This window comes from Balaenoptera borealis (genome assembly GCF_965194805.1).
Source record: "Balaenoptera borealis genome assembly, chromosome: X".
NCBI lineage: Eukaryota > Metazoa > Chordata > Mammalia > Artiodactyla > Balaenopteridae > Balaenoptera > Balaenoptera borealis.
The window spans coordinates 27,001,509-27,073,597 of NC_138881.1; the positions used below are offsets into that span (position 1 = coordinate 27,001,509).

General features: G+C 39.5%; 1 protein-coding gene across 1 annotated transcript; it reads right to left on the reverse strand.

The window, feature by feature from the left end:
* Positions 1-35,899: 35,899 nt before the first annotated feature.
* Positions 35,900-48,634, reverse strand: TASL (TLR adaptor interacting with endolysosomal SLC15A4). Its single transcript, XM_082378237.1, has 2 exons — positions 48,558-48,634; positions 35,900-37,382 (listed from the first exon to the last, which is right to left on the reverse strand). The coding sequence occupies exon 2, from the start codon at positions 37,379-37,381 to the stop codon at positions 36,464-36,466; it is 918 nt and encodes a 305-aa protein (XP_082234363.1). The 5' UTR covers position 37,382; positions 48,558-48,634; the 3' UTR covers positions 35,900-36,463.
* Between the last annotated feature and the right edge of the window lie 23,455 nt (positions 48,635-72,089).

The window sequence follows — 72,089 nt, forward strand, 5'->3', positions numbered from 1 at the left end:
GACGTCTGGCATCATTGGCTGGGCCCATCATAGGTGAACTCATGAAGCAGGCAGATTTGTCTTTGACACTCCTTAATCTCACTTCTAATCATCCCCACACTCATGCCTGTCTTATCTATTTCTCCAGTCTCCATGACAAAATGTTTCATCCCTGTAGCCCACTCTCCGTAAACCCTACCCACTGAATTTCAAGGCTTAGCTCTCTGATAACTAACACCCCTGAAACAGTGACAGCTGAATAGGTTTTTGCTTAAAGACATCTACATTTTAATTGGGGATTCCTGGGCACAGGGTGTGTGAGCTTAAATAACAGTTGCCAAAAAAGTTTTTGGCAATAAAACTCTTTTATCTTTAAATAAACTTAATTTAAAACCCAATTTATTAAAAGATGATAGTGGTACTATTATCCTATTAATTACTCAAATAACATTAATATACTTTTTAATGGTCAACTATTATTAGTTCATGTGGGGGGGCAGGAAAGAGACAAACCCACTTGTTCTCTTCGTCTCCCCCTCATATCACCTTGGTGACCTCTGAAGATCTTCCACAAAATCCCCAAGTACTGAGGAACACAGTTTGAAAACCCATAACATAAACTCTCATGTCAGGAATGTGTGGTAGATCCTCTCATCTTTTTTTTTTATTGTATTGGAGTATAGTTGCTTTATAATGTTGTGTTAGTTTCAGGTATACAGCAAAGTGATTCACTTACACATGCACATATATATATTCTTTTTCAGATTCTTTTCTCATTTAAGTTATTACAGAATATTGAGTAGAGTTCCCTGTGCTATACAATAGGTCCTTGTTGGTTATCTACGTTATATATAGTAGTGTGTGTATGTTAATCCCAAGCTCCTGGTTTATCCCTCCCCCCCACCACCACGTTTCCCCTTTGGTAACCATAAGTTTGTTTTCAGTATCTGTAAGTCTGTTTCTGTTCTGTAAACAAGGTCATTTATATGAGTTTTTAAAAAATTAGATTCCACATATGAGTGATATATGATATTTGTCTTTCTCTGTCTGACTTACTTCACTTAGTATGATAATCTCTAGATCCATCCACCTTGCTGCAAATGGCATTATTTCATTCTTTTTTTATGGCTGAGTAATATTCCATTGTATATACATACCACATCTTCTTTATCCATTCCTCTGTCGATAGACATTTTGGTTGCTTCCATGTCCTGGCTATTGTAAATAGTGCTACAATGAACATCGGGGTGCATGTACCTTTTTGAATTATGGTTTTCTCTGGGTATATGCCCAGGAGTGGGATTGTTGGATCATATGGTAACTCAATTTTTGCAGCTCAATATCAACCCAATCAAAAAATAGGAAGAAGATCTAAATAGACATTTCTCCAAAGAAGACAGATAACCAAAAAGCACATGAAAAGATGCTCACCATCACTAATCAATAGAGAAATGCAAATCAAAACTACAATGAGGTATCACCTCACACTGGTCAGAATCGCCATCATCAAAAAGTCTACAAATAACAACTGCTGGAGAGAGTGTGGAGAAAAGGAAACCCTCCTACACTGTCGGTGGGAATGTCAATTGGTACAGCCACTATGGAGAACAGTATGGAGGTTCCTTAAAAAACTAAAAATAGAGCTACCATATGATCCTCTCATCTTTCAAATCACACTGAGTCTCCCACAACCTCTGTGAAAGCAAGAAGCTATCTTGGTCCCAGGGCCTCTATGATGTGATCTGAGATGCATGTGAAATTTTCTTTCCCTTTGATCTAGGGCATTTTCATGTTCAGAAGCCCTTTTAAAAGTGTAAAATCTCTTGAGATAAATAATCCATCAGTCCATTAATACCTTAGCTTTACTAGGGTTTGGGGGGTGGCCTGTAGACAGTACATGCAGATGGAGTAAGAGCTGTGAGACTTGTATATCCAAGGGGCATGGTGCAGGGGGTCAGGAGAAGCTCTGAAAAAAAGTGAGCAGGGAAAAAAAGGGAGATGAAAGTGGAAAGGTGAGGTGAATTCAAAACAGAGTCAAGTCTTGTCCGAGAAACACTTTTTCACTAAGCGAGCTCCAGCAAGTACCACGTAGAGATTATTTTCTCTGAACACAGAGCCCTTAGGAAGTTCACTTCCCTCTCCTTCTGTGGGGAAAACCCAAGTAAGTGGGCTTCCTTCGGATTCTACTCTTATTGTGGGATTTGCTAAAATTCTGATTGATCCTGAGCTCAGAACATGCACTTCAAACAATATATTTTTGGAATGAATTGCCCAAGGAAGAACAGCCTCAGAATTATTTATTTCATGTTTTTTTCTGGTTGCTGGAGAGGAGAAATAGGACAAAATGGGCGTAGATGGGGGTTATCTGATAGTTGCGTTACATCTTCTAAAGTCTATCATACAGTAAGTAATCCATTATGCTTCACAAAGAGTAAAAAGATGCAGAACTCATTGATTTACTATAGGATTATTTGGACTAAGAATACACTACCAAGTGACGAGTGGTTACTGAAAAGGTACAGATTCATAAAACATGAAAAGAATTTAATGTTTCCTACAAAATTCCTCAGGATTTCACTGGGAGATTCCAGTATATTTGTTTAACTCAATTCAGCAAATTTAATTATCGCCTATTTTTTTTTAACATGTTAGGTGCTGGAAAGGCAAAGATAAATAGGACATTCCCTCTGCCCTCAACATGCTCAAAGTCTAAGTGAGAAAGACAGAGATGTAAATGACTCTATTACTGTGTAATAAGTGCTATCTTTGAAGTATAAAGAGAGTGGTATGGAAGTAAGCAGGGAAGGAATGATCTTGTGTCCTGCTGTCGGGGGAGGGAAAAGGACAGGTCAGGAGAGGTTCTGTAGCTAAGGTGGGCCTAGAAAAGCCATTGGAGACTTAAAGCTGGAGAAAGGCGTGATTCGATCAGCTTTCTCAGAAAAGCACTAGGGCAGGGACAAAAGGCACCCAAACTAATTAAGAGGTTCTTACAATCAATCAGTCAACAGCTATTTAGAAAGACCAAATAAAGTGTGGAGTTTGTGGACAGAGGAGGGATTTCTTCCAGGTGACCGCAGGAGGTAGAAATAATGAAAACTCAGTACTCAAACAAGAGGTATATAAAAGACAACCACTTGTTCACATATATGAGAAAGCTAAAATTTTCCAATTCCTCAGATGCATTATGATAGTTGTTATGCTGACAAATGTTCCCTCTAACTGAGAAAGAAGCCAAGAACTCCTTTTTCAGGACTAGTGAAGCAGCTACTAGGGACAAGACAAGAAAGTCATTTGTGGTTCTTTTTTGGTATCTACTTTTCCTGTTTCTTCATTCATGTATCCATCAAATAGTCTCTCAGTGCTACTCTATGCTCGGTAGAGTTCTGACTTTGTGGTACTTATCTCTGAAATGGTAAGAAAATACCAATGACCTCCATCACATGGTTACAATAAAAAAGCATAATAAATATTTTGTCATATTCTCCAGGGTTTTCCCCATTTTCATTTTCTGCAGTTCAGAGCACTCTTCAGTTCCATCAGAAGTGGGAATATGTTTCAATTCTTAGAAGAGCTTATGAATTGAGTTTTTTCCCCTTCTCGTCCCTTAGTGGAGAAAAATATTTTTTAATGAATAAACAAAATGTGGGATTAGATTCATACACTCAGAATAAAATAACATGGGAAAAAGACCTGGGAAATTATGGCAGATCATGGTACAAGTGAGTGGTCGTTAATACCACCACTGTTAAGTAGTGGGGCACACTTCCATCCACAGGAAGAGAGCTGAATCCCCAAATCCACCAGAAATAAAATTAAAATGTGACCCAATATGTCAAAACCCAGTGAACATTTTTACGACCCATCAATTGTATCATTGCAAGTCGTTCAAGAGAAGATTTTGATGAACATCAATTTCTACATCAAGAAAAATAAATGAGCCCCCATTTCTTTCCTTCTCTTTGTTCTCACCTTCAAGTTGTTAAGGTCTTTAAGAGGAATAAAAGATGACACTTCAGTAGCTCACAAATCAGACTTAACTGTTCCCATGTCAGTTTGAGTTTAGAAAAGATTCCTTTCATCTAACAGCCCTCTCAGATACAGTACTACATTGGGGTACTATGGGGTGCTATGTCACCTCCAGAAATGATTTATACTGTATCCATCTAAATTTTAAAATATTAGAGAACTCTGCCTTCTATCTCCATGCTTTAAAAACAGCTCTCAACAATGCCGTAATAGAACAAAGAAAGATGTTTCCCTATTCATTAACTACCTACAATCCTAAATTAAGTTAGTGTTTAGAAAGAGGTTCAAAACAGAGGTCAAAATGAACACACACAACTGTTCTCTAATTTTCCAGTCACCAAAAGAGAAATAATCCAAACCTAAGATTTAATCACTTTTCATTCAAAAAAGCATATACTAAATGTAAGGGGCCCTTGTGAGGATTACACATATAAATAACCCCTTTCCTCAGAGAACTCCCAATCTAGCAGGGACAATGAGATGTACACAAATAATATAAATGTACAAAGTAATAAGATACCTGTCTTAGTTGTCAAAAGTACCAGCAATGCTCAGGGAAAGAAGGGGTAACTTCAGAACTAACCAGGACTGGGCTTCCCTGGTGGCACAGTGGTTAAGAATCCACCTGCCAGTGCAGGGGACACGGGTTCGATCCGTGTCCCGGGAAGATCCCACATGCCACGAAGCAACTAAGCCCGTGCGCCACAACTACTGAGCCTGCGCTCTAGAGCCCGCGAGCCACAACTACTGAAGCCTGTGTGCCACAACTACTGAAGCCTGTATGCCTAGAGCCCATGCACTGCAACAAGAGAAGCCACGACAATGAGAAGCTTGAGCATCGCAACGAAGAGTAGCCCCCGCTCGCTGCAACTAGAAGAAAGCCTGCACGCAGCAATGAAGACCCAACGCAGCCAAAAATAAATAAATAAATAAATAAATAAATTTATTAAAAAAAAACAAAAAACTAACCAGGACTGGGAATGTGAGGGCATTCTAGTCACAGCAAATGGAATAAACATAGGACCAAGGGTCTTCAAGAAGAGGCAAAGAGTCCAGTTCTCCTAGGAATGAAGAGAGAGCAGTGGGAGAAAGTCTGAAAAGCTAAGTGTAGAACAAATAATGGGTAAACTTGAGTGTCAGGGTGAAGAATGTGGATTTGTATAAGATAATTAATGAGAACACTTCAAAGTGAGGAAATTACATGATGTCAGTTGCATTTTAGATTAATTTGGAAGTGATGTGAGGCTGTAATAGAGGAGAGAGAGAGACTTCAGATCGACACTAACAAGATAGATATTATGATAGCCCAGTAATGAAACTTCAAACCAGGGCATCAGCAAGGGGAATGGAAAGGAGGGTCTAAATTCAAGAGATATAAAGAGACATAATGACTTCCAGTATCAAGTTCTATGTGTAAGGGGCTTGGAAGTCACCACTTCATCCTAAGAACAAGAGAAAAGCTGAGCAGACTAAAATATAAAGGACTACTCTTGGATTCATAAGAGAGAAGAGGACACAGGGAAAATCACTGCCCTCAAGATTGAAGAGACAGACCAGTGAATGCAGGAAGTCACAGCTTATTGGAGCAGAGAGTCACAAGTGGAAACCACCATGAGAACTGGTGCCAGGGTAAAAAAAAAAACCTGACCTGTAATTGACGAATTGATGGAGGCTCAGTGGGCAACTCTGAGAGTTAAAACTCCAGAGAAACCAAATCATAAGAGGGCCACCACAATATTATGAGATTTACCTCCAGGAGCTAGACCAGGTTCACACAGTAAATATTGAGAAAAATCCCCTCCCTTACCCTGCTTCTGGCAGAGGAAGGGGGAAAGGAATCATTTTGAAATATGCCAGAGCAATCATTCTTCTTAACAAGCCCTTTCCTCAGTAGAAAGAAACTAGTTAACCAGAGCCTAACTGATGTGGGGAAGGGAAATACCCAACTCTAGCTGGCTCTAGCCTTCCACATGGGAGAAGGGAAATACCCAACTCCAGCCCACTCCTGTCCCACCTAAGGGGAGAGAAAAAAGTGAGAAACGTCTTTGAAGTTCACAGTCCAGAGGCACAAGCTCACTAAAAGACTGAGACCTAATCATAGAACCGTAGAATGCTTTCCCATCCAAGGTCTGTGGAACAACTACCAAAGGTCTAACATACACATAATGCCAGAAGGAGAAGAAAGAGAGAAAGGAACAGAAGAAATATGTGAAACAATATTAACTGAGATTTTTCCCAAATTAATGTCAAACACCAAACCACAGATCCAGGAAGCTCAGAGAACACCAAGCAGAATAAATGCAAAAAAACTGCACCTGGGTATATCATCTTCAAACTACAGAATATCAGAGATAAAGACATGAAAGAAGCCAGAGGGGAAAAATAACTTACCTATAGAGGAACAAAGGTAAGAATTACATCCAACTTCTCCTCAGAAGCCATGCACACAAGAAGAGAGTGGAGTAAAACATTTAAAGCGTTGAGAGGAAAAAAAAACACCTAGAATTCTGTATCCTGCCAAATTATCCTCTAAAAATTAGGTAGAAATAGATTTTCTTAGACAAGCAAAACTTGAGGGAATGTGTTGCCAGTAGACCTGCCTTGCAAAAAATGTTTTTAAAAAAGTTTTTTACAGAGAAGGAAAATAATACAGGTCAGAAACTCAGATCTACATAAAGAAAGAAAAAGCATTAAAGAAGGAATAAGTGAAGGTAAAATTAAAAACTTTCTTTTTAAAAAAAATTTATTTGTTTTTATTTTTGGCTGTGTTGGGTCTTCGTTGCTGCGCATGGGCTTTCTCTAGTTGAGGCAAGCGGGGGCTACTCTTTTTTGCGGTGTGCAGACTTCTCATTGTCATGGCTTCTCTTGTTGCGGAGCACAGGCTCTAGAGCGCAGGCTCAGTAGTTGTGGCACACAGGCTTACTTGCTCCACAGCATGTGGGATCTTCCTGGGCCAGGGATGGAACCTGTGTCCCCTGCATTGGCAGGCGGATTCTTAACCACTGTGCCACCAGGGAAGCCCAAAACTTTCTTTTCTTATTCTTAATTGCTCCAACAGATAATAGTTTTTTCAAAATAATACCTATATAGCAACATATATATGCATATATGAAATAAATGAGAACAATGATACAAGGGACAGAAGGGAGGAATTAGGATTATTTTGTTATTATAAAGTACTAACACTCCCCTTGAAGTAGTATAGTGTTATTTGAAAATGGACTTGGATTAGTTGAAAACATATGCTGCACACTGTAGGGCAACCACTAAAAAAGTTTTAAAAATAAGTATAACTGATATGCTAAGAGAGGAGAGAAAAGCGAATCATATAAAATACTCAGTTAAAACGACAAAAGGAAGAAAAAGAAGACAGAAATAAGAACAGAAGCAACAAGTAGAAAACAGTAATTAATCTGGTAGGTATTAGTCCATGTCAGTAATTACTTTGAATGTCAATGGATATAAATGCACCGCTTTAAAGACAGAGATGTATATGTTGTCTACAAGAAACTCACTTTAAATATAAAGATACATGTAGATTAAATGAGTGAAGGGGGTCAACAGCATGGTGATGGATGGAAACTAAACTTTTGGTGGTGAGTACGCTGTAGTGTATGCTATACAGATGTCAAGATACACACATGAAACTTATATAATGTTATAAACCAATAAAATTTTCAATTAAAAATTTTTTACACAAAACAAACAAACAAACAAAAAACCCAAATGGGGAATTCCCTGGTGGTCCAGTGATTAGGACTCTGTGCTTTCACTGCTGAGGGTGCAGGTTCAAGCCCTGGTTGGGGAACTAAGATCCCACAAGCCGTGTGGCATGGCCAAAAAAATAAATAAATAAAAATGAAAAACCTAAATGGATGGAGGAAAATATACCATGCTAACACTAATCAAAAGAAAGCAGCAATAGCTATGTTAATTTCTGACAGAGCAGACTTCACAGTAAGGAAAGCTATCAGAAATAAAGGCGTTACATAATGATAAAGAAGTCAATTCTGCAAGAAGACATAACAATTCTTTTTTTTTTAGTTTTATTGAGGTATAGTTGATTTACAGTGTTGTGTTAATTTCTTCTGTACAGCAAAGTGACTCAGTTATACATATATATATATTATTTTTCATATTCTTTTCCATTATGGTTTGTCACAGGATATTGAATATAGTTCCCTGTTCTATACAATAGGACCTTGTTGTTTATCCATCCTATCTGTATAATAGTTTGCCTCTGTTAATCCCAAACTCCCAATCCTTCCCTCCCCTACCCCTCTTCGCCCTTGGCAACCACAAGTCTGTTCTCTATATCTGTAAGTGTTTTTGTTTCGTAGATATGTTGATTTGTGTCATGTCTTAGATTTCACATATAAGTGATATCATATGGTATTTGTCTTTCTCCTTCTGACTTACTTTGCTTAGTATGATAATCTCTTGGTTTATCTATGTTACTGCAAATGGCATTTCATTCTTTTTTTATAGCTGAGTAATATTCCATTGTGTGTGTGTGTGTGTGTGTGTGTGTGCGTGTGTGTGCATGCGTGCATACCACATTTTCTTTATCCATTCACCTGTTGATGGACATTTAGGTTGTTTCCATGTCTTGGCTATTGTAAATAGTGCTGCTATGAACATAGGGGTCCATATATCTTTTCTAATTATAGTTTTTTTGGGGGTATATGCCCAAGAGTGGGATGGCTGGATCATATGGCAACTCTATTTTTAGTTTTCTGAGGAACCACCATAGTGTTTTTCATAGTGGCTGCACCAGTTTACATTCCCACCAACAGTGTAAGAGGGTTCCCTTTTCTCCACCCTTCTCCAGCATTTGTTATTTGTAGACTTTTTAGTGATGGCCATTCTGACCGGTGTGAGGTGGTACCTCATTGTAGTTTTGATTTGCATTTCTCTAATAATTAGCGATGTTGAGCATCTTTTCATGTGCCTGTTAGCCATCTGTATGTCTTCTTTGGAGAAATGTCTATTTAGGTCTTCTGCCCATCTTTCGATTGGGTTGTTTATTTTTTTGTTGTTGAGTTGTATGAGTTGTTTGTATATCTTGGAAATTAAGCCCTTATTGGTCGCATCATTGGCAAATATTTTCTCCCAGTCTGTAGGTTGCCTTTTTGTTTTGTTTATGGTTTCCTTTGGGTTGCAAAAGTTTGTAAGTTTGATTAGGTCCCATTTGTTTATGTTTGCTTTTATTTCCATTGCCTTGGGAGACTGACCTAAGAAAACATTGGTACGATTTGACATAACAATTCTTAATGTGCCTAACAACAGAGTGTCAAACTACATGAGGCAAAAACTGATAGAACTGCAAGGAGAAATACATGAATCCATTACCATAGTTGGAGACTTCGACACCCCTCTCTCAGAAATGAACAAATCGAGCAGGCAGAAAAATCGGCAAAGACATGCATGGTTGAACTCAATAAAGCCATCAATCAACTGGATATGATTGACATCTAAGACTACTTCATCCAACAACAGCAGAATTCATATGTTTCCTCAAGCTCGCATGGACCATTCACCAAGACAGACCATATTCTGGGCCATAAAACACATCTTAACAAATTTAAAAGAATAGAAATCATCAATGTCTGCTTTCAGACCACAATGAAATTAAACTAGAAATCAATAACAAAAGATAACTGGAAAATCCTAAAATATGTGGAGATTAAGCAACACACTTCTAAATAATACATGGGTCAAAGAAGAAATCTCAAGAAACATTTCAAAATATTTCAACTAAATGAAAATGAAAAACAACTTATCAAAATTGTGGAATGTAATGAAAACAGTGCTTAGGGGGATATTCATAGCATTGAATGCATATATTAGAAAAGAAGAAGGATCTGAAATCAGTAATCTAAGTTTCCACCCATAGAATGTACAACACCAAGAGTGAACTCTAAGGTAAACTGTACACTTTAGGTGATTATGATGTGTCAGTGTAGGTTTGTCCTTGGTAAGAAAAAAAGTACCATTTTGGTGAGTGATATCGATAATGGTAGAGACTATAAATGTGTGAGGTCAGGGGATATATGAGCAATCTCATTACCTTCCTCTCAACTTTGTTGTAAACCTAAGACCGATCTTAAAAAAAAAAAGTCTTTTAAGAAGAAAGACATAATGTCCAGGGTTTCATAAGTGCTGGGGTCAGAAGACTAAATGGGTACAGAGAAATAGGAATTAGCAGTGCAGTCTGTGTGACTGGGAAAATGGTGTGGCATTAATACAAATTAGAAGCCAAGAAAGTAGGACCTATGAAAAAGGAGAGATAATTAGATCAGGATTACAATATGTTGAATTTGAGGCCCTGATGGAACAATCATCTTGGAAATCCCAGTCAAGTGCAGTGGCATGAACTTCAGTAGACCCATTCAGTTTTGTGATTTCTTCTTGTTTGTGAGCAGAAACTCTAGACAGTAGAGTTTATCACAGGCTGGGTATTGTCACCCACCCAATGAATGAGACTCATCTGGAATGAAATCAGGACCTCATTGAGGAACAAGACCTATCTGGAATGAGGTAAAGAAGAATGAGTATTTCAGATTACTAGCACAATACAGCGGTATTGAAACGGCTGGTCTTGGAACCTAGGGCAAGATAGAAGGAACAGACCTTGTGGTTTATTTCCCTATATCAAACCTCCTCATTTCCCCTGATTTCCATGGCTTTTTCTTTATTTGTTACCTAGAATTGCTACATCTTTTCTTCAAGCTTTTCAGAACTATTCTAGTCTTTCACCCTGCCACTAACCCTTATAGAGCAGTATACCCAGTGGCATAATTCAATAGGGTTTCCAAAATGCAGTGTTTAAAATGAGCTTTTTTAAAAAGTCACTTTTGTCAGACTAAGGAATAGAATAAAAATTTGGCAAGTTAGTAAAGTAAGATTTATCCTCCGCCAAATCACTACCACAGGAAGTGAAGAAGAAGGGGGTGAAGCAGGAGGAGGGGGAGGGGAAGGAAGAAGAGGAGGATGAAAAATGAAGAACAAGAATAAGAAGGGAAGGAAGGGAAGAAGGGAGGAGGAAAGGAGGGAAGAAAGAGGAAGGAAAGAAAGTTTTGATTGGATCCATTGAGGTGCAGTAGAATCACATAAAGATGATTGTTTTCAGTATCCAAGACAATAGGGAGGCAAGAAATTCAGATATGCCAGTCCTCATCACTCATCAATCAAATAAAGCTACACTCATTCATTCTGCTTCAGACATATACACCCTACTTAGGTCTATTAGAAGTAGAAAACAAGGTCAAAAATAGAGAGGATCGGGCTTCCCTGGTGGCGCAGTGGTTGAGAATCTGCCTGCCAATGCAGGGGACACGGGTTCGAGCCCTGGTCTGGGAAGATCCCACATGCCGCGGAGCAACTAGGCCCGTGAGCCACAACTACTGAGCCTGCGCGTCTGGAGCCTGTGCTCCGCGACAAGAGAGGCCACGACAGTGAGAGGCCCGCACACCACGATGAAGAGTGGCCCCCACTCGCCACAACTAGAAAAAGCCCTCGCACAGAAACGAAGACCCAACACAGCCATAAATAAATAAATAAATAAATAAATAAATAAATAAATAAATAAATAAATAAATAAATAAATAAATAAATAAGTTTATTAAAAAAAAAAAATAGAGAGGATCTTGAGTCCTGAAAAAATTGTATTAATTCAAGATTTGCTTTGTATTAAATACATGAACTAGAACATCTTATTTTCCTTTTGAGCCTTAATTTTCTTATGTATAAAATAGTAATACAGTAATAATATTCACCTTATGATGTTACTTTAAATTAAAATATGTACATGTATTTGTGCTCATGCATCACCCATCATAGAACTCAAAATCTCAATAACTTCTATTTTACTTCCTTACAGAATTACTGTTAGAATTAAGTGAAATAATGTGTTTAGAGGCACCTGGAAAGCAGTAGGTTAGCTTGACAAATTTACAAATTAATAAATTGATGCTTGAAAAAATAGCTATAGCTATGTATATATTCTCATGATGCTTTCTAAGTCAACATTGAGAATTAACTTATTTTATTTTACTGGATAACACCTTGTAACGTTATTGAAGTTCTAAATATTCTATCTGCTAAAATAAAATTGTGGTACATCCCCTTGAATATTTTCAATCACTATAAAACATCTAACTGTGCTGCATAATTTTTAGTTGTGAGCCATATTTGACTTTGAGACTCTGCTTACTGAGAGAGAAAATGCAGTGTTGATTAGCTTACTAAGCCCCACTAGATTTCCACGATAATCATCTTCTACTCTACATTTTAGTTGTATGAATGTGGCCTTAATCTGTATCTACATGACCTCCATAATTTAGATTAAAATGGTTCCTAACCTGTGGATCTCTGACCTCTTGTGGTAGTTAACTACAAAAGTTCTTCATGTTCATATACACACAGAATGTTAATTTCTCATTAACTAAATAATATGTCCCATGAATATTTGTGCTAATATTTTAAATATTACTTGCTCTTGGGAATTAGTAAAATAAAGTATCATCTCAAAGCATTTATATTAGAAGAGACTTTTACTTTCAAGTAAGAGAAACCCAATTCAAACTAAAAATTATATCTAGAGGTTCATATATCTGAGTAAATTCAGGCATGAATAGTTCTGGGGCCCAAACCATGAAAATGGTACTGCATCTCTTTAAATATTTCAGCTTTATCCCCTGTCATTGAGCTTTATTCTCATGCGTACTTTATTATTGTGAAGATGGTCGCCAACAGCTAAAGGCTTATATAGGCAAATCCCAACAGTCCAGGGAAAAAGGGACTGTCTCACTCTCAACAATCCCAACAAATGTTCAAAGACTATCTCAAATTGGGTTAGTCCATGCCCATCCTGGAAGTAATTAGTGTGGCCAAGGAAATGGGATGCTCTGATTGGCCAGGCCTGAGTCACATGCCCACCCCTGGAGATAAGAATTGAATCAAAATCATCCAGAATGAATGGATTGAGAGTAGACAAGGAGGGATGGTTCACCATAGGAAAACTGGGGTATTGGGACCTCAGTAAATGGAAGGGATGCTGACCAGTAAAAATAACAGATGACCATTATAGCATTATGGAATCCATAGTGGTAATTTGCAGTAATGCGTTTTCTCAACCTGTGTGGATTGTACAGTGTTTTGATGCTTAAAAAAGCGTCCTTGAATTTGAAAAGTTTGAGTATCTCTAATCAGTTCTTTTTTCTATAGGAGTATATGGACTGATATTGATGGAATATAGGGGTGAGTAAAGTTTTTGTCTCTCAATTTAGGTGATTAGTGTGTCAAATATGATGCCTTAGATGGCTGCTTTGGAACTTCTTGTGCCTAGAAGTCACTAGCTTAGTGAGTTTTCTTGGCCCATTAGATAACTTCACAAAGCACTGCCTGCTCCAGAAAGCAGGAGACACTATGAAAGAAAATTTTATAAAGCACATTTTCAGCAAGAATTTTTTTCAATTGAAGTGTTTATCCTTGTATATTTCGAGGTATCCAGGTTAGCTGCTTATGGAATGAGTTTATGAATTCCTTTAGCACTAATTTGAAATTAGTTATGCATTCTACAAATGAAGACCTTTAATCTTTTAGTACTTCTTTCCATGAGATAGCTTAAGTCAAAGTAATTGTATGAGGTTGATCATTATAGCACACTCTAAATGAGCACAATTGTAATAATTATCTACTCACGAGTGACAAATGCACCTCTACCATCTAGCTACCTGGATGTTCATCCTTCCTTGGAAGGAAAATTTATAGTGTCATGTGAGACTACTTCACAATTACTTTGTGTATAAGATTTTCTTGTTTTTTGTTTTTCTGGGTTTTTTTGGCTGTGCCACATGGCTTGCGGGATCTTAGTTCCTAAACCAGGGATGGACCTCACACCCCCTGCAGTGGAAGCACAGAGTCCTAACCACTGGCCCGCCACGGAATTCCCTGTGTTTAAGTTTTTATAAAAGTAAATACTTGCATGATAAAGCGTATTTTAATCATGTATTCTTTCAGCAATGTGGAGCCCTGTGGTTTAAATCTCATATAATGCTACCTAAATGACAAAATCCAATCTATTCATAAAACCATTCACTGTGTTTCAGTTACACTGTAATGTTCAGACCCCCAAATCCTTTTCCCTAACAAATTTCGACTAAACAGTTTTGTACTAAGAAGATTCTGATACATTTTAACTAAAAAAATTGATTGTTCAAAGCAATAATTCATATGAAATTTGCAAATAACCCAAATTCCTTTACTCTTTTCTTCTCTCTTTTTTTCTTGTCTTTTACCAATTATTTCTTAAATAATATTCTCTTTCTTGATGCTTATCTTTGTACACGGTTGTTTATGTTTATATTTCTATGATTTTATTTGAAAGTCCAAAGTCATATATTTGACTCCCAGTTAAAGCAATCCAAAAAACTTACTTTTGTCCCTTCTCACAATATTTTTTTAATTGATTTTTTAAAAATTAATTAATTTGTTTATTTTTATTATTAGTAGTATTGTTTTGGCTGCATTGGGTCTTCATTGCTGCGCGCGGGCTTCCTCTAGTTGTGGCGAGCGGGGGCTACTCTTCGTTGCAGTGAACAGGCTTCTCATTGCGGTGGCTTCTCTTGTTGCGGAGCACGGGCTCTAGGCGTGCGGGCTTCAGTTGTTGTGGCGCATGGGCTCAGTAGTTGTGGCTCACGGGCTCTAGAGCACAAGCTTAGTAGTTGTGGCGCACGGGCTTAGTTGCTCCGCGGCATGTGGGATCTTCCCGGACCAGGGCTTGAACCTGTGTCCCCTGCATTGGCAGGTGGATTCTCAACCACTGCGCCACCAGGGAAGCCCCAGAGCTTTTCTTAAGGCTTTGATTATTTCATTTCTGAGTGTGGCTTCAGTAGGAGGAATTTCTTCTTTTTTTTTTTTTTTTTTTAAATAAATGGCTTCATTCTTTTTTTTTTTAATTTAATTTATTTTATTTTTGGCTGCATTGGGTCTTCGTTGTGGTGTTCGGGCTTCTCATTGCGGTGGCTTCTCTTGGAATGGGCTCTAGGCACGCGGTTTTCAGTAGTTGTGGCTCACGGGCTCTAGAGCGCAGGCTCACTAGTTGTGGCGCACGGGCTTAGTTGCTCCACGGCATGTGGGATCTTCCTGGACCAGGGCTCAAACCCGTGTCCCCTGCGTTGGCAGGCGGATTCTTAACCACTGCGCCACCAGGGAAGCCCTGGAATTTCTTCTTTAGAGCAAAGAAATTTTGTGGGGTTTGTGGCTCTTTTCTGCTCTTGACCCCCTAGAGGCTGGGCTGGGTCCACAATATTTTTTAAATGCATTATTTCAAACATTGCCTGGACATATAACATTTATATTATCGTCTGTCATCCTAATCCCCACATGTGTTTTAGTCTTAACTTTGCAGTTAAAATATATTTGGTGCTCACCACTAGTCCTTTCTCCAGTCACCTGTTGGTTGGCTGAAGTTCATCCTCTTGTAGTTTTCTCAAGAAGAGCTTATGATGAAAATACCACTTGCATTCTTGCATATTCATAATTATTTCTGTTACTACCTTGGCTAGATATAAAATCCTCAGCTCATTCTTTTTTTTTTTAAACATCTTTATTGGAGTATAATTGCTTTACAACGGTGTGTTAGTTTCTGCTTTATAATCATCCTTTTAATTGAAGTATAGTTGATTTACAATGTTGTGTTAATTTCTGCTGTACAGCAAAGTGATTCAGTTACACACACACACACACACACACACACACACACACACATACACATATATATATACATTCTTTATGTTTTTTCCATTATGGTTTATCACAAGATATTGATTATAGTTCTCTGTGCTATACGGTAGGACCTTGTTGTTTACCCATTCCATATATAATATCTTACATCTGCTAACCCCAACCTCCCATTCCACCCCTCCCCCAACCCCCTCCCCCTTGGCAACCACCAGTCTGTTCTCTATATCTGTGAGTCTGTTTCTGTTTCGTAGATAGGTTCCTTTGTGTCATATTTTAGATTCTACGTATAAGTGATATCATATGGTATTTGTCTTTCTGTTTCTGACTTCCTTCACTTAGTATGATAATCTCTAGTTGCATCCATGTTGCTGCAAATGGCATTATTTCATTCTTTTTTATGGCTGAGTAATATTCCATTGTGTATATGTACCACATCTTCTTTTTTTTTTTAATTTTTATTTATTTATTTATTTATGGCTGTGTTGGGTCTTCGTTTCTCTGTGAGGGCTTTCTCTAGTTGCGGCAAGTGGGGGCCACTCTTTATCGCGGTGCGCGGGCCTCTCACTGTCGCGGCCTCTCTTGTTGCGGAGCACAGGCTCCAGACGCGCAGGTTCAACAACCGTGGCTCACGGGCTTAGTCGCTCCGCGGCATGTGGGATCTTCCCAGACCAGGGCTTGAACCCGTGTCCCCTGCATTGGCAGGCAGATGCTCAACCACTGCGCCACCAGGGAAGCCTCCCTCATCTTCTTTATCCATTCATATGTCAGTGGACATTTAGGTTGTCTCCATGTCTTGGCTATTGTGAAGAGTGCTGCTATGAACGTAGGGGTGCATGTATCTTTCTGAATTATAGTTTTGTCTGGATATATGCCCAGGAGTGGGGTGGCTGGATCATATGGCAACTCTCTTCTTAGTTTTTTGAGGAACCTCTATGTTTTCCATAGTGGCTGCACCACCTTACATTCCCACCAACAGTGTAGGAGGGTTCCCTTTTCTCCACCCCCTCTCCAGCATTTGTTATTTGTAGACTTTTTAATGATGGCCATTCTGACCGGTGTGAGGTGGTACCTCATTGTAGTTTTGATTTGCATTTCTCTAATAATTAGCGATGTTGAGCATCTTTTCATGTGCCTGTTAGCCATCTGTATGTCTTCTTTGGGGAAATGTCTATGTAGGTCTTATGCCCGTTTTTCAATTGGGTTGTTTATTTTTTTGTTGTTGAGTTGTATGAGTTGTTTGTATACCTTGGAAATTAAGCCCTTATTGGTTGCATCATTGGCAAATATTTTCTCCCAGTCTGTAGGTTGTCTTTTCATTTTGTTTCTGGTTTCCTTTGCTGTACAAAAGCTTATAAGTTTGACTAGGTCCCATTTGTTTATGTTTGCTTTTATTTCTATTGCCTTGGGAGATTGACCTAAGAAAACATTGTTATGATTTATGTCAGACAGTGTTTTGCTTGGCTCATTCTTTTGTTCCTTGAGTACTTTGTAGGAAGTTCACCATTGTCTTTTGGCCTGGACTGATGCTATGGAAATATCTGAGGCCAGCCTGAGTGACTTCATTTTTTTGCCTGGTTGCCCAATGGATTCTTTTATATATTTTTTATAACTGATGTACTAAAAAAGAATTTTCATAATGTACTTGCGAAGTTTCATTTGAAAAAAGTATTTGGGGCATGGGTGTGTGTATATTGGTAAAGGTATTCAAGTTTGGATTCTTCATTTATCTTTAAGGTCTAATAAATTTACCAGGACATGTTTTAATGCAGACCATTCTAAGTCAATTTAGTACACAGTGTAAAGATTATCTTTTGTTTAAAGAAAGTTTTTTTAATTACATATTTAAATATTTGTCCTGTTCCATGTTTAGTTTTTCTTCTCCTGGGACTTCACTTATGCATGTATTAGATGTCCTTTGGCTGTCTTCTGTAACTATTATTTTCTCTCTAATTTCTTTATTTCTGCTTCATTAGGATTACTATTTTCATTTCTGTCTTCTGTTTATCTCCTACCTGTTTACTCTAATTAATCTATAATTACATCTATGATCTCCTGTTTTCCTTCCAATTCCATCTTTATTTCTGTGATTTAGCCATTTTTCTTCTAATACTCTCCCATGTTCTGACAACTCACTTGACTGTCTTCCTGATGTCATCTTTTTCCTGAGTTCTAACATTCCTTCTTTGTGACTATCCTTCTGAGTGGCAATCGCTTTCTTTTCTTTTTTTGAATTCTTGGTAAAATGTTTGGTCACCGTCATAGATTGAGTTCCCTCAGAAATAGACTCTGAGATAAAGATGTGAGAGCAAGTTGTTTATTTGGGAGGTGATCCTAAGAAACACTGGTGTGAGACTGGTAAATTGAGACAAGAAAGGGATGGCAGCCAATATCAGGTGCATTCATGAGCAGGTTACTGCTATGGACAGCAGGTCCCAATCCTGCTGGAGTCCTCTAGGAGACTGTGTATAACAGGGATTCTCAAGTTTTAAAGTCATACAAATCACCTAGGGATCTTTTTAAGATAAGATTCTTGTTCAGCAGGTCTGAGATTCTGCAATTCTATCAAGATCCCAGGTAGTGTTGAGTAATAAAGATGTAGAACACATCTCAGAATTACCCCTCACATTTCCAAGGGGTGAATTTGTTATCGATTGAGGGCTGCTACTGGGGACATAAATTCTTGCCTACCTTGCCTTGCATGTGGGCAAAGCAACCAGAGAAAGCTGTCATGAAGCCACAGTTGCAGCAAAAAGCCATCAGCATGTTCAGGAACTGTGAATGCAAAGGAGATGGAGCAGGCACCAGTTATGTCTATTAGTCACAATTTTCCTTGGTTCTAAGGCAATATTTTTCTGGTGAGTGTTTTCAGGTATTGGTAATATTTACTGCTCTATCAAACATTTATTTTTGGTATGGTGTCTGTGTACCTGTTTCCTTTCTATTACTCATGATTGAATAGGTTAGATTCTTGTGGGTTAGCTATTTGCAGTACATGTTTATAGCAAGGGGTGAGGGGGCTGATAAGGGGCAAGGGCAGCTTCACAAAACAAAGGCTCCCCCTCTGCTACCACAGAAACAAATTGTTTCCTGCAGTCATGGCACATCTGTGTGATTATCTGTGTAGGCCCAACTCCTCTACTTCTCTGACCCAAACTGGACTTCTGAGAGCTTCTGCCACCACGCCAGATGACCCAGTTGCTGCACCTGTGCTTACAAATAATGTATATCGCTTTAGCACATCCGAGTAAGCCCCTCACCTTCCTTTCTGGTATTTTCTAAGAGTTTCCTTTATTGGTCCCTCTCACCATTCTCAAGGGCTTATTCTGTTCACTCCCTCCGATACACTTATACTCAACCTCACCTTCCTTTGGTAGACATATAAATACATATAAATATAATGTATATATATGCAAATGCATATAAATATATTTTGGAGCCTGAGGATTATTTGTCTCCTTGTTTCATTCAAAATGGAGTCTGTGCAGCATTTTCCTCCCTTTTTGCTTTTGTAATAATTCCAGGAGGAGAGGGGGTAAAAGTATTCACACTATTAGTTTTTTTTAATTTAATTTTTTTATTGAAGTATAGTTGATTTACAATATTGTGCCAATCTCTACTGTACAGCAAAGTGACTGAGTTATACAGTGTAGACATTCTTTTTTTTAATATTCTTTTCCATTATGGTTTATCACAAGATATTGAATATAGTTCTCTGTGCTATACAGTAGGGCCTTGTTGTTTATCCATCCTATATATAATAGTTTGCATCTGCTGACCCCAAACTCCCAGTCCTTCCCTCCCCCACCACCCTCCCCCTTGGCAACCACAAGTCTGTTCTCTATGTCTGAGTCTGTTTCTGTTTTGTATATAGATAGGTTCATTTGTGCCATATTTTAGATTCCACATATAAGTGATATCATATGGTATTTGTCTTTCTTTCTGACTTACTTCACTTAGTATGATAATCTCTAGGTCCATCCATGTTGCTGCAATGGCATTATTTCATTCTTTTTTATGGCTGAGTAGTATTCTGTTGTATATATGTACCACATCTTCTTTATCCATTCATCTGTCGATGGACATTTAGGTTGTTTCCATGTCTTGGCTATTGTGAAGAGTGCTGCTATGAACATAGGGGTGCATGTATCTTTTTGAATTATAGCTTTGTCTGGGTATATGCCCAGGAGTGGGATTGTTAGATCATATGGTAATTCTATTTTTAGTTTTCTGAGGAACTTCCACACTGTTTTCCATCACACTGTTAGTTTTCAAACACAGCTGAATCCTCTTATGTGCCAGGCTGATCACAATGCAATCAAAGATGAATATGAGCTGTCCTGACCCTCACCTTGTTCACAATCCTACATATTGTGTTAAGGGAACTTGGAAGCTGATATGCTGAACTGGGAAAGTCGTGCTCACTCTCTGCATTGTCAGTGTGGCATTGGGAAAACCATTAAACTTGTCTAACTTTCAATTTTCCACGTATGAAATCAAGACATTTAATTGTTTTGGTACATAGCATCTGTAAAGCATACTGTAGATGCATAAAAATATTCCAAATTACTTTATACATATTTTGAGAGGTGATTCCTCTATTTAGGAGGATTTAGGTAATTGATGTTTATAAAGAATAATAGAAGTGTTAGTGGAATTATCCATTTAATCACCAAAATAAATACTAAAAAGTATTATCTACCAAGCTTCATAAGTGTTACCAAAATGTCTGTGGCTACACAGCAAACAATTGGCTAAGCAAATATTCAAACTCAGCCTCATTCAATCCCAAAGCCCATGCTTCTTCCAGTGCACCATATTGCCTTTCCCCGGAAGAGGGTAATTTCTTCCAGAAAACTCTTAATAACCACACACCTACCTTAACAAGCTTCTTATACTTTAGGAGTCAGTTAAATATCTCCTTGTTAGACAAACTAGCCACCCTATCCAAATCAACCCTCACAGAATATTCATTATTTGCTATTATAGAATTCTGCTTATTTCCTTCCTAACACTTATTATGACTTGTAATTTTTTTTACTTCTGTTTTACCTGTTTATTCTGTCTCCTGGACCTGCTCAATATACTATACCAACACTATGCAATAGCATAATGTATAACACCTGGGAGGTATCCAATCCAAATTGATTAAATGAATGAATAAATGGGCTAATGAACAAATGAATGAATTCAGTACATGAAAAATACTGAGCCAGTCCATGAAATATATTGGGCCAGTATCTCAAAGAAAGAACCTAGTAGAAATCAATATCAAGTAACAGATGAAGTTATATAGAGAATTAAGAAGCCACTTTAGAAATGCTCAAGGGTATTGATCATTTGTAATAATATCTCATCATGAACCAGAAATGGTAGCAGACACCCTCTCCTCTTCCCTCTTCTCTCCCTCCTCAGATGACCTATCATAGGACTCTAGTTTGGTTGGGGAAGAAAGGGGCCTCTGAAAACATGGTAAAGATATTCTACACCAGGGAAGACAGAGGCCCTTGATGGAATTTTTATTATTTTGTCAGCTCTGAAGCTCCACATGCCTCTAACAGTATGGGCAGATGATGAGAAGCAGTGAGGTCCAGAGGAGAGAGATTGAAAAATTATCTATTCAGCCATTATACTAGGTCTGAATTTAAGGGAATGGCAAAGAGGATCTTTGGGGTTATTTTCTAGGTTCATAACGTAGGGAGAAGTGTTGCCTAAGAATAGAGTTAATGTATTTCTCTGGCATATTTCTCAGGAGCCTCAATGACATTTAATGTGTAATGTGTAGGAGACCCCAATATGAAAGAACGACTGAACTCCATGCTTGCTTAGTACAGACAAGAAGCAATTGGTTTAAATTAGAGATGTTTTCAGTAGTTATATATTAGAAAAAAAATTTTTTTTAAGGTTAAAAGATGTTAGAACTTGCTTTGAAGAGTTTTAAGAGAGGGCTTGACGATTCCTTGAGTTTTTTTCAGTTTGGTCTTGCCTGAAGACATGAACCAGGTGGTTTTCAACATCCCAGTAGCTGTGTGAGTCTATGATAACATAAAGGAGCACTTCTTCTTATACTTCGCAGATTCTCCCATATTTCCATTTTTTAAAATGGGTTTATTGCGGTATAATTGATATTTTACAAATTGTGCATTTTTAAAATGTAAAATTTGACAAATTTTAACAAACACCTAAGAAACCATGACCACAATCAGAAAATGAACATATTTATTACCCTCAAAAGTAATTTATTTTTAAATATCTACAAAGGCTAGATGTTATAGAGAGGTACATTTTGACTCAAATTAATAATTTTATGATAGTAATAATATGTCCAATCTGAAAAAAACATGGACCACCAAAGATATGAGTTTATTGTCATTTGAGATGTTCAATGAGGTGGAGATTGAATGAGATATCCTCTTTGTTCCTCTCAATTCCAAGATGCTCTGATTATCTGAAAATCAGTGTTTCCCTTATTTCCATCTTTCAAGGAATATGTCTTATTATTTTTCATTATGTCTTATCCATCTTATACTGAAACTTTTGAAATTAGAAAAGAGAAAAATGAACCCACATAATCCTAATGTCACAGCATAACCATTATTATTTTTGGCATAAAAAATAATCCTTCTAGTCTTTTTTCCAAATGCATATTTTATTTCATAGTTGATTGTACTTTTACTGTCCGTACCATTTTATACAACTTGTTTCACTCAGTAATATTTTCTCCTTAGTTACTATAAATTTTTTCAAATCTCTTAACTTGTTATTTTGAAACAATTATTGATTCACAGGAAGTTGAAAAAATGTACAGGGAGGTTCTGTGTGCCCTTCATCCAGTTTCCACCAACAGTAAGAAGCATTGGGGAATGGAATCTAGTCACACACTCCTGAAAGGTTTACAATACTATAAAAATATAAATGCTGACCAGCCCCCAGAGCATCCCTGAGGTGAAGTAGTCCATATACACTCAGCCTCATCTCTTGTGACATTGTCAGTCCCTGTGTGGGGTAATTAAAGACATTGGAAGTCAGGCCTGGGAACTGTTAAGACCTTTGTTGTATTGTCAATATGTATGCTGTTTCTTCTGCCCTGCATGCTTTATAAAACCTAAGTAAATGGTGCTGTTTGAAGCCAATGGTGTCTTTTGAATGTGATTGCCAATATGAACCTAAGACATCCTTTAGTGGTTTTTTAGGGTTCAATTCTCCCTATCCCACAAGGACTTGGCCCAATTTTGGCAACGATGGGCAGGGCAAAGGGCCTCTTTTCAGGAACTGCATTGATGTTCAAGCTCTTTCCTGTTTTCTGACCTTGTCTCCCTTTTCACCAGTCTATGAATCTGTATCTAGGCTCAGGGGTGAAGAAAACTATTACTGATGATATGATCTTCCAAATATTTTTTTCCTTTTTTTAACTTTTTTAAATTGAAGTATATTTGATTTACAATATCGTGTTAGTTTCAGGTGTACAGCAGTGTGATTCAGTTATATATATATACACACACATATATATGTGTATATATATTCTTTTTCAGATTCTTTTCCCTTATAGGTTATTACAAAATATTGAGTAGAGTTCCCTGTGCTATACAGTAGGTCCTTGTTGGTTATCTATTTTATATATAGCAGTGTGTACATATTAATCCCAACCTCCTAATTTATCCCTCCCCCCCACCCCTGAATATTTTCTCTTAAGCCATAACCTTGGCTTTGTTTTTCAATTCAAAAAACAAACTCTTTGTCTGTGCATTCTGGAATCTCAGCTCTTCTCTGAGGAAGTAAAGGTCAAATGCCTTAGCTATCTTGGTTCTGTCTTTAAATATTATCTTGCTGTACCTGTCAGATGAGGCAGAGTACTATTTTGTGGCATAAAGATCAGCTTTGGTACCAAACACACCTTGGTTCACATCTCAGCTTCAGCTTTTAGTGGGTGTACAATATGCAGCAAGTCACTTAACCTCTCTGAGTCATTTAATAAAAGCTGACAGTTTTAATTACTCTTTGGTTATGCCTATTCTTCTTTCAGATCCTCTCTTTTTCTCCAATGCCACAAAGATTTCACTTTCCTTGTGTTAGAGTAATGAACCATATTTAAGTAACAGTCCTTCCCTTCGCCAGTTTTAAAAGTGAAATAACATGTTTGTACCTCCATCACCTTTGCTTCCTGGTGTGACAATCTTCAGAAAACTGAATGGCAGAAGAGATGTAGGAAGGGAAGAAAACCCACACCTGTGTGACTGCAACAATTTCTGCCTCGTTTTCCTAAACCTCTCCAATGTCTAGCAGTGCCAGAGCACAGATCTTCTACCAGCACATCTTTTGTTAAATCTCATTCTTATTTCTTCAACCTCTGTCAGATTCTGCTTATGAGAAAACCACTCTCTTCCTGCCGCCCCTCTCTCTGTCTTTTCTATCTACAATCATCACAACAGTCTTGAAAGAGGAAACCAAAAGCTCTCATAAAAGTGATGATCATACCTACCTCACAGGTTTTAGAGAAGATCAGGTGGGCTCACTGATTAGAAATTCCTTTGTGAATTGTAAAGTGCCATACATGTGTAAGTATTGTTGTACTGATAGTAGCCATAGCAGCAGGAAGGCAGCAGCAGTAATATTCCTGGCACCAGATAAAAAACAATCAGGGATACAAACCTGTCTGGCCATGTCTGGCTAATTGTTAGAACAGGTGGTCAGAAATTTATTTGCATAAGAGACTGAGGTGCTCCTGGGAAATTCCTTATTTTGAGGATAGAAAGCAGCACAGTGAATCTGACACATTACCAAAGCTACTGAAGATGATTAATTAATGTTGCAGCACCTGGAGGCTAGAAACCTACTATCAATCATGAAGATCTGAAACTGGTACCAAAAGCCTTGGTCACTGAGAGGCAGTAGTGATTCTGAGTACAGTGTGATGGCAGCCATGTGAAATTACCCCTTCATCTGAAGGATTCTTGTGTCATTAGGAGAAAAAGTGGCTGTAATGAAAATCTAGATGAAATTTTTTTTTAAACCTGGAAGAAAACACTGGGCCACCTGCGCCAGGCTTTTTGTATCCCTCTAACAGAAGGCAATATGCAAAGTGGAGGTAATGAAATGCCAAGAAATATTGATACGTTAAGGCGTCCAGGAGTATTTGGGGAGTAATTGGGGGAGCATACAAAGATTGATAAGAGAGGGCCCCTGAATTAACAAATATACACTTTAGCTTGGAAGATAGTATTAACATTTAAGAAGCATTGAGAACAAGCAAACACAAACCAATAAGGCAAACCTACACCAAGTGCCTGTGCATGAACTAGTTATAACTATTTGGGCACTAAAAATAACTTGCAGACTAGCAGAGGTCTGTGGGTCACAATTTGAGTAGCTATAAATTTGATAATAAGTGATCCTGTTCTTTCTCTCTCTCTCTCTCTCTCTCTCTCTCTCTCTCTCTCTCTCTCTCTCTCTCTCTCTCTCTCTCTCTCTCTCACACACACACACACACACACACACACACACACACACACACATATACACACGCACACACACACACAGACTTATGCTCCTCTCCTATGAGCTTTCCTGTATTGCTGCACTAAAGTTTCTAAGTATTTATATCTAAGATACCCTCTATCCTTAGTGAGATAAGGAAAAGGAATTGGCTTCTTCTATTACTCCATTTCCCTTGAGAGTCTTCCTTAATTTCATAAATAGCAATAAAAATGTTATGATTCTTAAAAATAAAAATAAATAAGTCCACGTCTACAGTATCACATTGTTTTCCAGAATTATCTTGCTGCAAAAAAAAAAAAAAAAAAACTTCCACAAAGCCTACCAAAAAATTATTTGAATGCAGATCTTTGGTTCTTGGAAACCTGAAGCTTCTCTTCTCTGGATTGGGTTTCTAGAAGACAGTTTCTCTCCCCTCTAGACATGTGTAGCCCCGTTGTGGGTCTATGTATGCTCAACAAGTGTGAGGCACTAAAATTGCTATGGTTCCCATTTTGTCTTGAAGTTTTTTAGTGTCACTTACATCCCACAGTGTCAGGAAGAATTAATGATTATTATTTATGACTCAGAAGTGGAAGAGTAATGGTAGGAATGTAGTTTCTTCTAACCAATAATAAATTGTTATTTGACTACAGATGACACTCATATTTATTAGACACTGGCTATACTAAACAAAAATAAGGTTATTGCACAGGCATCATATATCATGAAACCATTTTTCAGTGAATAGCTTTGAATTCTTAGAATCATTGAATCTTAGACCTAGAAGAAACTTCAAAAATCGTATAGTACACTGTACATTTTTCAAAATCAACATTATAAACAGTTCATTTTCATTAAAGATAATTTGGAAAATGTAGAAAGACAATGTCACATCTAGTCCCATTACCCATTACCTACAATCATTTTGAATATTATGTGTCCTTTCTTCCAGCCTACTTTCTATGCAAAGGTGACTTATTTTATAAAAATATAAGTAATACTGGATATACAATATTATGTTGTGATTTTGCACTGAAAATTATATTGCAAATATTTTCTACACTATTACGTAACCTTCCCAAATAGCATTTTACATAGTTTTGCAAAATAATTTACCAAATGCTATACCATAAGTTACTTAAACATTCTTCTTGTAATTAATAATTAATTGATACATTAATTTTCATGATCATAAATTACAGAGAAATTAATAATTTAGGAAAACATTACCTTGCCTATGCAGGGTCACCTTACACTAACTCCTTCATCTTGTATAACTGGTATACTCTTGTTCACCCCACAAATAGAATAAAATTTAAGTTTTAGTCGAATCTGGTAAATTTCATTAAGTCTAATGATTTAAACTGAGTTTCATTTGGAAGAGCCCAGATTTCAGATTTTCTTTGCATCTACTGTTATTTCTAAGAAGTCTGTAGGGCTTAACTGTACCTCATGGCACTGGGGAGAAAAGATGGAGTCCGTAAGATGGTATTGATCTGATCCCCTCCCTGGGTGTTCTCCTGGCATCTGCCACTAAAATTTTGGCTGATGCAATTTTTGACCTGTTTTCCTGACAGCTTGGCCCAGTCTTAGATCCCAGTGGTACCTGAGAATTCTCTGAAGTCTTGTTATGTGTCAGTTAGCTTTAGCTGCCTAATAATCCATCCTAAAATTTAGTGGTTTAAAACAACTTTTTCACTCATGATTCTTCTGGGCGCTTTTTTGTCTGGGCCAGGCTCACGGGAGCAAGCTGGGCTTGCTCATGCATTTATGGTCAGTTGGCAGATCAGCCGGGGGATGGGTGGCCTCCTAGGTCCCCATTCACATGTCTGGTGGTGGGCAGGGGCAATGGATGTTACTAGCCCACATACTCCTTGTTATCCAGCAGGCTAGCCCGGACTTTTTCATATGGCAGCCAAGTTCCCAAAGCAGAAAGAGGGCAAACTCCAGTGCACTCTTGCTTTTCAAGCCAATGTTTACATAATGTTTGCTAATGTCCCATTGGCCAAAGCAATTGTAAGAGTACACTACCAAAGGGCATGGATAGAGGGAAAGAAATATTTTGTGGCCATTTATCATAATCTCCAGCATGCTGTGCATGTCATTCAGTTATAGCCACCAGAGCCATAGCAAGCCGCTCTGGTATACTACCCAGTTAGACTGTAGGCAACCCACTGGGGGCATGCAGAAATTCCCTGATGCCATTTGAGAACCAAGGGCAGCTTTGGAGTACTAGCTGTAGTTCTCTTTCTAACCACTCCACTGTCCCTTGTTTCTGAAGCGCGTGGTTAAATGACTCCATCTCAGCTTATCTCAGCTTCTCTTAAATACCTCCTGTGTCTGCCAGGATTCTTAGTTGCAAATGATAGGATTCACAGACTAATTTAGTACGAAAAGTGTATTAAAGTATGTTAGGTAACCATAGGGAAAAGAATTTGAAAAAGAATAGATACCTGTATACATATAAGTGAACCACTTTGCTGTACACCTGAAACTAACACGACATTGTTAATCAACTATACTCCAATATAAAACAGTTTTAAAAATAAATTAAAAAATGAAGTATGTTAGGTAGACATTCTGAAAGGACCAAAGAATGGACCTAGGTGCTATACTCTCAGGAGCAAAGTATCAAGAGTTAATACAGCTTGGGAAAATACACAGTTCTATCACAGACGCGCTACTCAGGCCTTTGACACTGGATGCCAGAAACTCCACCACAGCTGAAGGTCAAATTCCTTAGCCCCTCTACTTCCTAGATGATCAACCCTTCTCACATGCAACCATTAATTCATGTTGCTGACTCCAAGTCGAACACTGAGGTTAAGAAACTGGGTCACATGCAGAACTCTAGAGACAAGGAAATCTCAGAGATGTAGTTTTTAAACTTCTGGCTGAAAAGTAAGCTAGAAGGTGGTTGGAATGGGTGCTAAGTGATCTAATCTCCAGTATTGATTGTAGCTTCCTATTCTAAACTCCAAGATTAGAGAAGGGAGAGCAGGATGCATAACTGACCATCCGGTCCCCCCATATCGATCTCTCCTTTTCTTCCTACCGTCTCATGAGCTTGAAGGAAATGGATTCTACCTTCTCTCTGGTGGGGGTTTGATCTACACATAGGGGCATTGAGCCTTATGGTGGATGGGGCATTTTGGGGTTTGGTTCCCTAGAAGCATACCCTGAGGAAAAGATCCATGTGCTAATGATTTATAAGGGAAGTGCTCTTGGAATAAACTTTAAAAAAAAAAAGTAGGAACAGAATAGCAGGATAAGGAAGTAGGAAAAGGCAAGCCAGGTTGCAATTTCAGGCAAAATCCTTAGGAGGACAGCTGCAGCCTGATCCTGCGGGGCGGCTCTGAAGTGTAGTACTTGAGTTTGTCCCAATTAGAGACGGGAGGGCTAGGCTTTCATATCAATACTAGTGCCTTCTTCAGCTCTTGTTGGCTAAGGGCCGTGTCTTAGTCTGTTCGGTCTGCTGTAACAAAAATATCACAGACTGTGTGGCTTGAACAACAGACATTTAGTTTTCAGAGTTCTGGAGGCTGGGAAGTCCAAGATCAAGGCACCAGTAGATTTGGTGTCTGGTGAGAGCCCTCTTCCTAGTTCATAGATGGCTGCCTGCTGGCTGTGTCCTCACAAGGCAGAAGGGGCAAGAGAGCTCTCTGGGGTCTCTTTTTTTAAATTTTTAACGAAAGTATAGTTAATTTACAAAGTTGTGTCAGCCTCAGATGAACAGCAAAGTGATTCAGCTGTATATGTGTATCTATGCCTTCTTCTTCAGATTCTTTTCCATTATGGGTCATCACAAGACACTGAATATAGTTCCCCGTGGTACAAAGCAGGTCCCTGTTGTTTATGTATTCTATTAATAGTAGTGTGTTTCTGTTAATCATCTGGGGTGTCTTTTATAAGGGCACTAATCCCATTCGTGAGGGCTCCACGATCATGACCTAATCACCTCCTGAAAGTCCCACCCCTTTGGGGTTAGGATTTCAACTTATGAATTTGGAGGAGTGGGGACACAAATATTCAGTTTATAACAGACCACCACAGGGTTATATAAATGCCTAAGCAATTCCAGCTCCCTGCACCTGTGGGCAGAGCCGACTTCGGGAGCCCAATGACAATCCTCCAACTGGGGAGTAGGAAGGAAGTTTGAAGGCAAAGTACTTGAAGCTGGCAGAGGGATGTACGGAAACAATAAAAATGATCACAGGATGGGAGTTCCCTGGTGGACTAGTGTTTAGGATTCCAGGCTTTCAGTGCCAGCGGCCTGGGTTCAATCCCTGGTCCGGGAACTGAGATCCCACAAGCCGTGCGGTGCGGCCAAAAAAAAAAAAAAAAAAAAAAAAGATCAGGGCCTGGATTTGAATATGTGTGATGGCATAGTGGCTTAGCATTCAACATCCACTCCACCCTCCACCTATTCTGCAGTGGCTTGAAAGCAAAAACTACATTTCCCAGGCTTCCTTGCAATTAGAATTCTGGGCGCGATTTAAAACCAGGCACATCAACGCAGAGGAGATGAAGGAAGAGGAGGGATGGGGAGAGTGGGAAAGAGAGACAAAATTAAAGGAAGGAACAAAAGGGAAAGAAGAGAGATAAAGAAAGGAAGAAGGGAGAGGAAAGGGAGGAAGGAAACTTCCCTATTTCCATTGCCTCTTCCCCTCAGCTCATGTTCATTGGACTAGCACTAAACCTAGCTTCTCACTGGTCCCTCTCCTAATGCTGTTACTTTAGAAAGTTGGAGACTTCCATCTAGGTGTCGACTGAAAAAAAAAAAAAAAAGCACAACGTGAGAGTTGTGAGTTAAGTTTTATTGGGGGCAAAACGAGGACTATAGCCCAGAAGACAGCATTTCAGATAGCTCTGAGAAACTGCTCCAGAGAGGTGGGGGGGAGGGTCAGTATATATGTGATTTTGTTGAGGGGGGAGTACATGCAGTCAAGCACATATTTTTTGCATAAGGTTCTGCTAGTCTCGTGAAGGTTACTGCTAGTCATGAGGAGCAGATATCACCATGAAGGATTTTAGTGCTTTTCTAGATATAAGGAGATGCAAGAATTGGGCTCATAAAATCGTCTCCTGAAAATAATCTATCTGAATACCTGTTCTGCCAGTTTTTTCCAGAGCACAGAGTGCCTCATTTCTGATCTCCACCCTAAACTTCTTTCAGGGTGTGTGTTGAAGGTCAGCAGCTGCAGTGGCTCATAATTTAATCCTTGTAGGGGTAGACAGCAAGTGCCAATTTGTAGGTGACATAGGTTACTTCTTCCTAGGACACAGCAGAAGAGTAGGAGTCTAATTATAACTCCAACTTCTCTACCAACTCAGATGTGTAATAAGTAATCTTCTTTCTTTCTTTCCTTCTTTCTTTCTCTTTTTTCTTTCTTTCTTTCTCTCTTTCTCTTTCCTTCCTTCTTTCTTTTTCTTTCCCTTTCTTTCTTTCTCTCTCTCTCTTTTAAAACAACTGAATCTCTGAATCTGAACTTCCATTTTCCCATGATGGTAGAAAATATCAGTTCAGTCATTCTTGGCTTCTCTAATCCTTCTCAGGGTTGTGCCACAGTCCTGGACTCTTACACAATGTCAAGGAATGGTGGAGGGCAAATCGGGAGTTTATGGCTGACCTTCAAGTTATAGACTGTTGGTCATCAGTGGACACAGGTTATCACAGGTCATTGCCAAGAGGCTCACTGCTCCATCTACATGGCCTCTTTAGATTCCCAGCTGTCCCCTGCTTCTAGATTGCAGATGGAACCCAGGAATCTTTTTCAGGGCTTTCTGTGGTCCCATCTGCCGCAAGGCCCGTCCTCTTTCAAGCCATGCTACCTCCCCAGGTGTGTGTAGCATGGGGGGGTATTGGGGGGGGGCTCTCAAAATGCTTTGTCTTACTTAAGAAAATAATCAGATAAAACATTCTTCTGACTGGGATATACTGACAGTGCAAAATATCTTTTAATTCATCTTGCAGTTTGAGCTGAAATATTCGCTCCCTGAACCTTGATCTTTTCCTCTATTTTTCAAGAGGAAAACAATTAACTCCAGCCTGCAAAAGAAAATTTGTAAAAACCAATCTCACACTTGCCTTGTTGCTTTCATCCTCCTAATCCCCAAAGTTGGTAAATCACAAAAACAACTTTAACAAGTATTCTCTGCAGGTCTCCAGTGAAACGTTGAAAGACTCTCTACTTGACCTCATTCCTTTCAGTATTTGAGTTGTTCCTGGCAAGACATTGGGCACAGGAAGACAGAAATAAGGGCTGTGGGAAGGAGGGGAGAGGTTTCAGTACCAAATGTGCAATGGCCACACATCATGCCCACTTGAGATTAAGGCCAAGTCAAGGTCAAAGCCAGGGCTGATTACTAAAGTCCATACTGAAGGTACCCCACCCCTACCCCTTCCCTCACCTCCCAGAGTGCTTAGTAGAGAAGTTTCTAGTCATAGCCCTATAATAATGCCTGAGAGCCCAAAACTAAGAAAATCGAGATAAGCAAGGGCTATAGCTACTGAACTGGGATAAACTGAAAGAAAAATGATTCAATACACCTTAAATAGTCATTGCACATGTCTTACTACACTCAGTGTGCTTTGCTTAATACGTTTTGTACTACATAAATGAGCTCTTTAAACAGGGGCTATGAATCTCATCTTTGTATAACAGTTCATGCTCAGTAAGTATTTGTTGAATTTAGTTGAATTTAAAGTGTGAGTAGATAAAAATATGACAGATGGTTTTTAGTATGGACAATACAATAGAAAAGGAAAACAATCTAAATTATATTTATTGAATGTCAAACTCTAAGTTGACAAAACTCAGAGGCCTTATTGTTAATATACACAATTTCCTAATTATATTGGCCCAGTGCTCTACCACAGGGAAAATGTCCACAAAATATCAGACATTATCAAATAGTGTATGGGGAAGAAAAAAACTGAGATTATCCCTATGCGAATAATGCAAATCTATTAGTTTTAGAACTTTTACCTCTGTTATGGTGTCAGTGAAACAAACAAAAGATACAACATTTTATTCAAAGATAACATAATCACTACTCAGAGAAGGGAAAAACAAACAAAACACAGTACATGGAGAAAGAAATTCACTTAAAATGTTAACTATGAATACTTGGGGATTGAGGAATTAGAGGTGATATTTTCTACTTTGCTGTTATCCAAATTTTCTAGAGTGAGCAGGTACCACCTTTATAATGGAAAAAAGAAACATATTTTAAAAGAAAGAAAGATACAAGTAGAATTAGAGTCCAGAAAAGGATGTCTAAAATGAGCAAGAGAAAAAATGGATTCACGCCTATGGACAAAACAGAATACACAGTATGAGTTGACAGCAGACAAAAAAGGAAATAAACTATTTCACATATATAAGCAAACATGGACTTATTCATCTTGAATAAGGAGGATTGATGGTGGAGAGGCAAATTTTGGATAATCAAGAGGAAAAAATGATCCCATCTGTGATAGAATAATGTCCCCCCCCCTCCCTGCCTCACCCCAGCAAATATTCATGTCCTAATCCTTGGAACCTGTGATTATGTTGCCTTACAAGGCAACAGCGACTTTGCAGATGTAGTTAATTGAAGAATCTTTTTAAGTACTTATTTATTTGGCTGTATCGGGTCTCAGTTGCGGCGTGTGGGCTCTTCGTTGCAGCGTGCTGGCTTCAGAGCGCACGTGCTCAGTAGTTGCGGCGCGCAGGCTTAGCTGCCCCGAGGCGTGTGGAATCTTAGTTCCCCGGCCAGGGATCAAATCCGCATCCTGTGCATTGGAAGGTGGATTCGTAACCACTGGACCACCTGGGAAGTCCCAAGAATCTTAAAATGAGGACGTTAACTTCAGTTATCCAGGTGGGGCCAATGTAATCATAAGGGTCCTTATAAAAGGGAGGCAGGAGGCTTAGCGTCAGAGACGGAGGTGTGATGATGGCCACAGAGGTTAGAACGGTGCAGAGTCATGAGCTAAGGAACGGGGGTGGCCTCTAGGAGCTCCAAAAGGTAAGAAAACCAATTTTCTTCCAGAGCCTCCAGAAGGAAGGCAGACCTACCAACGCCTTGATTTTAGCCCAGTGAGAATGATTTTGGACTTCTGATGTCCATAACTGTAAGATAAGTTTGTGTTGTTTTAAGCTATGAATTTTGTGGTCATTTGTTACAATAGTAATAGAAAGTTAATATACTGCTCATTCATGCATTCATTCAGCTCCGGTTACAGCCATAGACTTTACTGTACCGAACACACTCACGCCTCTGCTTGGAACACCCCTTCCATCCATCCACCTACATCCTATCTTGTTCTTCAAAAGTAATTTAAACCATCACATCCCCTTTGGAATGTTTGCCTGCCCTGGGCTCCTCCGCCGTCCAGTACCTCCGAGCACATCTCCTTTTCAGCACTTACCACACTTGAGTTGCAATCATTGATAATTGTATTCCTGTTTGTACCACTTTGCCAAGGTCTTGCTTAATAAGTGGCTTCCTTACTTGTTCCTTAGTTATTTGCCGGGTCTCTCCAATGTAACACGCTTACAGAGGACAGGGCCTGCTCCTCCGTGTGTGTACACACGCACACACGTGTCTTTCCTGCGTATGTTTAATACACAGTGCTCCCCAAAAGCAGCATCAAATAAATGCCCATTCAAAAAAGAATGAACCAGTCTGCTTTGTAACAAATCATTTCTCAAGTAATCAAGAGGGTAAACATCTGTGATACTATGACAACGCATTTTTATTATACCATTTATTCTAACCTGCTGTAAGAAATTAAGCTCACTTATTCATTTTTCTTCTTGGGGAGGAACTCTGAAGAGGGCTTTTTTGTAGTCAAAATTATCTAGTTTTCATATTGATGGGTCTTTCACTTCAACCATCAGATGTAGCATCCAACGCAGCCAAAACTTGTTTATGGATTTGACATATATTAATTGGTTGCCTACTATGTGCAAATACTGCTTAGGATGTGGAGGAACAAATGAATAAATCAAAGCTTCAGTTTTTGGAGGGGGGAAGAGAAGCAAATGAATACTACCGAACAGAACACTATAAAGAAAAGAAGTAACATAATGCTAAAGAGATGAGTGAGTTATTTTTCCCTTGGAGTAGAAAACCAGTCTTGAATGAGACAAATACGATGGTCAACAAGAGAGCAGGTGGTAGTAGTTAAGAACCAGGACTTTAAAGTTCAATGGAACTGGATTCAAATGTAGTTCCACCACTCACACTGTGCCCTTGGACAAATTACTTAACTTCCCTGAGCCCAACTTTCTCATCCGTGTTAAAAAACAAACAAACAAACAAAAAAAGCGAGGGGGCAGGTGGATAATAGGCATACGCTCATGAGGTTATTATGAGAATTATATAAAACTCATATAAAGTGCCTAACGTGGTGCCAGGCACCATGGCAAGCAATTAATGCATAGTGGCTATTATATATTCAAAACAGTGAATAACATTTCTGAATTGTTTCAAAACCAGGTTTTTTACATGACATTACATGTTGTAAAAAAAAAAAATCATTCACTCTAGAAATACTGAGAAATGCAGAGGATGTTATTGTGCTCCATCCAGATTCCTCCTCCTGGATGAGGAAATCATTCCCCCCGGAGCTGCCAGGAGCTTGGCTGCCAAAGGCTCACAGCTGATTCCCCTTTGGGAATTTTGCTCTGAACTGCCTCACCTAAGGTTACGCCCCCTTCTGGTCAAGCAGGAGAACCAAAGCCAACGCTCTTATTTCAATTTGGATCAATTATGAAGGGCCACCCCAACTCCAGAGCCTGAGATGCCTGAGGCCTCTGTAGAAACCTCTTCTGTTCTCCTCATTCCCTCACAGAGATTGTTCCCAACCCGCCCCCAGAAACTTGCTCACCAGTTTCCATCTCAGAGTGGGCCTCCTCAAGGAAGCTGAATTAAGTCAAGCAGCTATCATATGGGCAGGGCACTGCTGTGGAGCAGGGTTGGCAAACTTCTTTTGTGGAAGGAGAGACGGTGCTTTTGGCTTTGGTGGACCCCATGTTGTCCGTCGCATTTAGCGGCTCTGCCTTTCTAGTGTGAGAGCAGCCAGAGACAATACATGAATGAATGGGTGTGGCTGTGCTCCAGTAAGGCCTTACTTTATGGACCCTGAATTTGAATATCATAATTATCATATCACAGAATATTCTTATTTTTATTTTAAAATGGCTGACAAGATTCTTAGCTCATGGGAATTCAAAGGATGTAACTGGATTTATTGTGGTAATCGTTTCGTAATATGCAAATAGCAAATCATGTTGTATACGTGAAACACGTTATATGCAGATTACACCTCCATGAAAGAAATAGGTGGCAGGCTAGATTTGGCCAATGAGTCATCATTTGCCAATCCCTGAGCTAGAGGAATGGCGTAGACAGTAGGCGCTCATGAAGCTACCATTCCAGTGCATGAATTTACAGAATTTGATGTCATGGGACCCTAGAGCTTGTAAGAGGATAAAGAAGACCCCCTTCCTAGCTCCAGAAGGGTCAAGAGGGCATGTAGAAAAGGAAGGGAAAAAAATGGGAAAAAGAAGATTCATAATTTCTTTTGAAGCTTAGTACCAACAAGAAAATCAAACACGGCAAAATAAAGCAGTAGTTTAATATTCACTGTGTGATATTTTCCATTTAGAAAACTTCATAAGTAATCATTACACAAAGAAAACACAATTGCAATTTGCTACTGTTTTAATCTTTATAAAGAATATATTTTTAAATGATCTGGTACAGGATAGGGAAGATAGATATAAACATATCTTAAAGACTGTTTGAACCTGTCTTTATACCCAAATAGAGCAGCCTTCCACAGTCCATTTCCCTCCAGGAGAAACAACTTGGAGGAATTTACTTGGGTGACAAACATATTCTTAACTCCTTCCCCTGAAACCTTTGGCTTTCAGTTTTGCCTTGGTGTACATTCTTATTTGGTTTGTCTTTTTTCTTTTCTATATTCCCTTAAATGAATCTCTTTTCTGATCATTTTTATTTTTGCTTTGTTGCTCTACAACCCTTGCTTTGAAGTCATTATAGCTCCTCTCCCCACATTCCTTCACGTGTAATATTATGAGATTTCCTCTTAATCCATACCTGACCTCCAGCCAACCTTTACTTATCTAGCTCTCGACAACCCCTTCCTGCGCATTGTCAGAATAAGTGAATAATTGTTGCTTAGGATTTGAGTAGTTGAGAAAGAGGAACAGAAGCATCCTTTCTATGGGTTCACGTTACTATACTGAGAAATATGGAGACTCGGAGTGCTGATTTCAGGAGTGCTGACTTCAGTTGACACCAACTGTAAAAGGCTGTTAATGACTATATCCCTGGCTTTTGAGGTCTCCAGGTTCTTCTCTCTAGAGACTTGAATACTAATTTGGTCCACACTTGTCATGATGAGTTCAGATGCCAGAATCTGGGTAGGAGAACTGTCGTGAAGCACAGTGTCCATAATGTACTGCTTGTATAACTCTACCACCTTCTGCTCCAGGTATTCGTTCAGCACTGCATTCGAAATAGGCTTCTGCATTTGCAGGCTGCTTTTCTCTTTGATGCTGGTTATTCTCCAGTAGGATGAATACCGCTGGATAGGTTTGGGTGGGAAGTCGCTGGGCTGAGTGGAAATGGAATCCTCCATGGACAAAGGAATCTCAGACGATTTCAGCAAAGGGCCATGTTCAAAACTGCTCTCAGAGGGAAAATCTGTTGTCACTGAATTAATGGCCATCACCTGGCCCCCTGCAATATGTAAGTCATTGTAATTCTTGCAGATACTCTTGCAGGAAGGTGGAACCAAGTAGGTCTCTCTGCCGGGGTCTCTATATAGTTCAACTGCGGCCAAGTTTGGGCTTTCAAACACGGGATTGGGGTTTGTCTGCACCACTGTGATTCTCGGATTTCTACTGTGTTGGCTCTCTCTTGAATGCACTGAAGAAATAAACTTGCCTGAGGATTTGCATCTCACATAGAGACTTCGGACTTGTGTTTCATCCACGGAGGAGTAGGAAAGAGTAGCAGCAGCTGTGGCTTCTCTCTCCTCTTCCTTTTCCTCAGTCACCTGCTCATTATAAGACGTACAGCTCCACTGGATGTCACTCCGGTAAGCAAGTCCACTGAGATACCCTTCTGACAGCATTCTGGAAAGGGAGTTAGTAACAATGGGGGAAAAGAAGACTGGAGTTTTATAAATTGGCAGTTGTTCTATCAAAAAAAGTAAAGGACAATAAATAAGTTCATTTCATTCATTCCCCAAGCTAGTACTCATTCTGTGCCTGCTGTGCGCCAGGGCCATGGCATGTGTTGGAAGTATAAAGATGAAATGGGCACAGTTCCACCCTTCAAGAAGTTTCTCATTAACAACCTGGGGGCGAAGGAGGAGAAATGACAGGATATGTTTCAGAGAAGGTGACCTTTCAACTAAACTGAAGGCTAGGAGTTCCATCCCTAGGCACAGAGTTATAAGAGAATGTGGTGACATGGCCTGTTTGGCATATATAAGACACAGCATAAGCAGAAAAGACTGGGGAAATAGGCTGGAATTGGGTCCTGAAGGGCCTTGGGAGTCGGGCAAGGGCATTTGCCTTCTGCCCCGAAGGAAATGGAGAGTGATTGAGAAGCTGCAAACTGGGGAAGCAGCATAGCTAGTGGTTTATGAAAAAGTGAGGAAATTTATGGCAGAGTCTACTGAAAATAAAAGCTATATCTTACTTATCTTTGTAGTTTATCCCTGGGAGCTAGCACAGTTGTCTGCATTTAGGAGGGAATCAAAAGATACTTAACTTGAATTAAATAATTAACAGCAGCAACATGGTATGAAATTAATTCACCATCAACCCGTCATGAAGGACCATGAAGCCTCGTCTACCTTTGCTGCCCAGGATGGCTTTCTTGCTGTATCCCTCCCAGTTTTTACGATATGTCCTGGAAATGTCCCTGTGTCCGACTGACGTTTTTACCTCTACCCTAGTTACTAAGGAGCTTTCCTGACTGTGAGCTTTTCCGCCACCTGTGCCACCCCTCCATCTTCAGCAGTTGTCACTGGATTCTGGGGTGGCTAGAATAGGCTAGAAGCCAGCAGCTGCATTTTCTAAAAAAGGGATGTGCTGGTACGCCTGGCAATGGAGCAGTAGACGAAAGCAAAGAGAACTGGTCCTCTTCGGCCCCGAGGGCTGGGCTTCGAAAACAGACCCATCAACTTGAGTCTGAAATTGACAAGTCAAGTTAGAAAAGGAGTACTTTAATCCTAAGGATCCTCTTTTTTTTAAAATTTTAGCCTCTCTTTTATAGTCATGTAGTTATTTCCCAAGTAAACTTTTTCATTGTATAAAGTTAATATTATTAATGCAGTATAATTAGTATAATTGTTTCGATTGTGTAAGGGTAATATTTTCAGTGTTTATTTCTTTTTGGGGAACTGTTCCAAGATATATTGAGCAAATTTATCAATTATTTAAATGTTTACTCCATTCCAGGCACTGTCACGTACCATGAAGATACAAAGTTAAAGGTCTTCAACAAATCCGTGAAGTAATTTTTGTATGCTGGACACACTTATAAGGGTAAGAAAATGTTCTTTCCTGAAAAAGCTTTTTAAATGCGGTTCTGCTCTCAACAAACTGAACATCCAGGCGAAAAGGCAAATCTTCTATACATGAGAAAATAGTTAACAGAGCAAGAAAGTTTATCATAAAGGCTTACTAGTGATAGTTACTTCACGACCCTCCCGCTCCACCCCACCCCAGCTGCCAGTAGGGCCTTCCACCTTCAAGACCTCAGAATGTCATTGTGGAAAACCAGAGCAAAAACACAACTCTCTACTTTTGAGTTGCTAAATAGGCTTCAGAACCTCTTGGCAGAAATCATAGTTTTAGAGAAGTGGCTTTTGAGATACCATAACCGAGCTTTTAAACTTCAGAATCCAGAACCCTAAATGACTTAGGGCATAATATTGACATATCAACAATAGACTCAATGGATGGAATCCCTGTGGAGGGAAAGAGTACCGCTCCAGATGGATCTGGGGAGCCCAGAGTAGAAGAGGCCTGTGCCCTACCTCCCACGTAGAACCTGAGGAAGCAGGAAGTCTCTCTTCCCTCCTGCCCAGCATGGAATGCCTGGGTGGACAGGCCTGAGGCTGCCGCATGAAGTCTGCTCACGTACCAGCAGCTGCCCAGAGCCTGCCAACCTGGAGAAGACCTCGACTGCAGATGGGAAGATTGCAGACATGATGTTTATAGACTGTTAACCAGGGGCCAGGAGAGTGACAAGTCACCATGAATGCCAATGTGACTACATGACGACAGCCAGAAATGCCGACCCCACACACCACACACACATCCCCAGCTGACCCTATGGCTTTATGGAAGCAAGCTGGAACTTAGAGGCAAACCCAAGCTGGAGGGACCCCTGAAGTGGCTGAGGAGGGCCTGCTTAACAGTGATTACTCAGAATGTGAGCTCAAAAGCAAGATCACATTGAGGTAGAGAAAAACAAAGATTTCCAGGAAAAATAACAGATTAGGCATATATCTGTATTTTTTCTTCCCCCAAACTTCACTAAAGCAACATTAAATGATTTTTTAAAATATAATACACAAGAAAAAGGAGAACAAGAGAAGAGACTAGAGCAGTTACATTTTAGAAGCTGGAAAGCAGTAGGCCTGGGTGAATGACTTCAAGAAGCAAATGAAAAATCTCAAAGCAGTGCAGTCCAACAGAACTTTCCGGGATGGTAGAATGATCTATATATGTGCTGTCCAAAATATTAATAGCCACATGTGGCTATTAAGCACTTGAAATGTGGCCAATGAAACTGAATGTCATTAATTAATGAATTAACTTTATTTAATTTAAATTATTAAAAAATACCACATGGCTAAGATACTGGACAGCACAGACTTAGAAGATAGTGAAGGTGATAATGCAGAATCACTCTTGAGAATCACCCTTGTTCCCATTCAGTCGTTATCCCAAATCGCCTACTGTTTATCATATTTCTTTTCATATTAAAAAATCAGCCCTAGTGGATTCTTCTCTCACTTTATGTGGATGATGTTTATGAGTCCTCTGGGTAATCTCCACTCCTTCACCACAGTAAAGGAAGCCGGTCCAGGATTTTGTTTTGAGTATTGAATGAGCCCTTTGCCCCATTTGTCATGGACTGAGAACTTTGTTGGTACCTTAATTCTGGTAGAGTAAGAGACCTACCCTTCTCATGTGTGGAGCCCAAGGCAGACCAGTACAGTGGTAGGTCCCATGATGGAAAAGCAGAAAATAGGTCCTAATATCTAGGGATAGATACACCCATGCCTAAAGGAAAAGATTCCTACGAAAGAGGAGTGGGCGATAAGGTCAGGGAGGTAAGTTGAGACATGGAAGGCTGAGGACATTCAGTTTACCCTGAAGGCAGTACAAAGCTCTGGAAGGTAACCAAACTTATTCAAGGCATGATGTGATCTGTCAGTAAAGGGCAAGAGGAATTGCAGCAGGATTGGAGTCAAGGACTTGAGTTAGGAGGCTGCTGGATTCATGCCCACCTGAGGTGATTGGGACAGGAACCCGGAGGAAAGTAGCAGGAAAGGAAGAGAAGGAATGAACTTGAGAGGCCATGACTCCTGGACTTGGTAGTGAAGGAGCGAGAGGAGTCAGAAGTAACCGAGTCTAGGCCTGCTGGCAAATGGCACCAGCACTGACCAAAACGGGGAGACCAGAAGGAGCCGGGAACAGAGCTGATGGGCTTAGTTTAGTTCCTCTTGAGTCTGACATGAGTGCAAGCGTCTAACTGTGCATTGGAGATTCAGGCAGGGAGCTCATTAGAGGGGTGACTTAGAGTCAACAGTGAAACCATCTCCCAAGTGTGGACTGTAGGATTTTCTGTCTGGGGGCTTGAGGAGCTTGTGAGTGTAATCATTTCTGTGGGGAACCTGCCTTGAACAGTACAAGGAGCAATGAGCCACAGGAGCTGCAGTGTCGATAGCTTTGTAGAGACTACAAGAGCTTCAAATGTGAACAGGTCACATTTTAAAAATCTACATTCAAAGGTAAAATTTAGTTGTTATTCAGCCTCATTAAGGCAAAAAAAAAAATTCTTGAACTGGTAGTCAAGAGACTAGAATTCTAGTTCTGACCTTGCCACTAGCTGTGGTTTTAGTGTAGTTAATGGCAGGTCTGTAACAGGGCTACCATTTAGTACTAGCTACAACCCAGACACTAAGTGCTTTTTATGTACTGAATCAATGGATCCCCACAAAAACTCAAAGATGTAGGTACTATTATTATCCTCATTTTATATGTGTCAAAATTAAGTAATATGTCCAAAGCCACCAAGCATTCAAATGCTGTCAGTCAGAAAACAGAGCCCACTGGAATTCCCTGGTGGTCCAGTGGTTAGGACTCCACGCCCCCATTGCAGGGGGCCCGGGTTCGATCCCTGGTCGGGGATCCCTGCAGGCCACGCACGTGGCCAAAAAAAGAAAGAAAAGAAAACAGCCCATGCTCGCATGTCATTTAACCTCTTAGAGACTCAACTTCTTATCTGTAAATGGAGAACGTGGGATTAAATTAAAGAGTCCCCTCAAACTTTAATATTGCATGGCGTTTTGACTATGTTAAGAGAAGAAACAAGTGAGGTGAGCATTACTCAGAATCAGAATCAGTTTCTGAAAGCTAGCAGCAGAGGGCAGCAGAGAGCATGCTAAAGCAGCTTTTGAAAGATTTTTCTCAAGCTATGGAGAGAGTAATACTGTGTGAAACACACAAATTATACATGTTAACTCATTGATCTTTATGAAAACCCTTTAATGTACCACTAGAATAAAAATAGTACTAGAGGGCTTCCCCGGTGGCACAGTGGTTAAGAAGCCACCTGCCAGTGCAGGGGACACGGGTTCGAGCCCTGGTCCGGGAAGATCCCACATGCGGCGGAGCAAGTAAGCCCGTGCGCCACAACTACTGAGCCTGCACTCTACAGCTCATGAGCCACAACTACTGAAGCCTACGCGCCTAGAGCCTGTGCTCCACAACAAGAGAAGCCACCGCAACGAGAAGCCCGCGCACCACAACGAAGAGTAGCCCCTGCTTGCCGCAAACTAGAGAAAGCCCATGCGCAGCAACGAAGACCCAAGCAGCCAAAAACAAATAAATAAAATAAATTAATTTTAAAAAATAGTACTACATATCATGGCATCTTAAAATTTTAAAATAGAGAAAGTTATTTGGGTTTATTTTGATTAATTGTTGGCATTTTCCTTAATAAATTTCATTGATTATAAAATTCTTAGAAGACCTCACTCTTCAAAGGTATTATAAAAGATATACTTCAAACAAACGTTAACGTATTTGACTTAATTTTATCTGAGACAATAAAACTTAAGCCCATGGATTACTTCAGTTGTTCAAAGATATTTTATTGCTTGAATTTTTATTTCTCATCATAGAGAAGATGGAGACAGAGATAGAGATATATCTGGAATTCTCCATGACTGATTAAGTGTGAAGGAAAAGACTCTCAAGGACATTTGCAGATGAGATGTTCTAGGCAAATTTAGCCTCCGTTAATCATCACCAGACAGGGGAATACCGAACTTAACCTGATGTGCAAATTCACAACTTAGAAATATGTGCTGAAGTCCAGCACCTTGTTAAATCATTTACTTGGATTTCAGAAAACTGTTGTTATAACTCTGTACATAGAAATACTTTTTTTTTCTAAATAAATATTTTTTAATAAAATACCACAGCAAATAAACCACTGAAGTAGAAACCCCATAGGATTTTTTAAACTTTTGTAGTCCTTTATCATTTTCATGGGACTTTTTGAAGAAATGGCTTAACAAGACAAGTCCTTAAAACAATACAAAAGTATGAAGTGCAAATATTTTAAAGAGTAACATCACTTAACAGTACTCAACAGTGGAAAGCATACCTTTAGACTTAGAAAAAAATGCTCTTGGCCCTAAGGTTAAGTTTGGACTCTATTTTCTAACTTTGAGAGGCTATTATTCCCAAATGTTGTTTGTCTTTCTGATAAAAGGCTAATAAGGCAGAAGAGCTTGTTCTGTTTTGGATTCTTCCCCCCACTTCTTTTTTCAAATGAGTGAAGAAATAAGCAGCTCTCATTTAAAAAATAAAAAAGGGAAGAAAGAAAAAGGAAAAACAATCTGTGGCTGCCCCAAATTGGGGCCTTGGATACAAGATCTGGGCCTTTGGGGTCAAGTCACTGGCCTGTAGAGGCTCAGAGCCCTGCCAAGGTCAGGTGCGCATCTCTGGGGAGGAGGAGGTGAGAGGCACGAGGAGCCGCCACGCCATCGAGATTCTCTGCTGATTCTCCATGTGAGGGCCGGTCAGCTGATGGAACTGACCAAGAGCAACAAGATCCCCAAAACTGTCCATTTCAAGACCCTACAAATAAGTGAAAAAGCTAGAGGACACCTCCAGGAAGAGCTTGACTACCCAGTCCCTTCTGAGCCATAATCCCAAGGGGCAAGGATGATCCAATAGCTTTCCAGAGGTGCTTGAAAAAAAGCTTTGGTTCCATTCAGCTGGTCATTCCTGGTAGAGCCCCTCTAAGTGTGTAGACTTCATGGCCAGCTGACCGTCACCACTGGAGTTGTGTTGTGTCAGTAGTCTGGGAGAAAACCAGTAGTTGACGAGGCTGGAGACTACTAATATAGACATACTTTTAATTTACACTCAAACAACACAAGCATGGATTCAAAGAGAAAAACTAAAGAGGGAAAAAATTTATAAGAGGGGATGTTTGGAAAAACCTAATTTAGGGATCAGCAAACTTTTTCTATAAATGGCCAAATATTTAATATTTTAGGTTTCTATCACAACTACTCAACTCTGCCATCAGAGCAGGAAAGCAGCCACAGACAATATGTAAACAAATGGGTATGGCTGTGTTCCAATAAAACTTTATTTACAAAAACAGGCAAAGGGCCAGTTTGACCTATAGGCTACGGCTTGCCTATCCTTGACCTAAGTCAAAAAGCAGATGCAGTAATTGAGATAGGGCACAATAATAATAGCAACTGTGTTGGGTGCTTTCCAGACATTACCCCTAATCTTCCAACAACACTGCACTGTTAGATGTTATCATAATCCGGGTTTTCCAAATGAGAAAACTGAGATTAAGATAGTACAAATGACCTTCCCAAGGTCACAAAGCAAATAAGTAGTAGAGGGAAGATTCAAGTCCAAATTTACTAACCCCAAAGTGTGTGATCTGTTCTTAAACATATCACCCTACTGCCTAGTTGAGAGCAGTTAATATCACACAATCATGACAAGCAATTAGTCCTTCCAGGAAAAGGGTACCCGCCCTGACTCCATTTTAATAACAACCCTTGCCGAATAAAGGAAGGAAGGTGCAGTGAAGTACAGAAAGAAGAGCTCCAAGAAGACAGCCAGTGCCCACCCCACAGGGCTACACACATGTCCCAATTGTGTATCAATGTTCATATGTCTTTGAGATACACAAATAATTTATCCTCTGCTCTTTTCATCTAGCCATATGAACAGTTTCCTTAACCATTCCCACCGCTATAGCCTGGCGTCATCTTGCCCTTAATTTTTCAACCACAGGGTAATTTAATATTACAGATGCCCTGTTTAAATATCAGCAGCTCCCCATTACCTCCAGGATAAAGTCCACACACGTTAGGCCCTCATGATACGTGGTTCTTATCTGCCTTCTTCATCTTACCTCTGCCTGTTCCCACAAGACCCAGGACCCCAGCCGTGCTGAACTCCTCCCAGCTCTCCCAAATCCCATGCTCATCCCAGGCATTTGTGCCTTTCTTCTTCTGTCCTGAGAGCCCTGGTTCCTTATCCATCCCCCGTTCCACCACCACCCTTCAAGTCTCATATCTCAACCTTTCAGAGCCCCTGGCCATCCGTTCAGAATCCTGGTCCCTAAATTAGAGAGAAATGCTAAATTCTTCTCTCCCCTACCCCAATATATTTATCAGAATTGCATAGAACCTTAGCAAAATCCAGTTGCTACCTTAAACAGTGAAATAAATCATTGGGACAGTCCTTTGAATGAAGGAGTAACTGGTAATAGCAAAAGAAAAGCAAAAGAATGAGGATTGGCAGGGAGGGCGGGGGGCGGGGGCGTGCGTTGCGGGTGATAAGGTGGCAAAACAGATCCTGTCTCTGGAAGGACAGTTCGCAGGCATGCAAACCAGGACTTCTGCGAAGCTGGTTGAGACAGTGCAGAGAAGACCTCCGCTGCGGCCCAAAAATGGAGACAGTGGGATGGGGCTGCCTCAGAGCATCACGGGATGTAACCTCACAGAAATAAGGACAGGAAAACGTTATCTGCTGTTTCATAGACAATCTATAGCCTAGCTAGTTGGGGAGCAGCTTGGTTCCCACCTGTCAGCATGTCTGCTCATATAGACCTGCCTTTTAACAGAAAATAGTACATCTACAGACACATCTTATGTTAGCAAATAATTTCTCATAGTAGACATTGAGGTTTTTCTTGCTTTTTTAATGTGTGCAATCACTGCATGTGCCTGCAGGAATGTTTCCTCAGGCCAGATTTGGAGAAGCCGAATTACTAGATCACATCTATTGCAAATTGCCTTTCAAGTAGCTTGGGCCAATTTATTTTCTCACCATCAATGTCTGAGATTAACTGTTTCCACTGATATTCTTCAACACGCTATTTGTTTTTCATTTTCCAATCAGATGAGCACATTTATTTTTGCCTCAAATTTGAGGGTGAAGAAAACTGTCTCGTTAAGATTATATGTAGGTGCTATACCAGAAATGTTATTTTTAATACTGCCCTATCCTCAAAATACTCTATTTCATCTCTTCATCTCTTTATTTCCCCTATAATCTAAATTCTAGATCCTTTAATTCCAATCTATGTTTTTTAAAGATCTTCTTGATTTGGGAGACTTGCAAATAAACCACTGAAGGGTTATCATTGAAAAACTTGAATATTACTTTGCTCATAATCTAGTTATGATACTGTAACCAAATCCATATTACCTTGGGTTTTTTTTTTCTTTTGGCGAACAATACAAGAACTTTACCCAAAACAAAGGGTTTCTTTAGGAAGGATCTCACTATATGAAAAAGCATCTGCATTTTCCTGACCCTTACCTTTGAAAGTACGTGTTCTTTAGAGCTGGAAATAACCATTCACTTAATCATATACCTTGGATTATATCCCTATTATTTCATATTTTATGGCATTTGTTGATAGATGCTCTAAAGTATCACTTACTTTGTATTTCAATTCCTGTTACAAAACATATAATTTGGGATTATCGATTCTTCTGTCAAATATGAAATGATTCTTACTTAATGAGTTAACTCCTGAAAGTCTAATTTGATGAATAATATAATACAATCGTAAGTCAAAAGGCCTCCATTTTCCATATTAACATCAACAAGTAAATAATTTTCTGTTCAGTTCTACTTAGATCCTTATGACTAAAGGTAGCAGCTACTTCCAAGGGCTTTATCTGGATATGAATTTCCTTATTTCAGAAAATGTAAATTTTGGTGCAGACATATTAGTAAATGTATTTTTATCATAGTTTGGATTTTTCTTCATATTCTGTCTTTACGTCTTACAAACAGAAAAATTAAAGCTTATGATCACTTTTTTGAATTACTCTTAAAGTATTTTGACACAAAATGAGGACTAAAAAAATAAGAAAAATGATCATGATACAGTTGATTGATTTTAAATTTCCTTGGTGGTATAATTCTTAATCATTGTTAATTATGTTGTTAATTATGGCTATCACCATTAACATTTACTTAATTGTGGGTATATCAGACAAATGCAATGCAAGATACTTGATTGGATCCTGAATTAAAAAAAAAAAACTCTCTAAAAGACATATGGATAATTGGAGAAATTTGAATATGGGTCATATATTAGATAATAGTATTGTATTAATGTTAAATTTCCTTAGCATTATAATCATGTAGAAGACTGCTCTTTTTCTTAGGAGATACAGGGTCAAGAATTTGAAGGTGATGTATCCTAAAGTCAACAATATACTTTCAAACAGTTCAGGGGAAAAAAAACCAAACCTGTGTGTATGTGTGTTTACATATATATACAGAGAGAGAGACATAGCAAGAGAAAAAAATTAATGTGGCAAAATGCTACAACTGATGAATCTACATAGTAAAAACGTGTGTGCATTGTATTGATACTCTTCTTTCCATTTTTATATAGGTTTGAAACTTTGCAAAACAAAAATTGGAGGGAAAGTAACTATAGTTAGTTAATGAAGGCAAATTTACATTCTTTCATGTTTATGAAGAGTTCAGAGGGACAATATCTTATATAACTAAGATAATCATTAGGTCTGTGTTTGGAAATGTTTCAGTAACTTGAAATAACTATTGAAAACATCACTTTGCTCTGAGATAATAAAATTAGTGCACGTTTGTATATCCCCCAAACTACCATTATAATATGAATGTTTTACACAAATTTCAAATACTCTGCACTCCTCCAAGAAGCTTCTCAAATTCAGAAACACGATCTTCTTACACTGACCTACGCAAGAAATGGTCTAAAAATATCAATATGAATATTCTGGCCAAACCAGGTTTATATTCAACTACAAACAGATGTGCACACACACAAAAAAGAATGGTTGAGCAGGTCTAAAGATAATTCAAACAAAAGCCCACCTGTGCGTGTACTGTCTTTAGTACCAACAGGGAGACTTTCCCCAAATCACCCAGATGGCAATTTGAAAAGCATCATCACTGTAGATCACGTTTACTTTGAGTATGTCCTGCCACGCTGAAAAACACTTATCACAAGCTCGCCCAATGAATAATTGAGAGTTAAATCCAATTGGAACTTATTGTGATTGTATTCATCTCTAAAACTACATCACTGTGACCGAATTTGAGTGGTGCCGTCCCTGCAAAATTCTGCCTAGGTTTTTCGGCCTTCTTTAAAAAACGCAGATGCTAAACCTGTGTAGCAATTAGTGAACGGGAACTGAATAAATTACACAACAAATATTTGATCAGACCAGTCAAAATTCTTCAGTAAAAAAAAAAAATTTTTAGAGATGTCCAAAGTGTGAACATGAGGTAAGAGAAGGGGAGTGTTGGACTTCATTTCTCTTTATTGTCTAACTCCATTGAATGCTTGCTTACATGCCCACTCACCTCTGATCTGGTAAATGAGAAAAGCATTTTAGATGTCATGAGATTGGATCTGAGTTCTGATGACAAAGGACGAAGAAAGGGTAGGAAGAGAAATGACAGAAAAAGTTCACAGCCATAGGGTCTCTTGCCTCCTTTGCTTACCTTCACTAACCAGTCTGTGCCTTTGGTCCTGCAGAAACACCACGATTGACCATATAGAGATGAACAGGCCAGCCAGTGCTTTTGCCAGAAATGTTCGCAAGCCTTTGGTGAGTCTACTTTTCACTGATAAGACCAAGAAACTAAGCTGCTCGTTGCACTTGCCATTCTTTTTATAACTGATCCTATGGAAAAAGTTGTTTTTGCTCAAGTCTGACTTGTGCTCAAGAAGTGTGGGAAGTCCCAAGAAGGGGGGAGGCAATAACTGACAAACCCACATCGAGCCACAGAATGGTGTTTCTTCCCCTTTTTCGAAAAATGAAACCTATCTATGAAAGTGCCTCTGGTTAAAATAGTTTATTGCTACACATTATGTAAGAACCCTGTCGACATAAATTTATTCCTCTAACAAGAAATTCTCTAGGACCCCTCTCCCAAAAGAGAGCCAAGTCAGAGATGATTTAGCAAATTCCCTGTTTCATCATTAACCTATAATGTTTAAGAAGTATTATTTCTCAGTTGTACTCATAATTTTTAAAAATGCAAATGAAAACAGTTTTCTCTCTCAAATTAACCAAGGTAAAAAAATTCAATAGTACACTGAGTGGGCAAGGTTGTGGGGAAGCAGGCACTCTGATACACTATTGGTGAGATTATAAACATTTTCAAAAGGTAATTTTCCAGTGTCTGTTAAAGTTTTTTTTCCCCAAATTTTAAATATTCATACCTTTTGACCCAGCAATACCATTTCTAAAATTTATCCATGGGATATATTTGCACCTGTACACGAAGACATGTGAAAAGATATTTGTTGCAGCATTAATTAAGAAACATCTAGGAAAAATATATAAATAGGATATCAGCTAAATACCTGAGAGTATATCCCTACTGTAGAAAATTAGGTAGCTGTTAGAGTGCGGTGGCTTTATGTCTAATAATAGGAAAAGATCTCCAAGATACATTGTTTAGGAAGAACATGTAAGACCTAATATGCTCCAATTTGTATTTTTAAAGGATGATATATATTTTTTGCTAATGCATAGAATATTTCTATAGGGATATACAAGAAACTAGAAACAAGCAATTGCCTTTTGAGAATGAGTCTTAATTTTCACAACATATCCTTTTGAAATTTGTACTGTGTATATGTATGACTTTTCCATTTTGAAAGATAGTATTTTTTTTTTGGCTGTGTTTGGTCTTCGTTTCTGTGCGAGGGCTTTCTCTAGTTGCGGCGAGCGGGGGCCACTCTTCATCGCGGTGCGCAGGCCTCTCACTATCGCGGCCTCTCTTGTTGCGGAGCACAGGCTCCAGACACGCAGGCTCAGTAGTTGTGGCTCACGGGCCCAGTTGCTCCACGGCATGTGGGGTCTTCCCAGACCAGGGCTTGAACCCGTGTCCCCTGCATTGGCAGGCAGATTCTCAACCACTGCGCCACCAGGGAAGCCCCCAAAAGATAGTATTTTTAAGTCATATTTAATTTTATTTGATCTTACAGTCCAAATGAATTATAATCTATATCTTCACTGGAGTTCAGAGAAGTCTGTCTACAGATGGGTCAGTTATTTTTGCCCAAAAGCAGAAAAATGTTTAGAGTTCTTAAAATAATTTAGCTAGTTTACCCTGATGGCTTCAATTAAACCAACAAAGAATAATCCTGCCCCAAATAATATCTGCTCCTGTTGCCTGTTTCTACCTAACTCTAATCAAAGCTAAGTTCCAGACTCTGAATATGTAAACATTTCCACTTGATGGGTTTCTTTTGTTTACCTTTGATCTATGACTTATCTTGAAAAGTTATACCTTTAAAAGTGTACTGACTTTTTATTTCGGTTAGAGTCTTTTTTAATTTTCTGCATTATTTCATGGAACATTACTTAGATCCAGTTGAAAAGGCAGGTTCCCACATATAAGCCGTAACACAGACAGTTTCTCAATTAGTCCCAAATCTGACTTGACCTGCTAACACTAGAAGGACCAGACTTACGGCCCCAGGGGCAGGTTCATTTGCAGTGTAATCCTATAAAATCAGGCCCAGGGATGTCTCCAGGCTTTTGTAGCCTATCAAGAACTTAGCTGTGAGCAAGAGGTTATAGCAACTTCAGTGCTAGATATTGTTTCATTTCATTCTAGTGTAGGTTCAACCACAACCAGATATCCTGTGGATATCCTAGGGTGGGTTTTACCTACCTCTGGAAACACTTTCTGATGGGATCCCTATGAGCTCACCTGCAGTGCCATGCCATAACCACTATGGGGTGATTCCGTCTGCTCTAGGTTGAGTTGTCACATTTATTGTTTTATTCAAATACAGTATGCAGAATTTTTATTATAGTCACTCTTGATTTTGTCTCTTAAGTTACTCATTTTATGGAAATCATCCTTTTCAGCAAATATTTTCTGTAATCAAAAAGTTGGCACTATGTCAAGTTTGCTCTTTTGATAAGCCTTGAGCTTCTGAAATTGGCTTTAAACTGCTTTCTCTTTGGTGACTCTAATAAAGCAGAATTACATCCTTTGTAGCTGAAATCTTAAAATACGATTTTCTATCAATCTGCTGGATGGCTTATGCCTCTAAATGGATATTATTCCTATTATTCAATTACCTCTCCGGGTGTCAAAACCTCCTCCAAGCTATTTCCATTATGATGTCATCTATACTTAGCTCACCCCAAATCCTCATGATTTCAGCCCCCCCCCCCAGTCCTCCCTGTACTCACTTCCAAGTGCTTTTCCCAGCACTCTCAAATTCCTCAACAGTTTGTCTTTCTGTCACATTCTACTTGCCAATTGCCAGTTCCAGGTAAAACCCATTATTGCCTTTCCCATAACTAGAGAAATGTATGTCTGTATATATTAAATATATATGTGTGTGTATATATGCACATACACACAACTGATCAGTTCCCAAATTTATTCCATCAAACCTCAACTCTTTCAGCATAAATTCTTTGTCTTCCTGAAGTGTGCTCTCCAGCCACTTACAATACAGTTTTCTCTCTCAATATCAAATGACCCAACTGAACCTACTTTCTCAAAGTTCCCAAGGCCCCTTAGTCATCAAATCTAATGACCTTTATCTCAGGCTATAACCTCTTTGACATTTCTATAGTATTTGACACGGTTCAATAATCTTTTTTAATAGTTTGTTTTTAAAAAATTCATCCACATGATAATAATTGTAAGTGGTACAAAAAAGTGTACAGTGAAACTTAAACCTCTCTCATCATCTGATCTCCAGCTCTCGGGACCCTCCCCAGAGGCAATTATGATTTTCAGTTTCATCAGTTCAACAATTACATGTGTCCTCTTTTGTATACAAGTGACAGGATACTATGTATGCCATTTTGTCACTTGTCTTTTTTGTATACATTTTTCAATGTCAGTGCATGCAGATTGACCTCATCCTTTTTACTTATTTACTTATTTGTTTGTTTATTTATTTGTGGCTGCGTTGGGTCTTTGTTGCTGCGCCTGGGCTTTTTCTTGTTGCGGCGAGCGGGGGCTACTCTTCGTTGCGATGCGCGGGCTTCTCATTGCGGTGGCTTCTCTTGTTGCCGAGCACGGGCTTTAGGCGCGTGGGCTTCAGTAGTTGTGGCATGCAGGCTCAGTAGTTGTGGCTCATGGGCTGTAGAGCATAGGCTCAGTGGTTGTGGCACATGGGCTTGGTTGCTCCGCGGCATGTGGGATCATCCCGGACCAGGGCTCGAACTCGTGTCCCCTGCATTGGCAGGCCGATTCTTAACCACTGCGCCACCAGGGGAGTCCTGACCTCATCCTTTTTAATAACTACATAGAGTTCCAGTGCATGGCTGTTCCAATAATAATGTATTTGCTCAGCTCTTTATTGATGCCACCCCTCTTTTAGGAAGGTCTCCCTACTACCACGCAGTGGATGTGGTGTCATTGCACACTGCTAATTATTCTACCTCCTCACTTTCTCCTTTCGAGGTTCTTTGGTTTCCTATCAACCATCTATTTCCTAGAACTGAAATTCTTGCTTTTGTATTCCCCCCAGTGTCTTACCTTGGTAAACTCATCACTTGCCACACCTTCTATTATCTTCTTTGGATGACCTGGGAATCTGTATTTCCAATTCCAATGTCTTTCTCCCATGACCTCCAGATTTCCATTTGTGGATCTTTGACTGCTTCACATAAATAAGGCCAAACCTTTAATCTTTTGACCCCAAAATTCATATTCTTACTTATCTTTATAGCATTACCCAAGCTCAGTACCTCGAAGTCCTTTCTAATTCCACCTTATTCCTGATCTCTACAATTAGTCAACAGTGCCTGCCAAGTCGATTCAGTAGGCCAGAGCAGTTTACATCTGAATTTGATCTGCGCTTCTAGGAAAAGTGAACAAAACAAAAGCCCTGGTGCCCTTATGATACTACATAATGGTATAAAGGTAAACTTTTTTCATAATAATGTATAACTTATAACATCTCTAAAAATGTAATTCTATTTTTCCATATTCATTTTTCACTGTTTATCTTGGGCATTTTTATAATCACTGTTTCCTGCAGACACAATTACAGTGTTATATGTAAAGTTTTAGTCCATTGCTGCTGCAGAAGATTAATTTTAATTGATATTCTATAAAAATTAACACGAACATGTTAGAGTTTAGGAACATGTTACGTATTCCATAGGGTAAAATTAATATGACATTTAAAAATTTCTGGTTATACTTCAGTGGGTCTAATTTATACCAAAGAAATCTATAAGGTAAGCTCCAGGGCAGTACTGCTTATCTTGAGGACGGGATGACAGATTATAATTGCTTTATTAAGTACAACATTCTGAGTTCCTATGAAGCGCTAATGGCTTGTTACGCACTAGAGATTTTGTTATTTAGAATATAATTGATTGTAATGGATGCTGTTTGCTCTTGAATAACTCCCATTTTCCACCTCAGAGAGATTTTCATTTCGGCGTCAAATAATATGATTACTGCATTTGTTAAGTTTCTGAAGCATTTTGAAATTCTTTCAATTGAAAAATGATTCAGAATGGAAATATGATGTAAATTAAAGGGGCAAATTGAATTTAATGCCATATGTTTCATTTTTAAGGCCAAGTATTTAGCATAGCTCATCCTTGCTGGCTCTTACCCTGTAGTTGGCATTAATCGGAGGTAGCAAGGCAAGTACCTGAATGCTTAAGAAATTAGCAATCCCATTAACTATTTTGGTTTGTGTTTTCTAATTGTCACTATTACCTGATCTTCTCTGCCTTAAAGATCTAGCAAAAATCTCTAACACCAAAACTGAAATCTCTATCATTAACTCTAAAATAAATTTTCCTCGGAAACACTTTTGACAGAGAGTTCTGCTACAAGTTCTTGCTTCTTTTTGCCCATCTTTACACACTTCTGCCTCTCTTTCCTAGTTTATATATTTTTCTCTGTTAATTTCTTCCCTCTCCCCCCAGTCTGATGTCTAGGTCTTGGGACACAGAGACACTTCCTCCTCAAGTCAAGATAATGCTTCACTTCCTCTACCATAAATCGGTCTTGAAGAGAAAAAATGTTCTGTTCCTTAGTTGAGCAAGTGAGAATTTCCATTTTACTGATGTTGTTTGTTTACCTATTCTTTGAAGATCACACAAATGAGTATTTACATGAAGTCTTCTTCAGTCCCTTAATAATTTATTTCTGTTAGGACCAGGAGGCCAAAGACTCAACCAATTTTGTGGAGAATCTCAATTTTCATGCATTAGTTTTTATCCTAAACCCAACTCTATCTCATTATTTTTTTTGGTCTGCTTTTCAGATTTTTAAAAGGAAAAGGTGAATCTTAGTGTTCCTTCTTATTCATGCCTCCCTAAAGGACTGAATTAGATGAAAAGGATATATTAAACCAATCGGTTAAAATTGGATTTTTTTGATAAGATATGGATTCCATTTTTCTTAGCATCCTTATGTCTGCATTTTTAGATAATCTGAACTGTAATACAAAGAATGAGCAATAAAAGTTCAAATCCAAGGGATTCTGGGCTCCCCAAATGCATCTTTCTCCACCAGCCTGACTGATTTAGGACAGTGGCTCTGGAAGGCAAAGGTCCCAAGCTCTACAACCAGACTTCTAATGAAAATTTTAGTTTCTGTCACCAAGCAGTTATTAGAAGTTCATAGAAGTCCTTCGTGAGAGCTAACTGAACAGCACTTAGATCCTGGCCCAAAGGTAACAGGGCCTAGAAAAATTAAACTTGCATAATCTTTGTGAGCTCTAATTCCACCAAATTGTGTAATTTGGTAGATTGCTGAAGGAAGAGTGACTATACACTGTGAAGCCAAGTAGAAGTTAGTAGCACCTCAGAGAAAGTTTCAGACTTTTAAAAATTGACATTCTCTTTGGAATGCTTCTTCTTAGTTTTTTTCATTTTCCCCTTGATTCTGTTTTTATTGTGCCATTATACTGACTCATGTTTATAAAGGCAGCCAGGGACACATGAGGCCTATGGAGGAGAAACTAGAACTTCAGCCCAAATAACATTATTTCACAAAGCAACAGGGAAGTGAAAATAGTGCCGTTGAGCCCTTAAGTCTCCAGATTTGCTCCCTTAGTGGAAAGGCTTCTGGGGTAGAAATTTTCCATTTCTGTCTCCTACTGGCCACGTCAAGCTCTCCTTTGGTTCCTGTCCCCACAGAGTAATATTCAAGCAATGTGTATATTGGATTATAGATTCAAGAGTTAGCTTTGTTTAAGCAACTTCTATTTACAGGCACCATTTACAGCAACAAATGGTATTCTTTGTAACTCTTTCCCTTGCTCTTTAATTCCTAGGGATGAAAAGAAAGATGTTGGAGGCTAATGAAAAAAAAATCTTTCAAGATAAGTTTTAAACCTACAAGTCCCTCTACATTCACATTTAGTAGAAATCAATTAATTGGTTTTAAAGTTTAGAGAAGAGAGAAATCCTTTCTATCAACTTTCTTTGAGGAATTACTATGATGGTGTATGATGATGCAAGTTTTCTTTTGGGGGCTTATTATCAGAAATTCACATCAAATGATGAGGTTAGATGAGACTCTAATCCAGTGGATTTAAGTGCTTAATTGCCCAGACATCATGTCAAATCAATTTATCGATCTCTTGGCTTTACTTTAAGGTCTTTTAAGGCAGTGCTTCTCAAACTTTGACATATATGGGAATCACCTGGGAATCTTGTTAAACTCCAGTTTCAGTAGGTCTAGGTTGGGGTCTGACATTCTCTATTTCTAACAACCTCCCAGCGGATGACAGTGCTGCTCAGATGCACAGGACCGCGCTTTGAGCAGCCGGGTTTTAAACTACCTGTGTTCTACATCTTAACGGGACGCTTTTTTTTAATAGGAAAAGTTTTTATTTGCAGCATGCCTACTATGTGTGCCGTACTGACTAGGTTTGATTTAGGTCATTTAATCTTCAAAATAACCCTACAGATTAAGTATAATTATTATTTTTAAAATATTTATTTATTTATTTATTTGGCTGTGCCGGGTCTTAGTTGCGGCATGCGGGATGGGATCTTAGTTCCCCAACCAGCGATTGAACCCGGGCCCCCTACATTGGGAGCGTGGAGCCTTAACCACTGTGCCACCAGGGGAGTCCCTAATTATTTTTTAAAATAAGGAAAGTTTGGCTTTCAGAGAAGTTAATTCTTTTACCCAAGGTCATACAGCTAGTAGGTGCCCGGGATTTGGACCCAGGTTTTTCTGACTCCAAAGCCAGAACACAGTTCTTTATGAATTATACACTAGGTCCTGTGAAGAACACTTTGAGAGATGGGGAAGAGTTTCTACCCTTTAGAAGTCAACATTACAATGGCAGAAATTGGACATATACATACAAAGATTAATGAGAGCTTTTAAGTGTTGTGCAGGTATCAGAGAAATTAGACTATTGAGTTAAATAGTAGTAAAATTGGAAAGGAACAAATTAAACAACATATTTCTGTAAAAGTACTTGGGATTAACTCTCATTAATCTCTGTTGTGTTAAACTACAGAAATATTTCCAATAGAATTTTAAAACTAGCACTGGCATGCTTAACGGATATAAAGCATATTACAAGAGTTTAGAAAAGGAAGCTCTTGGTCATGGAGAGGTGGAGGAATTGAGGATACTGTTAAAGAAAAGAGATAGGTCTTGGATACAGAATGAAGGCAAGGAACACAGTTCATTTAGGGAAAGGGTATGAACAAAGGTGGACGAACAGTGGTTTGTCATGGAGATCAAATGGACCTATTTGACTAGAGCAGAGAATTCCTAATTTAGAGACTGTATCAGTTACAATTGCTGCATAACAAACCATACTGAAACTTTGTGGTTTAAAACAACAACCATTTATTTAGTTCACAATTCCGTAGGAGGTTTCTACTGGTCTGGGCCAGGCAGGGCTGATGTCCTCTGGGATTACTCATGTGTCTGTGGTCAGTTGGAGAATCATATGGGGGCTGACTGTCCCCAGGTGGCCTTGCTAACATGTCCAGGGGCCGGCTAGGGCAGCGAAGGCAAATGGATCCTTGTCACTCATCATCAACAGGTAGACAAGTGACAAGAACACCAAAGCGGCAGGCCCCATTGAACCAGTGTTTCTCAAGACTCTGCTTGTGTAACATTTGCTAACATCCCATTGATCAAAGCATATCCCATTGATCAAAGCAAATCACATGGCCAACCCATATTCAGAAGATTCTACCTCTTGATAGAAGAAGAGAATTGTGGGCTTTCCAATGCTGCCACTTATAGATAACAGTGAAGAGGAAGTTGGAACTATTCTGAGAGTTGGGGTTGAAGAGGAGAGAGGGGTCTCCAAGGTCACTGCAAGGTCTCCACTTACATGATTATGTAATTCAGTATTTAAACTTCTCATTTAAAAGATGTCTAAGGGGCTTCCCTGGTGGCGCAGTGGTTGAGAATCTGCCTGCTAATGCAGGGGACACGGGTTCGAGCCCTGGTCTGGGAAGATCCCACATGCCGTGGAGCAGCTGGGCCCGTGAGCCACAACTACTGAGCCTGCGCGTCTGGAGCCTGTGCTCCGCAACAAGAGAGGCCGCGATAGTGAGAGGCCCGCGCACCGCGATGAAGAGTGGTCCCCACTTGCCGCAACTAGAGAAAGCCCTCGCACAGAAACGAAGACCCAACACAGCCAAAAATAAATAAATAAATAAATATTTTTTTAAAAAAAGGGTAGTTAACCACTTTAAAAAAAAAAATTAAAAAAAGAAAATAAAATAAAAGATGTTTAAGGACTTCCCTGGTGGTGCAGTGGTTAAGAATCCGCCTGCCAATGCAGGGGACACGGGTTCAAGCCCTGGTCTGGGAGGATCCCACATGCTGCGGAGCAACTAAGCCCGTGCGCCACAACTACTGAGCCTGTGCTCTAGAGCCCTCAAGCCACAAATACTGAAGCCCACACGCCGCAACTACTGAAGCCCACTCACCTAGAACCCGTGCTCTGCAACAAGAGAAGCCACCGCAATGAGAAGCCCACGCACCGCAACGAAGAGTAGCCCCCGCTCGCCGCAACTAGAGAAAGCCCGCGTGCAGCAACAAAGACTTGATGCAGCCGAAAATAAATATAAATAAATAAATAAATAAATAAAGATGTCTATAAGCTAGCTGTTCATGGTTTAAAAATATAGTAGTAGAGAGCTATAAAGGGAAAAGTTTCCTCCCCTAATCCCCTCATTTCCACTCCCCAGACGAACATAATGTTTTCACCTTGATGGTTATCTTTTCTGGATGGACTAAGTTTTTCTTAAAGGTTTTTGCAAATTTTCAGTGTGAGCCTTGTTGAAAACAAGTTACATTGAACAAATGTTCTGTATAAAATTATTAATATTTTTGCATCTTTTTAACATTGAGCTCGGGACAAATGATCACTACTGTTACCGAGCATTTATTACAAGCCAGGCATTAAGCATTTAGCACATAAAAGCATTTATCACATTTAAGCATTTAGCACATAAGGCTCGATCTCTGCCCCCACTCACTCATAGTTGAGGGATTTCTACATTTCTTTGACCAGGAAAAACGATGACTGTGATGCTGCAGACAGGAAATTACTATTGAATGCTGGCAGTGCTTTTCTTCCTGTTTTACCCAAAGATAAAAAGTAGGAATTTGAGGGTGTGTTCTCTCAGACAAGTTTCACTTCTCCACTGTGATTCCCATAAACCACTTTCTGATCAGCGCTCCAGGCTAATCCATTTGACTCCTTCTTGGATCTATTTGCCTTCTTACAATTCAGGAGGAAGTGAAATTGTTGTATTTACAAAGCTTTTATCCTAGGTCCAAGACAATCAAATCAAGAAAAACTGGTTCTTGCCAGTCCTCTGACTTAGGTCCCTCCAAACAAGTGGTCTGAGGAGTCAGCTGCCTATGCAGAATTCTCTCTCCCAACCCAAATGTACAAAGTACTTCCTACAAAACTGAAACTTGAGTGGCCTGGGAGAAAAGTCCCTCCATATAAGAGTAATACCTTGTCAAATAATTAACTATATTGTCTTTATTCCTTTAAAATTTAAAGTCATTTCTGCGTGCAGAATCTCATATGAATGGGTAATTTCCCAGGGGAAGTTTTAAAGTGTGTACTGCAAACTTCGTGGGTTGAATTTGTTGAGTAATGCCTTTGTTAGCAACTGACGCCTTAGCTAGTCTACCATCAAAAATGAGGAGGCTGGGAAGAGAATGGTGCAGTGTTTCCCAAAGTTGTCTCATTTTAAGAATCATCGGAGATGCTTATTAAACAGATTTTCCAGCACTTTCCCCAGAGATTTGGTTCATTAGATCTAGGGAAGGACCCGGGACATTTAACAGCCATCTCAGATGGTACTTAGGATTGGGCGAATTTAGAAAACAGTACACTAGGGCAATAAGTTTCAACCCCGGATGTACATTAGTAAAACCTGGGAAGTTTGAAAATATACATGCATATTCATGTCCAGGCTCCAAACTCAGAAATTCTGATTTAAGTGAGCTGGGGTGGGGTCAGACATTGGTATTTTTTAAAAGTTCCTCAGATGATTCTGGTGTTCAGCTATTCTGGTGTTCAGAAATCATGACCCATAGCAGTACTCAAATTTTTCGTGTCAGGATCCCTTTATACACTGCAAAAGTATGGAGGCTGCCAAAGACCTTCTGTTTAGATGGGTTATATTGATATTTTACATAATAGAAATTAAAACTAAGAATAAACAAATAATAGACCCATTAAATAGTAATATGAATGACATAGTTTTGAAAAAAAATTATTTTCTGAAAATACTAATGAAAGAGTAGAATCATTTTCTGTTTTTACAAATCTCTTTAATGTTGCCTTATAGAAGACAACTAGATTCTGCATTTAATCTATTGGGATATGATTTTTGGTTGAAGATTTCAACTTGATGTATTTGAAGAAAATCCAGCCTCTCAGAAATAGGCAGTTGGAAAAGGAAAGAGTATTTTAATAGACTTTCCAGATAATTATGGATACCCTTCTTTGACATGACACCAAAACTCAACAAGTGATAATTTCTTAAAGGTTGTAATGTGGAATCTGAAACCATATCAATGAGCTTTTCATACTCTGTTACATTAAAATCCATTGGCCTATCTTATACTTTGGGGGTTTTTTTTTCATTTTTTTATTGAGGTATAATTGACATACGATATTATATTGGTTTCAGGCATACAACATAGTGATTTGACATTTGTATACATTGCAAAATAATCACCACGATAAGTCTGGTTGCCATCTGTCACCATACAAAGTTAATACAATATTATGACTATATTCCCCATTCTGTACTTTATGTCCTCATGACTTACCTACTTTATAACTGGAAGTTTGTATTTCTTTTCTTAAAGTCGAAGTATAGTTGATTTAGAATATTGTGTTAGTTTCAGGTGTACAGCAAAGTGATTCAGTTATACATATTTTTTTAGATTATTTTCCATTATAGGTTATTACAAGATACTGAATAGGGCTTCCCTGGTGGCGCAGTGGTTAAAAATCTGCCTGCCAGTGCAGGGGACACGGGCAGCTAAGCCCATGCGCCGCAACTACTGAGCCTGCACTCTAGAGCCCACAAGCCACAACTACTGAGGCCACGTGCCACAACTACTGAAGCCCGCACGCCTAGAGCCCGTGCTCCACACCAAGAGAAGCAACCGCAATGAGAAGCCAGCTCACCACAATGAAGAGTAGCCCCCGCTCGCTGCAACTAGAGAAAGCCCGCGCGCAGCAACGAAGACCCAATGTGGCCAAAAATAAATAAATAATGTAATCTCTCATCATTTCTTAAAAAAAAAAAAGGTACTGAATATAGTTCCCTGTGCTATACAGTAAATCATTGTTGCTTACCTATTTTTTGTATAGTATTTTGTATCTGTGAATTCTATGCTCCTAATTTATCCCCCCCCCCTTTTCTCTTTGGTAACCATAAGTTTGTTTTCTATGCCTGTGAGTCTGTTTCTCTTTTGTATATAGATTCATTTGTATTATTTTTTAGATTCCACATATAAGTGCTATCATATTTTTTTAATTGTCCTACATTCTATTTTTTATAAATTTATTTATTTTAAAATTTTTTTTATTTTATTTTTGCCTGTATTGGGTCTTCGTTGCTGCACACAGGCTTTCTCTAGTTGTGGCGAGCTACTCTTCGTTGCAGTGCGCAGGCTTCTCATCGCGGTGGCTTCTCTTGTTGCAGAGCACGGGCTCTAGGCGCGCGGGCTTCAGTAGTTGTGTTGCTCCACGGCATGTGGAATCTTCCCGGACCAGAGCTCGAACCCGTGTCCCCTGCGTCAGCAGGCAGATTCTTAACCGCTGCGCCACCAGGGGAGTCCTGTACCACATCTTCTTTATCCATTCATCTGTCGATGGACATTTAGGTTGTTTCCATGTCTTGGCTATTGTGAATAGTGGTTCTGTGAGCATAGGGGTGCATGTATCTTTTTGAATTAGAGTTTTTGTCTGGATATATGCCCAGTAGTGGGATTGCTGGATCATATGATAATTCTCTTTTTAGTTTTCTGAGGAACCTGCGTACTGTTTTCCACAGTGGCTGCATCAACTTACATTCCCATATGGTAGTTGTGTTTTTAATTTTATAAGGAATCTCCATACTGTTCTTCATAGTGGTCATACCAATTTGCATTCCCACCAACAGTATAGGAGGGTGCCCTTTTCTCCACACCCTCTCCATCATTTATTGTTTGTAGATTTCTTGATGATGGCCAATCTGACCCGTGTGAGGTGATACCTCATTGTACTTTTGATTTGCATTTCTCTGATAATTAGTGATGTCGATCATCTTTTCATGTGCTTTTTGGTCATCTGTATGTCTTCTTTGGAGAAATCTCCACATTATCTCGTCTTATTGATAATAGCCATTCTGACAGGTGCAAGGTAACATACTTTGAATGTATCTTTTGCTCATTCATGATTTTCTTACATCATGCACCAGTCATTTGAAAGAATACTGACCCATTAAGTTATGTGGCCCTTCCAAATGCTGACACATTTCATAATAGTGGATCAAGTTTTCAAAAATTTTAATTTTCATTTGAAAACTTGAATTTTGTCATTGTCAACATATACTGTCAATTGTTTTCCTCGAGTGACAGACTCCATTGTTTTTCAAGAAAATATCTGCTAAAATTCCAAATCTGTATAGCCATAGTTTGTCCATTGTTCTTTCAGGAAAAAATGGTGTTTCCTGAGACAAGCTGCTAGTTCAACCCACAACTCAATCACTCAAGTGCTTTTCCTGGAAGCATCAGTTCTACTTCAATATATAGCCCAAGTGCTTTCTGCATACTTCACATTTCATTACAGAGAATATTTTTTAAACTGTACTCAAGGGTCAAGACTTAATAAAATTAAATTCATTCATTTACATATATATTACTGAGACTAGAAGATCATGTGATAACGTGTTATTTACTTATCTTATTTAAGACTCACAGTAACATTCACAAAGTAGATATCATTATTCCTGTTTTACAAATAAGAAAATTGAGACTCAGAAAGGTTAAATAATTTTCTAGATCAAGCAAGGACCAGGATTTAAAGATGCAAATCCAGATCTTCCTGATTTTAAGCTTGTTCTTTTACCACTGCAACAAGTTATTTTCCTTCTAGTGAACTATTTTAGGTTTAAATAACAGCTACGAAGACTTAATGAGCACTTAATATATTCTAAAAACTGTTCTCAGAACTTTAAATGTATTGACTCATTTAATCCTGCCATCATGGTCCATGTTAGCCCTATTTAGACAAGGAAACAGAGACACAGAGAGGTTACTTAGCTTTTAAGGACACAGAGCTAATAACTTCAGAGCTAGGATTTTAACCCAAGAAGACTGACTTCAAAACAATTTTGCTAAAATATCCCCTAATTAAAAACACTAATGAGAAAAACCTAAAATCATCTACATATATATATATATATATATATATATATATATATATATATACTCACACACACACACACACACATATACATTGTTATATATATGACTAGCATACTTGTAATTGTTTTTTGAACTACTTAATACATGAAACAAATATTTTTGTCTCTTTGCATATAAAATATGTGATAAAAAGGTCTTGGTTTATTTGTTTCGTTTTCTCAAGGAGAGGCAAAAGCATGTGTGGAAAAACCTTCTTAAGTGTGTGGAAATTTAGGCAAGAAGTTAATTCACATAAGTCACTAAGAATAGAGTCCTAAAAGGAGCATAGTTCAGTTTACATTTCAGATTTTCAAGATCAGGATGTGGTCTGCAGATGGGAAAATGATGTGGTCTGTGTCATACTGAGCATATGACAGACACCCATCGAAGAGCACACCTGTTCCTGGAGAAGGCCAGGGCAGTGGAACAATCGTTGGGTGTAACAATAGAACCATTTCCTTCACCATTTACCACCACAAGAATTAGTCATCTTGGGGTATATTTCCTTTTTCTAAAAATAATGGCCGTGGTATTGTTACTCAGTCCTCTAGAACGGGTTTATATGTTAACTCCCAAGACAAAAGCTCTTTTTCCTAAGTGGAACTCCATTTCTCCAGCCAGTGGAAGACTCCTCATCTCGAAAGAAAGGTTATTCATGTTTACCTATGAAAAAGCATAAAAATGCAAACAGGCCGCGCCCCACTTGGTCCTTCCATGTGTGCTCCAGGAACTGCCTCCCTTGTCCCCTCTCCGTCACTTCCTGCGATCACTGCTGTCGACTCTGACTCTACGTTCCTGCCACACTTCCATCTTTTCTCAGTCTCTCTTCCCAAATCCTGATTGCACCTTCTTGCCTCTCCCAGGTCAAATCAGGGTGGAGGGTCTCTGCAAGAAGAGAAGGGACTTTAGGGGCAGGGAAACCCTCCCTCAGGGGGCAGTGGCATCTACCAGCAAGAAAGTAGGGAAAAGAAGCTTGTGTTCTGTCACTAAGGACCCCAAACGTTTTAGCTGCCTCTCCTCCTCCTTTTTCTCCTCCCACTTGCCCTCTTCCCCCTAAGGGTTTCAGTCTCTGCTTATCACACACAGAAGCTCCCTGGTGAGACAGATGAAAAAGGAAGAGACAACCAACCTATCCTCTCCACAGGAACCTTCCTTTTCCCAGGCTCATCAACTCCCTCATGCCCACCGCAGCCACTCAGTTCCAAACCCAGTATGGGTTTCTCCTTCCTAGGGCTTCCCACTCCCCATTGTAGGCTCTATTTTGCAACCCTAGAATTCCACTCTCTGCCCAGAAGGACTCCACTGAGAGCTTGGAAGTGGAAGGATCTGTTGTCCCATTTAGAGCTGTCAGGAACCTCTGAGGACATTTCCCCTAGAAGTATTGCTACACCTAGTGGTTCTGATCTGTAGTTCTTTTAACGTAGACTCCACCTTCATTCTGCTTAAATAAGCTTTTCTGTGCTAGCCTGGGAACCTCCCCACATTTCTATCTACTCATTATTTCTAGCTACTCAATATATTTTTTAACACAGAGCCTGTCCTAAGAACTATTTTAGCATTGTACAAAATAAAATCCCTACTTTTACACAAGAGACAAATACTTTGATCCGACTTGAGCGCTGCCAGTGGGGGTAAGCAGAAATCCCCAGCCCAAGAATTATAACACAAGTCTAGCCTGGGCCCCTCAGAAGGTTGGCAGAAGACCTGTTCCCTCAGAAAGCAGGGAGCAGTTCCCAAAACTTCCCACTTCTAGGCAAAGAACAGAGGATCTGTGAGAAGTGGAAGCTCCAGCACTATACTAGGAAAGGTACTGAATGAAGGTTCTGGGCCCCCTGAGAGAGCATTAAAAGAGTCTCAGGAGAGGGGAGGTTGCTTACTTCTCGGCATCTGTCCCAGCTTTGATAAAGAAGTCACCTCAAGCAGAGCCACACAAAACAGGTACAGACTGGCCTTGAGAATCCCCTCAAGGAGATTATATCAGGGATCATATCAGGGCAGCCCTGCCGTGCAAAGGAGGATTGCAAGAGGCAAAACCAGCTAGGACAGCAACTGGGCTAGATAGGCCATGAGGATGTGCTATGAAGCATAAATTGGGGATTGCAGCTAGGCAGAAATTTCTCCTTTACACATGCAAAGTAGAACAAAACCAGAGATTCTTTAAGATTTCAATAGTTCTTGCTCTTTTTTCTCCATGAATTTCTCTTTCCCTCCCTATCTCTGGTCACTCACCTCAGCCACTCCCATTCTCCCAGCAGCCTCTCTTCCCAGCTAGAACTGGCCAACTTCTTGCCCACCATTCCCCGGCCTCTGGCCAGTTCCCTACCATCCACTGCATAGTCCCTGTTGTCTGCCTAATCCCCATTCTCTGTGCCTCCTTGTATTAGCAGTTTGGAGTATCATTCACAGGGCATCAGCTTCTCTTTATTGCTTGTCTTAATTGGTCTTACTCAAAAAAAGTTATCTTTGACTTTAATAGTTCTTGCCACCTAGCAAAAGTATTGAAAATTGCAGTGAACTGAAATGTAATAGATCTCTAAGATCTGTTGTAAGTAAACAAGATGCTGAATGATGTTTGGGGTGAGCTACCATTTGTCTGGGGGGAAAATATATATATATATATATATATGTGTGTGTGTGTGTGTATATATATATATATATATATATATATATATATATACAGTTCTAAATACATACGTTATATCTGGGAAGGTATGGAAAGAAGCTATATACCCTTTGGTGACTTTTGCAATTGGTATTATGTACATGAATTACCTTTTGTACAAAAAAGAGTAGATCTTTAAAAAATAAAAGTGTAGTGTATAAGAAAAGTTATTTTCTACTCAATTATGTTATAAGCAAGATTATTAAGAAAAATATTTATCTACATCAGCATAGCCACCAAAAATTAAGAGTGGTTATCTTTAGAACATATTATATGGGAAGATTTTTTCTTCCTCTCCCTTTTTGCTTATTTGAGGTTTCTATCTTATAATGGATATGTTTTGCTGTATTTGAAAAATAATAGAGTAGAAAATAAAATGAGCATTGTGAGGGCAGGGAGTGAATGGAAAATCTCGGTACTTTCCACTTAACTTTGTTGTGAACCTACATCCGCTCTAAAAAACAGTCTTTTAAAAATGACTGGAGGACTTCCCTGGTGGCACAGTGGTTAAGAATCCGCCTGCCAATGCAGGGGACACGGGTTCGAGCCCTGGTCTGGGACGATCCCACATGCTGCGGAGCAGCTAAGCCCATGTGCCACAGCTACTGAGCCTCACTCTAGAGCCCGCGAGCCACAACTACTGAGCCCACGTGCCACACTACTGAAGCCCACGTGCCTAGAGCCCGTGCTCCGCAACAAGAGAAGCCACCGCAATGAGAAGCCCGCGCACCGCAATGAAGAGTAGCCCCCACTCGCCGCAACTAGAGAAAGCCTGCGTGCAGCAGCAAAGACCCAATGCAGCCAAAAATAAATAAAATTTTTAAAAAAAGACTGGAATATTGCCATATATAAAAGACAAAATTATAGAAATTCAAGGAACAGGGGAAAAGCCAGGGAAAAACTATTTACAGAAATGTACATTAACATTTCCATGTATATTTTCCTAATAGCTGCCCAGTTTGAAGCTAGAGCTATTTTCTATTATTTATTCATTCAGTACTGTATACTGAGTGCCTCATTTGTTATTATAAATACGTACCCACAAGGCACAGCTTGTATCTATCCAGACATCCTCAAACCTCTAAGAGATCCAAGACCTAAGAGCCCCCTCCTCAGGATAGTCTCAGCTCAGCATCACCTAGGACATCCCTTCCCAAGTCGCTAGTATACAGATACCTTCAGCCCACTGCCCAGACTGGGACAAGTTCCAGTTTCAGGAACTGTGCCTCCTCCCCTCAAATGCACCTTGATCAAAGCACCTTGACCAAGAAATCAAGGATTCCAGCAGAGCCCCTTCTTAGTCTTCTGAAATAACTTGTCACTCCCAGAACTAAGGCAACACTTGTCATTTCTGCATGCCTTCAACTGTGGCATTGTCATCTACCTCCTACATGCTATCTTTTCTTCTACATCATTCCTTCTTTATCTGTTCAGTCATTTGATCATTCACATTCTAAGTATTTTTTTTTTTACCTTATCCCCAGTGCCAGAGGGTAGGAGATAGCTCCTACCATCAAGCAACTTTCCCAGTTAGAGACTGCCAAGGTTGAGTCATAGTTTCAACTCAGAATATCATACATACTTTAGTAGGAAAATTACTTTAAAAGATGCTACTAGAGTAACGAGTTATGGCCAGAAACGTTGAGGATGATTTAACAGGTGAATAAACACTGGAGCTGAGTCATGAAGAATGAAGAAGCAATCTCCAAGTACAATAGAAATTGGTAAAAGTATATTTCAAGGAGAGAGACCAGTAGGAGTAAAGTTAAGGAGCTCTAACAGCTGATGCACATTGAGGAAATAGTGAATAATTCACTGTAGTTAGGAGCACAGAGACCTAGAGGTTAGGGGGGAAGGATGAGGTTGGGGGTGAATGTGAAAGGAACAGAAGAAGAGCCAGGAAAGCAGGGGAGAGACCCCCGCTGGGAAGGACCTAGCATGCCTGGTGAGCCATGACCCTGACCTTCACTTGAGCTGGCATTCAGGCTAAGCTGATATACTGAGGAGTAAGAAAGGTCAGGAGGTCTCTCTTTGTACAAATACGCCTTTGGGTAATGAAAAGGACAGCTTGATATCTGTCTCAGATACAAGTTCCATGCTCCTGGACTCGTGACTTACCATTGGGAATATGGCATGTAGGCAGAAGCTGAGGAACTGGCTTTAAAAGGAAATGTTGACCCAGAGGCACAAGCAGGCCTGGGTCAATGCCCAGGAGATGAAATACAAGTGGGGGAGGGTAGATATTCTCCCCACTTCTGCATGTAAAAAGCACCTGGCTTTGGTATATTAAGGACTCTAGGGAACAAGATGGTATATTGATGCCTTGAGGGTTTGTAGCATTAAGAACCTCAGAAGCAGCATAATTCTCATGGAGTGTGGCCGTCACCATCTGTGGTAGGGTGTCGACACCAACTTGCAGTGGCTTTGTGGGAAACAGATATCCACAAGAATACTGAAGAGGAAGAACTTGAGATGACAAGTGATGAGCTTATGTGAGACCCCCAACCAAGACTCAGAACCTGGGTGTATGTTTAAGACTGTGGAAGGATGCTAGAGGCCTTGGCTATGCCGCAAAGAATGGGGCCAGTGCAATTTGAGTTACTGAGATAATGGATAGTGGAGCAGAGACAAGCCAACTCAGCTGAGGCCGCCTGAGCAAGTCTGACCACTCTGAATAAGTGAAGATGTCCTAGACCACTCAGCCTCCAGCAGATCCTGACCAGAGAAGAGCAACTACCCACCTGGTGCACAGAATCACAAGAGATCAGAAATAATAAATGTTTGTTGCTTTAAACTACTAAGTGTTGACGTGGTTTGGTACACAGTAAAAACTGACTGATAAGGTCCCAAGATGAGAATTGGTGGGAAGGCTGCTTAAGTATGGTCGACAGCTTGGTCCAAGTCTCCAAATGTGGGGAGCATACACCTGGATGACAAGGCTCCTTTGGAAGGATGGCGGAGGATTCGTATTGTGTCAACTCAGCGAAGCTGAAACCGTGTTTCCCAGAACTTCCTTCCCTGCATAGTTCCACTTTAGCTGGGATCATGAGACGTTCTGCACATCTTTCCAAAGGTGGAAGTAGAATAGCAGTCATTTTCTCTTTAATTCAGAAGGTCAGAGTGGGGCGTGAGGTACTGTTGCAGCTCCTGCATGCGTCACCTCTCTGCTGGATCACCTGCTTGGCGTGTGGCAGCCGGAGGGCCCATAGCTTTTCTAGCTTCTGTCACATCGGCCTCCAGCTTCTCTGACTCCCAGGCCAAGTGTTTGTGTAGCTGTGCAGGAGGTACCAGCTTCTCCTTCGGGAGCCTCCATCATCAAGGTTGGTAGCTTAAAGGCTGTGAGGGACTGACAAAGGTTCCCGTCCACCTTCCTGGGTTCCAGCTCAGCCTCACAGCTCCCAGCTTATTCTTGTTTCTCCTGCTTCATGTTTGTTTCCTTCCCAAATGCCTACCTGAAGCCTTCAGTCTCCAGCATCAACAGCCTCATGTAGATTTCTAAAATTAGCTCCCACAATTGGATAAGGCCAAATCTCTACAATGAATGTATACTATATATAACGTATAATATACAGATGATGTATAATACGCAAATTATAATGTTCAAATTATAGTATGCAAATCATATGTGTATGTAAAAAATCTAGTAGTTCTGCTTCTCTGACTGACCAACACAGAGAGCCTAAAAACTCTGGCCAGCCAAGATAAGTAGAAGGAACTTCTAGTGGCCTCCTTCCACAGGAGCTGAAAATGCCATAACCCTCGGGTAGAAAAAACTGAGATACTCATCAGTGCATCAGAAGAGAGGAAATGAGAAACAGAGGGCAGAAGCAGTGGTGATGCTGTACTATCTAGGGTCTCGCTACTAAGGGACCCTTCAGCTAAATAGCTCCCAGCCTCTAAGGACTTCCCTAAGTAGACATTGAAGAGAGGAGGGTTTTCTAGAACAATGGAGGATTTGTTCAGACTGCAGCTGGATATCAGATGAAACAATCGACATGAAGTCCTTATAAAGTTTGCTGAGAGATAGATGTTCAACTTCACTGTAATCAGAGAAATGTAAAATGGAACTAAAAAGTGATTCCATTTTTTTAAAAAATTAATTAATTTATTTATTATTTTTGGCTGTGTTGGGTCTTCGTTTCTGTGCGAGGGCTTTCTCTAGTTGCAGCGAGTGGGGGCCACTCCTCATCGCGGTGCGCGGGCCTCTCACTGTCACGGCCCCTCCTGTTGCGGAGCACAGGCTCCAGACGCGCAGGCTCAGTAGTTGTGGCTCACGGGCCCAGCCGCTCCGCGGCATGTGGGATCTTCCCAGACCAGGGCTCGAACCCGTGTCCCCTGCATTGGCAGGCAGATTCTCAACCACTGCGCCACCAGGGAAGCCCTCCATTTTTTCCCTTACACAAAGGGTCACAGATATCTATAAAAAATGTAATTACACAAACCCTCTGACTGGGCAATTTTACTCTTACTTATTTATCATACAGATATCTTCACATGTATGTGAAATGATGTATGTATAAGGATATCCACTGCAGCATTTTTTTATTATAGCAAGAGACTGGAAATTGCCTAAGTGTTCCCCAATAAGGAATTGGATATAAAAATACGGTTCATCTATATAGCAGAGCATAATGCATCTATTTAAAAGGATGAAGCTGCTGTATGTGTACTAATACAAAACAGTCTTCAAGATATATTAAGTGAAAAAAAGAGCTTGCATAATGTGTGTGCAATATGCTTCCCTGTGTGTGTGTGTGTGTGTGTGTGTGTGTGTGTGTGTGTGTGTATGTATGTGTGTATGTTTTACATGCTAGAATGCTAGAACATCTCTGGAAGAATTCACATGAAACTGGGAATTTTGGTTACCTCCAGAGAAAAGAATTAGGTGCCTAGGGAACTTTTTACGCTTTTGTACAATATCTCTATATTACTTATTCCCCTTCCCCCAAAACTTAATTTTAAAAATTCTTGCAGGCTTGTTCCAAATATCGCTTTTCAAGAGATGGCCCTTAACCTTTTTCTGATGCCAAGAATGGCCTGAAGAACAATAATGACAATTATACCTAAGATTAAGCAAGCTAAATCCCAGATTTCCCCTGCAACAGAGATTCTGCTTAGGAGCTATTAGGAACGTGTATAGGTAAGAAAAATGCATAGACCCAGGAGGGATGCCAAGGAGTGAGATACCCCAGAGAATAAGAGCTTTAGTGTGATGAGTGCATGATCAGTTTTAGGGATGGCATAGTGGCATAGGGAGGAAGATTGTTAGGAACGAGGAAGATATTTCTGTGCAGAAACCAATGGGGTTAACAGAAGAATAGTTGGTGTGTATTAGGGAGAATTGAGACAGAGGTAATCAAATCCTCATAACAAAAGGAGTTTGAGGATGCCACAAATATAATGAGGCAAAACTCCAAATATTGATAATTATGTATATGGAATACATCAAAAAATAGAAGGACTTTCTGTTTTGTTTTTTAAGTTGTTTCTTTGTAACCAAGAGAAGTGACAGGAACAGGCCTGAAACAGGCTCCCCTTTAGGTAAAGGACAAGAAGTACTCCACGAGCTAGTGAATTCCTGATGCTAAGATCCAGCTACGCAGGGAGAGGTAGAAGAGGCATGCCTCTTGGTATACAACCTTGACAGGCCCTCCAAAACCCCTTTTTAAAATCCTGATGGTGGGCAGCTGGGTGCGTGAGCACCCAGATACCAATTTCCCTTTCTACTCAACCCAATAACCAGACAAAATATCCTAGTCATGAATGGCATTTTACAAGCATACATTTGAAATTTTGTTTGAATCCCTTGAAAATCGAGTAATCTCTCTTTACAAGCCGCAAAGTCTGTCCTTTTTAGGTGTTTAATAAGTTTTATTTGACAGTTGGTAAATAACTTGTTTTAGATGTCAGAAATAATGATCTCATATTTATTTACAATTTTTACATGTTTATTTCCAATATTTAAAAGTGCTTTCATAAATGCTTTGGTTGCCAGACAAACACAACTGTTTTGTTCTCAAATGTTTGTTCTCTGTGATAAATGTAGAGTGAATGTTATTAGCTAATTATTACCTATTTTTACCTAATTTTGGAGGTATAAAGTGGCTTACCCAAAAGTCACACTGTCGGCTTATAGCTGGTTTCTACATTTGGTAATTTTAAAATTTGTCATCATCCTGTAAAAACATATATACTCAACTGAAATATATTGGAAACTGAATTAGTTGGTATACTAGTCAGGGTTCTCCAGATAAACAGAATAAATAGAGACAGAGAGAGAGAATTTCTGCATATTTTAAGGAATTTCCTCATATGATTGCAGGGGCTAGAAAGTCCTAAATCTGCAGGGAAAACTCACAGGCTGGAAAATCCAGCAAAAAGTTAATGTCTTGAGTCCAAAAGCCGTCTGGAGGCAGAATTCCTTCCTCTCAGGTGGACCT

Bases quoted from the DNA above. Each gene is read 5' to 3' on its own strand.
- TASL (XM_082378237.1), bottom strand. From the start codon at position 37,381: ATGCTGTCAGAAGGGTATCTCAGTGGACTTGCTTACCGGAGTGACATC.